Genomic DNA, 72089 nt, shown 5'->3' on the forward strand with positions numbered 1-72089 from the left:
CTAGGGTGATTAAAGCTGAGACAGAGTTTCCACGACCCGAGTTCAATCCCCATGGCTGGCAAAAGTAAAAAGAATAAATACAAAATTAATTAATTATTTAACTAAATAAAAAAAATCTCCCTGGTATGAAATATATGCTAATTTTCTTTCCTACCCTGGGATTTAAACTCAGGGTCTTGGTATATCTGTAGCAATGCAAGGGAAGGTTCAGAGTTGCCAATACTTGAGTTCAAACCCCATGCCAAGCCAAAAATAAAAAATTAAGTCACTGACCTTGGCACGGGGAGCAAATGTGGAGATTGGAGGGAAGGGATGGTAGGAGGAAAACAAAGGAGGAAGCAACAATGCTCAATAGAAAATGTACTCATTACCTTGTTCATGTAACTGTAACTCTCAGTCCAACATCTTTACAATTATAAATGTGCAAAAGAAAAACAAAACAATATAATGCTCAGAGAAGCATTTGGGGCGTAAGGGAAGGATGTCTAACTAGCTGTACAAAATTCTACACTGCTTTGCTTTTAATGCTCAGTATGGAACTGAATAAACATAACTGCTTCCATTAAAAAAAATCAAGTCACTGTCTTGGAACTGGGCCAGTATTTCTGCCATTGCTGGGATTTGATTGCATTGCCCAGTAACTCTTTTGCAACAAGGTTGAAGGTGAAGTTCACTGTACTTGAGGAAAAGAAATTCAGTCTAGAGTTCCCAGGAACTAAATGAAGGCCCTGCAATGGAAAAAATATTTCCATGCATGTGTAATATATGATATATACTTACATATGTATGTTTATTACATATTATTATTTTTATTATTGATTATGTATTTATTTGATTCATATATTGTTTATTGTATTTAGTGTTATTATACACATATTTTACATGTTGTACATGTATTATAAAAAAAAAACAAAATAAATTAGGACATTGACTCATTTTTCATTAATACTATATTATGTGTTGAAACAAAATACATAATAAAATGGAGGTATTTGTCACAGTCTTAACATGTTTAGAATCTGTCCCTAGTATGAACCTTGTCTTACTTATCTATGGCATCTTCCTATAGGGATTTCTTTACATGATTTATACTCAGAAGCCTTTTCTTGAGGATAGGCAAATTGACGGATAAAATTGCAAGGGTGTGGTTAAAATGTGGCTTAGTGGTAAAGAGATTGCTCAGCATGCATGAATGCCAAAGTTTGAATTCTCAGAGCCACATACTCAGAAAAAGCCAGAAGCTGTGGAGTGGCTCAAGTGGTACAGCGCTAGGCTTGAGAAAAAGAAGCTCAGAGACAGTACCCAGGCCCTAAATTCAAGCCCCAGGACTGTCAAAAACAATAGGCTAGATGCCAGTGGCTCACTCTTGGAAACCTAGCTTCACAGGAGGCTGAGATTTGAACACCACAGTTCAAAGACAGCCTGCACAAGGAAAGCCTGTTAGACTCTTATCTCCAATGAACCACCAAAAGACCTAACATGGTGCTGTGGCTCAAGTGGTAGAGTGTTCACCTTGAACTGAAGGGCTCAGGGACATTGCCCAGGCTTGATACAAGACACACAACTGGAAAAAAGTGAGGATTAATGAAAGTACTTTTCCTATTTGCTAATTATGAGAACATCCTGTGGAAAATGAACACAGATGTAACCAGAATTGGAGTCAGAGCTCAAGGTTCAAGTGAACACATCCATATACCCAGCCTCTCTGACTCTAGCATTATAACTTTGTGTCCTACAGGGTTCTGAAAGGTCCAATGTTGAAAGGATTAATATCATCCCCAAGCCCTTTGTGATAAGCAGTTGACTTCTATTGTCAATGCCATTACAGTTCTGAAGCTAGCAGAGTACCAGTAGCTCATGCCCATCACCCTAGCACAGGAGGCTGAGGTCTCAGTATCACAGGCTGAAGCCAGCCAGGGCAGCAAAGTCTATGACACTCTGACTTCCACTTCTGAAAGGTCAGATGTTCAAGAGCTTACTGTGTTTCGCTTGGTGATGAGAAGTTACTCGCACTCTAAATGTTCTTATGATGTTTCTTTCCTGATTCTATAGCTCAAGAATTCGAATTCTTGAGCTATAGAATCAGGAAAGAAACATCATTGACCCATCCTGGGTTCAAATGAAGTTCTCAGGATCCAAGCCTTAGCCCTGTTGGCAGGAAGAACTCCACTGAAACACTATATTTGGAGGACAGAAAACAGTTTCAAAAGCCGGGCTAGGTGAAGAGACCTAGGCCTGCAGGTTAAGGAGGCAGAATGTACACACTCAACAGTGAAGAGAGCTGCAAAACCACTTCATTCATTCCAGGCACAGCCAGAAATAGGGGGAAACTTGAAATATTTGTTAGACTTTCACTAGGGTCAGGCTTTTCTCAGCCTCTTCAAACAATGACTAATTAACCTTCCTCCCTCAGGTGAACTGAGCTTCAAGCTATCATTAAGTTCATAATAGTGAGCCAGTTTAGTGGGGGAGAGGGCAGGAACAGAGTAGAAACGCCATGCTCTCTGGACTTAGGGAGTGGATTTTTGACTCTCCATCTGTCAGATTTGAAGGCCCGTCTTCTACCTCTTCCAGGCCATTCTCCTTCCTTCATTCTCCACGTCATTAATGCAAATCCCCAGTCCAAGGAGAGGCAATGCCCTTTCTTTACTGTCTCCAAGCACCTGAGTTAGAACCTGGCTGTGCCTTCTTGGCTCTGGGGCCATCGGCTGCCTGAGAAGTGGGACAGAGACTGTCTTCTTGCTCTGTGATTGTGTGAAGTCGATGCTGGTGTCTGGCACACTGTAAAAGGCCTCATGACAGAATTGTTCCTTTCTTTCCTTCTAACGACCAAGATCAGCTTCATTTATCATCTATCTATGTATCTATGTATCTATCTATTTATCTATCATCAATCTACCTACCTAGCCAGCTAGGTATCTTTTTGCCAGTTCTTGGGTTGAACTCTAGGCCTGGGCACTGTCTATAGCACTCTACTACTTGAGCCACAGCATCAATTTTGGCTTTTTTTGTATATGTGCTATTGAGAAATCAAACCCAGGACTTCTTGCATGTTAGGTACTCTCACTAATCCACATTCCCAGCCCCCTCATTTTTTGTTAATGGTAGTTTTTACTTGAGCATGCTTCCATTTCACGTTTAATTTTCTGAATACCGGTTACTACTATGAAACCTGATCTTCTCTTTCCCTGCCTAATTTTAGCATTGGCTTCATAAGAAAATGTAAATAAAGGCTGCTAAAAGCTTAAGTGTGCATCATATAAAGACAGAGGCCAGGAACCCTAGAAGAGAAAAGAGATGGGCCTTAAGTGAAGAGAATGATGTAGTACGCACAATGAACATATCTGAAAAATAAATCAGTAAATAAAAGCAGAAGCATTACATGTGCTCTGTTTACATTCAGGGAGGTAATTTACACACATAAATAGGTAGGGCACTGATTCATAAACATGGCCTCCTCTTTTTGAATTTTCTTTTTGGCCATCCCAGGGCTTAAGCTCAGGGCCCTATGCGTTGCTGAGCTGTTTTGCTCAAGGCTGAGGCTCTACCACCACCACAGCTCCAGCCATCTGGTTGTTAATTGGACATAAGCACCTCCCAGGCTTTCCTGCCTTGTCTGGACTGAATCTCCCACTCAGCTTGTTCTCTTAAAGCTCGAGCTCAACCCTCTGGGCCACTGCTCCACTTCTGGTTTTCTGGTGGTTTATTGGAGATAAGAGTCTCACAGACTTTCCTGTTTGGGCTGACTTTGGATGGCGATCTTCTGAGGAGGTTTCAAGCGGCTTCTCTCAAGGATTCGCTGAGGAGCCTCTCCACACAAACCCTTAGTCTTAATCTCGGGAGGTACTAGAGAAAACAGAAACATGCAGTTGCTTCTAGTATTCTCCAGATACTTAAGGTTGGAGACACAAAACACTCATAATTATTAGATCATTTTATAGGCAAAAGGAGCAATGCAGACAGTATGAGGATCACTCCAGCTTCAGTACTCTCATCTTGAGACAGTAAAATCATTTCAGCTCAATGCTAAGTGACAGAACTGGCATGTCCTGTGGACATATGCTCCCAAATCCTGTGACACTCATTTCTCACTTTTGGCTTCAAATCTGTGACCAGAGAAGATAAGGAGAGAAAATCCTTCTCAGAGAAAGCAGCTATAAAGAATATTGGGGTAGTTTACTTATAAATTCAAACTATTGGAATGATCCTGTTAAGAAGTCAGATTGTCCAGATTAAAAAAATGAAGAAGAAAAGTAAGGCAGGTGTCAGTGTAATCCCAGCTTCTTAAGAGGCTGAGATGTAGAGAATCTTAGTTTGAACCCAGCCAGCATAGGAAAGGACATGACATTTTTATTTCTAAGAGATCCCAGAAAAACCCAGAAGTGAGGCTGTGACTCAAGGTTAATGCACTACCCTTGAGCAAAAGGAATTCAGGGACAATGTCTAGGCTCAATGTTCAACCCCTGGACCTGCCCACCCCCAATAGAGCCTATACCTCCATGTCTTTGTGTATGTATGGATGTATTCCTATAGGCAAATCTCCAGAGTAGATATGATGAATGGCACCAAGCAAGGATTTTTTTTTTCAATACAATGATTTCATAACACAGACTACTTTTATGACAATGTATGTTCCAGGGCTACCTTCACTGTTCCCAGTGTAGCCTGAGGAATTCTCTGCATCCCAGGCCTGCTGGAAGAAGTCTCTCTCATTTTTTGTACAGGCAGACAAAAGACCTCAGACCTGTAAAGCTTTGTAACAACAACTCCATCTAGGCCAATTAGTTAGGATGAGTGTGGGTGGGCTCTGAAGGCCAGGAGAAAAAGGCCTCTTTCACTACAAGCTATCTCTCTTCCCAGTGCTCTGTTTTTATAGGAAGCCTTCATTTGTGCCACCTCCCATGGCAGTCCAAGTTCCCTGCACTTATCCTGCCTTTGTGAGACTATATTCCGGTGCTCAGATACAGTGCTCAATATAATATATAATGAAATATTACATTGCAGGCGATGATAGGCCTATGATACCTCTCCTTGGTTTTCCAGAAGCTTGAGAAATCCAAGCACATGTCTGATATAACAAAGCTTCCTGTCATCTAGGGCTCGTGAAGATCATCAGGTTCTGAAACTTTGACCTCTCCTAATTGGGCCTTGGGTGGGTAGGTTTGGGGATTAAACACAGGGCCAGGTTGCTGACCATAAGTTCAGTGCAGAAGTCCAGTGCATTACCATTTTGTGTCAGAGCTTCACTTCTGGTCTATGTGTGTGTCTGTGTGTGTATGTCCATGTGTGCACACATACAGTCATGGAGCTTGAACTCAGCACTGTACCTAATTTCTCTTGTACAAGGATAGCCTTCTATCACTTGAGCCACAGAACCACTTCATACTTTTTCTAGTGATTTGGTCCTGAGTAATCAAGCCCAGGGTTTCATATATGCAAAGCACTCTACCCCTAAGGCACATTCCCAGCCTTGTATTTCAGGTTTGTTAGATTGTTTCTGGTTTTTTTTTTTTTTTTTATGTTGTCGGTTGTAGGAGTTGAAGTCTGGGCCTGGGTGCTGTTCCTGAGCTCTTCAGCTCAAGTCTTGTGCTCTATCACTTGAGTCACAGCTCCACTTCAGGTTTTCTGGTGGTCCATTGGAGCTAAGTGTCTCAAGGACATTCCTGCCGAGGCTAGCTTTGAACCATGATCCTTAGTTCTTTTTTTTTCTCATTATTTAGAGAATACTTTATTAGTTTCTGTAATCAAACCCACATAGAAAAGACCTTATATATTTAATACAGTGCTTTTACCCCTGTACAAATGGAAAAAACTTAAGTTTAACGTTTCTAGACCAATATGGCTATTAATTTCTGTACAATGCCAACTCAACACGGTAAACTGGGATACTTTTTCCAAAGCTGACAGCACAGGTAAAGTTTCCAAAAATTCAAATTATATATATGTATATATATATATTTGTATAAAAAGACCAATAATAGCAGTATGTTATTCATCAATAGCAGCAACAGCTTTTCCAGCTTTGAACCATGATCCTTAGTTCTCATCCTCCTGAGAACCTAGGATGAGTCATGAGCCACAAGCACCAAGCTTCCACTTAATGTTTGTTAGTGGTGAATTGGAGATAATAGTCTCATGGGACTTTTTGTGTCTGGGATAGTTTAGAACCCAGATCCTCAGATCTCAGTTTGCTGAGAAGGCAGGATGACAGACCTCAGCTATCGACCCCTAGGCCATGGAACTCTGCTGCAAAGGGATCCTTGGCTCCACGTGTGGAGTGCTAGCCTTGAGCCCAAGAGGTAAGGGTCAGAATCTAGGTCCTGAGATCAAGGTTCATGACTGAGAAAAAAACAAAGCAAAACAATGGTCTGCAGGAGACAACTCACTAGTCTTCAGTAATACTTAATTTTGTCCCTTCCATGTGGTTATATATGAGCCTCAATATTCTTATCTGTGTAAGCATCTCAGTTGTGGAGCTCTTACAAGGACCAGATGAATAAATGCACCCTGTGAAGGACACAGCACATGACACTGTTTGAAGGACTCAGCACACAGCATCATGTGAAAGACTCAGCACCCAGAACCCAATGCAGGACTCAGCACACTGTAACCTGTGAAGGACTCAGCATATAGCACCCTGTGCATTACTCAGCACAGAGCACCCTATGAAGGACTCAGCACATAGCTCTATTCCACAAGCTGTCATTAGAATCAGCATGCTTTCTTCAGTATCACCATTCTTTGAGGAACATTTCACAAACCACACAAGTTCACATCTAATGGTTTAGTGGAGTGTTTCTTTTTAGGGGGGGAGGTTACCCATGGGGCTTGAACTCAAATATAGGGATACTGTTTTAATAACATTTGCTCAAGGCTACAGCCCTACTACTTGGAACCACATTTTGAAGAGTCTCACAGACTTCCTGCCAGGGCTGGGTTTTAAAGCCCATGAGCAGCTAGAATGACTGAGGTAAGCCAGCAGCGTCTGGTTTGGTGGAGCTGGGTTGCAGCGATTTACGTCTGGATAAGTCAGGTTAGGTGGAAATTGTCAGCACCCGACTCCTACCTTGCTCTGTGATGAGGTATTTGAAGTCTTGACTTTCTATAGTTGCAGTTAGAACAGTCTACCTTTTTTGGCGGCAGTCCTGGGCCTTTAGTAAGGGCTTAGACACTCTCCCCAAGCATTTGTGCTCCAGGCTAGTACACAATTGATTGAAAGAAAGCAGAACTTCAGGTTTTTCTTTGTATGTGGTACTGAGGAATGGAAGCCAGAGCTTCCTGCTTACTAGGCGAGCACTCAACCACCCAGTCCCAGGAGTGCATGAGGTATAAATAGAGATTGCTGAATATAAATATTATATATACAAAAAGAGATATGTGGTCTGGGTATGTGACTCAGTGATAGAGCGCTTGCCTTGCAAGCATGAGGCCCTGAGTTCAATTCCTCAGTACCACATAAGCAGAAAAAAAGCCGGAAGTGGTGCTGTGGCTCAAGTGGTAGAGTGCTAGCCTTGAGCTGAAGGGCTGAGGGACAGCACCCAGGCCCAGACTTCAGGCCCACGACTGGACCCAAAAAAAAAATAAAGAGAGAGAGAGGTATGCATATTATTAAATTATAGCTAATAGTACTACCAATTATTAGGTATTAAATGATGTCTCCATTTAATGATGGATCCCAGTTGAACAATTAATAAAACATTAATTATTACTCAATATACTGTTATTGTTTATCATATATGTACATACATCCATACATACAATTACATATTTTATAGAATGATACGTCTATTTATATTAATTTATGCATCATGTGTTACTACCAATTATTAGGTTTTTAAATATGTCTCCATTTACTTTTCATTCTGTTAATGCTTAATAATATAGTAATTAAACTTAATCCACATCCTATAATTATTTTGTCTAATATTATCCCAGAATGATTCACTAATAATTCAATCTGTTTTTCATTTATTATACTGACAATTCTTCCACCTATGACATTTTTACCTTTATGATATCCTATTACATAGCATATAGATTTGCATATGAATTATACATCCTACCTGACATCGAGCAATTTCATAGAAAAGGAAAATATGTGTCACTCTCGGCTTCTTACACCAAGATTGCATTTTTGGCAGGGCTGGGATCTAAACTCAGGGCCTAGAAGGCTCAGTTCATGAATGGGTGACTGTCAGCACAGCAGCCTCTAGCCAATTCAGCTGGCAGGCAGTTCCCAGGCCATGAGACTGAGCCCCGTATGTTGACCCCATATTGCGCTTAGTGTAGTTATGCATTTTATTTGTTGTTTTATTCATTTATTTTATTGACTGGTATTACTCATAGAATATTTATTACATTTATTACATGGGATATAGATTTGCCTATGTAAGAAACTTCACACCGGACACCCAGACGCTCACAGAAAAAGAAAACATCTGTCACCAGTGCTTCTTACTCCACGATTCAATTTTTGTGAGTGCTGGCATCTGAACTCAAAGCCTACAAGGCCCAATTCATGAATGGGTAAGTGTCAGCACGGCCAGCCTGGGCCATATGGAGCTGACAAGCAGTTCCCAGCACCTGAGATCCAGCCCCAGGGATTGACAAAATAAGATAGATTGACATGTGGATGGTAGTACACAAATAAATATAGATTTTTATAGAGTGGCAGAGATGTTTATATATTCTTCAGTTAAATAGACTACATTTTTAACAATTCTTGGGTATTTATTATGCCCCCATGTAATTAATATTATTGTGTTCATCCTTAATGAATTATTAATTTAATTAACCACTATCACAAAACTATTGCGTCCATGTAATTAATAATATTCTTTAATGTGTCAAAATATTCCTTAAAATCCATCAGCCTCCTAAAATCACTAATTTTATAGTAGTATCATTCAGGAACAATTAATTTAATCTTGATATTCATAATCTTCCATCAGTATTCCTATGAATAGGAATGAGACCCTTAAGATCTCCCACCATTGGGAGGGGTCAGGACCGGGTCTCAACCACAGGGCCTATGTTGCAGTGTTGACCTATGGCTTGCCTGGTAGCCCACCAGCCTTCAGCAATGTCAGGTTACAAAATTTTCAGCAATGTCATTCAGACCTAAGATGGTTACCTTGCAAAAAAAACAAATGTAAAACAGACAGCCATCTGCAAGTTGCCAGATTTTTATCTGTGTCATTTTATTTATATTTTTCCTGTAAATCTTTGGGGCCCAGGAACCCAGGTTCGGTTGTGGGTCCAGTGGTTGCACCCCAGTCTAGAGCGATTAAAGATGAGGCAGAGTTGCCACAACCTGAGTTCAAGCCCTGTGCTTGACAAACTAAAAATATATAAATAAATTCATTAAAAATATTTTAAAAAATTATGAGGCTCCTTGGCTTGGAATTCATGCCATTTTTTCTGGCAGGCCTGGGATTTGAATTCAGAGTCTGGGTAAATCTGCAGCATTGTCGGGGAAGGGGAAGCTCACCGTGCTGGAAGACAAGAAAGTCAGGCCTGTTCCCAGGGACTGAATTCAAGTCTTAGCACTCAAAAAATAATATTCATATACATTTTAAATACATGATTTATATTTGCATACACATGTTTACTTATCTTGCAGTTAGTGTAGTTATTCATTTTATTTTATTTTTATGTATTTTTTATGTATTTTAGTGAGTATGATTACACATATAACATTTTTTACATCCTATTACATAGGACATAAATCTGCCAATGTATTATACATCATTCCTGAGACCCAGGAATTTTGACACCCATAAAGAAAACAAGTGGGACAATTGGCTTCTTCCACCAGGATTAAGTTTTTGGCAGTTCTGTGATTTGAACTCTGGCCCTAGAAGGCCAACTTCATGAATGGCTCAATGTTAGCACACCAGTCTGATGCAAATGAAGTTGTCAGGCAAATTTGAGGACCTGAGATCAAGCCCTAGGAGTGACCAATATATAAAAAGATAGATATATAGATTGAAGTGGGTGTGTATTAACATATGAATATGGATCTATAAATAATGTATACAGAGACAGACATTTATGTAGATTCTAGTGTATAACTCTTTATATAAAGTGATGTCTATATCTTATTTTTATATATTCTATTACTACAAATTATATATTCTATTACTACCAATTATTTGGTCTAAAATTATGTCTCCATTAATTAATCACGGTAGAAGACTTAATAAGTTATTAATTAAATTAATCGATGACATATATTTATGCGTACAATATTATATTAGAAAGTCTAGCTAAATAGTAATTCAATTTGTACATGCCAAACATACTATTAATGTTCCTATTGATAGGAACGAGATTCCTAGGATCTTCAGCTGTGTGTAGGTGGCAGTCCGAGGATCGGACTCATGGCCTAGGTATCTGGGTTGGGCTCAGGCTTCACCAACAATCTGTGAGCCTTTGGCCATGCAAGGTCACATACAATTTTCAAGCCGAGATATTGAGACCCATGGTGGTCACAGTGCAAAGGAAACAAAGGTAAAACGGTTGTGTAAAATTTTCTGGATTTTTCCTCCTCCATTTTTGTTGGTTTGATGTATTTTTGCCAGTGCTGGGAGTTGAACTGGGGTCCTAGGATGACTGGATCATCTGTGGGTGTAAATGCGGTAAACCGGCCTAGGGTAATCATGGGTTAAGACACAATTCGGTGCTTCCTTGTGAAAAAGAAACTCAGGGATAGTGCCTAGGGTCACAGTTCAAGCCTCAGGACCTGCTACAAAAATAGAGCCAGTGACTCCATGTGTCTGTGTATGTATGCATGTATTTCTAGCAGTGAACATCTAGAGTTGCTATGAAGAAAGATATGAATGGAATGATTTCATAGCACAGAGAATGCTTTCAAGACAGTGCATGTTCCAGGGCTCCCCTCACTGTTCCCAGTGTACCCTGAGGGCTTCTGTGCACCCCAGACTGCTGGAGGAAGTCTGCCTCTATGTTGGAACAGGCAGACAAAAGGCCTCCCTCTTGAACATCTGTGTAACAAACAATTCATCCGTAGCAATTAGTGAGGATGAGCAAAGAGTGAGGATGAGGGCAGACTCTGAAGGCCAGGAGGAAAAGGCCTCTTTGTACCCCAAGCTATCTCTCCTCCTAGTGCTCTGTTTTGACAGGAAGCCTTCATTTGTGCTGCCTCTTGGGGCAGTCCAAGTTTCCTGCACTAACCCTGTCTTTGTTAGACTATTTTCCAGTGTTGAAAAAACTACTACAATTAATTCAAGGGTCCTTCTGGCAGAAAACAAGTGAGCTGAACCTAATGAAAAGATTCCTAATTGGAAAAGGTGCCTCCCTAGTTTTCCGGATGCTTGCTAAATCTAAGCACTTGTGCAAAATCACAATGCTTCCTGTCATCTAGTGCTGGTGAAACTCATCAGGTTTTGAAACCTTTGCCCTCTCCTAGTTGGGCTCTGGGTATTTATATTATGGGGTTTAACACAGGGCCAGGGTGCTGACCAAGAGCTCAGAGCAGAAGCTCTTTCCTTTACCATTTAGTGTCACAGCTTCACTTATGGTATCTGTGTGTGTGTGTGTGTGTGTGTGTGTGTGTGTAGGTGTGTGTCTGTGTGCGTCTGTGCGTGTGTGTGCAAACACCAGTCCTGGAGCTTGAACTCAGTACCTCAGCTCTGTACCTGAGTTTCTCCTGTACAAGGATAGTGCATTACCACTTGAGCCACAAAACCACTTCAGGCTTTTTTTTTCTAGGGATGTAGTACTGAGGATTCAAACCCAGGGTTTCATACATGCAAAGCACTCTACCCCTAAGACACATTTCCAGCACTCCACTTCAGGTTTCTTTCTTTCTCTTCTTGTAGTTGGAGGAGTTGATGTCTGGGACTGGGTGCTCAAGTCTAGCACTCTACCACTTGAGCTACAGCGCCCCTTCAGGCTTTCTGGTGGTTCACTGGAGATAAGCATCTCAAGGAATCTCCTGCCCAGGCTGGCTTTGGACTGTGATCCTCAGCTCTCAGGATCCTGAGTAGCTAGGATGACAGGCATGAATCACCAGTACCCAGCTTCCACTTCAAGTTTCTAAGTGGTGAATAGGAGATAATATTCTCATGGGACCTTTTGTGTCTGGGATAGTTTGGAACCCAGATCATCAGCTTCCTGAGAAGGCAGGAGGACAGACCTCAGCTAAAGACACACTTTGCTCCAAGGGGGTCCTTAGCTACGAGGTAGAGCACTAGCCATGAGCCCAAGAGGAAAGTCAGTGCCTAGGCTCTAAGTTGAATGTTCATGATGGAGAAAACTAAACCAAAACAAATTATTTCTTCCTTTATTTAAGTATCATGGTTAAATACATAATAAAGGATTTATTGAAAATTAGTCAATGTACTATGATTATTGTGTATAATTTTAATATAATCATACACTAAATACTAATGTAATTGTTACTTTTACAACATTCCATTCATATGGATGTCTAACAGAATATGTTTCTTAGGATCTCCTGCCATTTGTAGATAGCAGTACAGGATCCCAACCCTGGACCTAGGTTCCTGGTTCAGGCTGTGGCTTCCCTGATAGCCTACCAAACTTCAACAATGCGAGGCCATGTACAGTTTTCGGGTCCTGTCATTTAGACACAGGATGGTCACAATGCAAAGGAAAAAAAAAAAATGTAAAACTGCCTTCCGGAACTTCCCAGTTTTATACTTCTCCTTTTTTCCCCATCTTTTTTTTTTGTCTGTTGTGGGGCCAGAAGTCTGGGTCTGGGCGCTATACCTCAAATCTTCAGCTCAAGGCTATCGTTCTACCATTTGAGTCATAGCACCACTTCCAGCTTGTTTCTGCTTATGTGGTGCTGAGGAATCGAACCCAGGGCCTTATGCATGCAAGGCAAGCACTCTACTATTGAGCCACCTTCCCAGCCCTTCACCTTTTTTTTCTTTTTGCCAGTCCCGAGATTTAAACTTGGGTCCTGGGATCTCACGATGGGCTGTGGGTCCAGAGGTTGCACCCCAGCCTAGGATAATCAAAGCTGAGGCAGACTTGATACAAGCTGAGTTCAAGTCCCGGGCCTGGCCATAGAAAAATGAGGCCCTGGGTTGGAATTTGCACCAATTTTCTGGCAGGCCTGGGATTTGAACTCAGGGTCTAGGTAACTCTGTGGCACTGTGAGGGAGAGGAAACTCACCATCATTGAAAACAAGAAATTCAGACCAATTTCCAGGGCCGAATTCAAGCCACGGCACTGGAAAAAATAATATTCATGTATGAGATCTTTTTACATACATGTGTTTACCCCATATTACATTTATTACCCTTATTTATTTATTCTTTATTTTATTATTATTACATATATAATATTTATTTCATTTATTACATCGTATCACATGAATATATTTGCACGTGGATTTTACATCATCCTTAGACCCAGGACTTTTACAGAGAAGGAAAAATATATGTCAAATGTGGCTTCTTTCTCCACCTATAAACTTTTGGCCATTCTGGGATATGAACTCACAGCCCACAATGCCCAATTCATGAAAGTGTCAGTTGTAGACAAAGCCTTTGGCAAATTGAGCTGCCAGCCAGTTTTGAGGATGTGTGATCAAGCCATAGTAGTGGCCTTGATATAGATTTAAATATAGATATAGATAGATAGATAGATAGATAGATAGATGTGTAGTTTTCTCTCTCTATATATATATATGAGAGAGAGACAATATGAGGATATTGAATAATATATATTGTGAATTATTAGTTATTAAATTAAGCCTCCATTTAATGAAGTATCATGGTTGAATACTTATTAAAGCATTAATGTAAAAGTATTCAGTATTCTTTAATTAGGAGAATCATACCATGATGCTAGAATTAAAGACATAATCCAATACTTTTTGTGTGGCATTCTTTAAGAGAATCATGAAAAACTGTGGATTTAATTGTTACTTTTATAACATTCCATTAAGCACTCCCATGAATAGGAATTATTTTCTCAAGATCTCCCTCTATTTGTAGGTGTCAGTCCTGGCATTTGAACTCCAGGCCTGGGTAATTTACTTTGAAATGCAAACCATTAGTATGACACTGTGAAGATTTCAGATTGTCATGATAAAACAAAGAACAACAAGAATAAAAGAAAGCCAGGTCTCAGAGGCTCATACTTGTAATTGTAGCTCCTCAGGAGGCTGAGAGTTAGAGAATGGCAGCTTGAATTCAGTCGGGACAGGAAAGATCAGGACACTCTCATTTCTAAGGGATCACAGGAATATAAAAACCCATGAGTGGGACTGAAACACAAGGGCAGAGCACCACCCTTGAACAAAAGGAGCTCTGGGAGAGTGCCTAGGCTCATAGTACAAGCCCTGGACCTGCCAAAAAAGAAAAAGCAAGTAAATCCATGTCTCCCCATGTATGTATTTATGTATTTGTATTGGTGAAGATCCAGAGTCGCTATGTTGAAAGGCACCCAGCTAGGAAATTTGCTTTGAATAGAATGATTTCATAGCACAGAGAGTGTTTTCAAGACATGCCTGTTCTGGGGCTCCCCTCACTGTTCCCAGTGTTGCCTGAGGGTTTCTGTGCACTCCAGGCTATTGGAGGAAGTCTGCCTCATGGTCTGGACAGACAGACAAAAAGGACTCATTCCTATACAGCTGTGTAACAAACAACATCATCTGAGCCAATTAGTGAGGATGAGGGTAGGCAGAATTTGAAGGCCAGGAGAAAAAGGCCTCTTTGTACTCTAAGCTATCTCTCTCCCCAGGAAGCTTTCATTTGTGCCAACTCCTGTGGCAGGCCAAGTTCTCTGCACTTATCCTGTCTTTGTTAGATTATGTTCCAGTATTGAAATAACCTGCTACAATTAATTCATGGGTCCTTCTGGCAGTCAATAAGGGAGCTGAACCTAATGAAAAGATTTCTAATTGGCAATGGTGCCTCCCTAGGTTTCCAGAAGCTTGCTAATATAAGCATTTGTGCAAAATCCCAATGTTTCCTGTCATCTAGGGTTGCTGAAGTGCATCAAATTGTGAAACCTTTGACCTATCCTAGTTGAGCCCTGGATGGCTAGGTTTCGGGGTTGAACACAGGGCTAGGGTGCTGACCATGAGCTCAGAAGAGAAGCTCAGTGCTTTACCACCATTTGGTGTCACAGCTTCACTTCTGGTATCTGTGTGTGTGTGTGTGTGTGTGTGTGTGTGTGTGTGCACGCATGCATACACTTGTCCTGGAACTTGACCTCAGGACCTGAGCATGGTTCCTGAGTTTCTCCTGTACAAAGATAGAACTCTACCACTTGAGCCACAGGGCCACTTCAGGCTTTTTTCTAGTGATGTGGTAGTGAGGATTCAAATTCAGGGATTCATACATGCAAAGCAGTCTAACCCCTCCTCTTTAGGTTTCTTTCTTTCTTTTCTTTTCTTGTAAGTTGGAAGAGTTGAAGTCTAGGCCTGGGTGCTATCTATCCTAGAGCTCTTCAGCTAAAACCAAGCACTCTACCACTTAAGCTACAGCACCCCTTCAGGTTTTTGGTGGGTCACTGGAGAGAATTGTCCATCTCAAGGAATTTCCTGACCAGGCTGGCTTTGGACCATGATCCTCAGCTCTCAGGCTCCTGAGTAGTTAGGATGACAGGCGTTAGTCACTGGTGCCTAGCTTCCATTTCAAGTTTCTAAGTGGTGAATAGGAGATAATAGTCTCATGGGAACTTTTGTGTCTGGGATAGTTTGGAACCCAGATCCTTACATCTCAGTTTCTTGAGTAGGCAGGGTGACAGACCTCAGCTACAGACGTCTAGATCATAACTCCGTTGCAAGGAGCCACGGGGAATGCACTGAAAATTTGGGGGTACTGTTCTAAGATCTCTTGCTCAAGGCTAGATCTCTACTACTGTGAACCAAACTCAGAGTTTCACAGATCAGCCCACGAGTATCTTGGATGACAGTGGTGAGTGAACCAGCAGCTTCTGGTTCCGTGGAGCTGGGTTGCAGTGGTTTATTTCTGGCTAAGTCAGGTAGTATGGCAGCTGCAAGCACCAAACTCCATGCTTGTTCTGTGATGAGGTATTTGCAGTACTATACTTATATTGTTGCAGTCAGAACATTCTATTTTTTTTTTTTTTGTGCCAATCCTGGGTTTTGAGAAAGGGTCTAGACACAGTCCCGAAGCTTTTATGCTCAAAGCGAGTGCTCGACTGCTTAAGCAACAGCACGACTTCTAGATTTTTCTGTGCACAAGGTAGTGAGGAATCGAACCCAGGGCTTTGTACGTAGTAGGTGAGCAATCTACAAATGAGCCCCATGACTGACAAGAGTATGAACACATAAAATATGTAAATTGAATATGTAAATATGAATATGTAAATATGAATACATAAACATGTAGATTGGTAGATAGATAAATAGATGCATATGTATAAAACAAGAGAAAGATATCTGTATACTAGGAAATTGCATATAAATTTTACTACCGATTATTGCTATTTAAATTATTCCTTCCTGAATTGAATAACTAATAAAGTATTAATTGAAAATTAGTCAATGTAGTATAATTGTTGTGTATAATTTTATATCATCAAAAATTTAATTGTTACTTTTTTCTTTTATTTTAAATTGTGAAAATACTGTACAGAGGGTTTACAATTACATGGGCAAGATAATGGGTACATTTCTTATCAAGCATCATAGCCTCTTCTTTTTGTTTCCCCCTCTATCCTTTCCCATTCTCTCCCCTCCTCCCATCCCCCCACACAATCATCCCCCAATGTCCCCCACCCCCACCACAGTTGTAAAGATCGTATTTTGACATAACGACTTATACATCTCATTGTTGCAATGGGTCCACCTGTATCCCTATTTAAATGATTTGATTTTTCCCTTCCCCTCCACAAAATACACCGACAACAAATACAGTGAAAGCAGGGGTTATACCATGGGGGAGCAACAAAGAAATAATCTTATAAATGTGTTAGAAACAATTGCATGAAAGGAAAAAAAAACATTTGAATACATATCTTAGGGTTCATTTCCCTAACATCAACTTATCTGACCTTTTCTGCTTGACTCAGACATATGCTAGTTATTGCAAATAAGGGAAACGATGGAACCTATGCTTCTTTGGGCATGGATTATTTCACTTAATAAAATTTTTCCAAGTCTTTCCATTTCCTAACAAATGGGGCAATATCATTCTTTCTGATAGAGGTATAGAATTCCATTGTGTATATATACCACATTTTCTTGATCCATTCATCTACTAAGGGGGATCTGGGCTGGTTCCATATTTTAGCTATGGTAAATAATGCTGCAATAAACATAGTCATGCAGGTAGCTTTCGTGTGCTCTTGTTTGTGAAAATTTGGGTAAATGCCCAAATGTGGGATGGCTGGGTAATAGGGAGGCTCTATGTGGAGTCTTTTGAGGAAACTCCATACTGTTTTCCAAAGTGGTTAAACAAGTTTACACTCCCACCAACAATGCAGTAAGGTTCCCTTCTGTACACATACCCTCCAGCACCTGTTGTTATTATAGTTCGTGATTATAGCCTTTCTAACTGGGGTGAGGTGGTATCTCAATGTTGTTTCGATTTGCATTTCTTTAATGGCTAGGGAGGTTGAGCATTTCTTCATGTGTCTAGATTTATTTTAGGAGGATTTAATTTTTTGAGTTCCAGGTATATTTTAGATATGAGACCCTTTTCCATTGTATGGCTACTGAAGATTTTCTCCCAATCCGTGGACTTTTGATTGATCTTACTAACTATGTCCTTTGCCATGCAGAAGCTCTGCAATTCCATGCAATCCCATTTGTCCAACCTTTCTTTGATTTGTTGCGTTTCTGGGTCTCTATTAAGAAAATTTTGGTCTGTCCCAAGGAGAACTAGGGTTTCTCCTATTACACCCTGTAATGTTTTCAGAGTGTCTGCTTTGACTCCGAGGTCTTTCATCATTTTGGAGTTGATTCTGGTTCAGTGTGATATATAAGGATCTATCTCTAGTTTTCTACAAGTGATTAACCAATTTTGCGAGCACTATTTACTGAAGAGGCTGTCTTTTTTCCATTCTATTTTTTTAGCTCCCTCATCGAAGATTAGGTGGCAATAAATCTGTAAGTTCATTTCTGGGTTTTCAATTCTATTCCCTTGGTCCTGAGGTCTGTTCATGTGCCAGTACCAAGATGTTTTGATTACTATGGCTTTGTAGTAGAGTTTGAAATTTGGTATTGATATTCCTCCAGCACTGTTCTTTCTATTGAGGATCGTTTTTGCTATTTGGGGTCATTTATTGTTCCATATAAATTTTTGGAATGCGTCTTCTATTTCCTTGAAGAATGAGGTTGGAATATTGATGGGTATCACATTGAATTTGTAGATACCCTTTGGAAGTATTGCCATTTTTCATGATGTTGATCTTTCCAATCCAGGAACATCAGAGTTTTCGCCACTTTCTAAATTCTGTTTTGATTTCCTTTTTCAGTTTTGTGAAGTTTTCATCATAGAGGTCCTTCACTTCTTTGGTTAAGTTAATTCTTAGGTATTTTATTTTTTTGTGGGGCTATAACGAATGGAGTTGCTTTCCTAATTTCAGCCACACTTTTCTCATTGTTGGCATACAGAAAAGCCAATGATTTTTGAGGGTTAATTTTATAACCTGCTACTTTGCCAAAGTTTTGAATCAGCCTGAAAAATCTGGGAGTGGAGTCTGTGGGATTCTTTAAATACAAGATCATGTCATCTGCAAAGAGGGAGAATTTTACTTCTTTCCCTATTTGGATCCCCTTTATGTTTACATCTTGTCTAATTCCTGTAGCTAGGTATTCTAATACTAGATTCAAAAGAAGAGGAGAGAGTGGACCTCCTTGTCTCGTTCCTGAGTTAAGAGGAAATGGCTTTAGTTTTTCACCATTAAGTATAATGCTTGCTGTTGGTTTGTAATATATAGCCTTTATTGTATTGAGGAATGTTCCATGGATATGACATTTATTACCCTTACTTATTTAGCATTATTACACATATAACATTTCTTTTATTACATCATCTCACATAGGATATATGTAAATATAGATTATACATCATTCTGAGACCATGGACTTTAACAGAAAAGGAAAACAATGTGCTAATATTGGCTTCTTACTGCATGAACCAATTTTTGTCCATCCTGCGATTTCAACTCACAGCCTAGAATGCCCAATCCATAAATGGGACCACAGGCTTATCAGACCAGCCTCTGGCAAACTGAGCTGCCAGGAAGTTCTGAGTACATGTGATCAATCCACAGGAGTGCCTGGTACTTAGATAGATAGATAAATAGATAGATAGATAGATTGATAGATAGATATAGATAGAGATGTGCATACATTGATATATATACATATACAAAGAGAGGGACTGTGAGGAAATTAAATTATATATATATTATTACCAATTATTAGTTATTAAATTATGCCTCCATTTAATGAAATATCACTGTTGAATACTTATAAAAATATTAATTAAAAATTATTCAATATCCTTAATCATACCATGGTGCTAGAATGGAACACATAAATCCAATATTTTTTGTGTGGCATTCTAAAATAGAATCATGAATCAATGGCACATTTATTACTTTTATAACATTCCATTAGCATTCACATGAACAGGAATGAGTTTGTCAGGATCTCCCTCTATTTGTGGGTGGCAGTCCTAGTATTCGAGCTCCAGGCCTGGGTAGTTTACTTTGAATGCAAACCATTGGAATGACACATTGAAAATTTCAGACTGTTATGATTGAAAAAAAGAACAACAAGAAGAAAGTAAGGTGCCAGTGGCTCCTTCCTATAACCCTAGCTCCTCAGGATGCTGAGATGTAGAAAATGCCAATTTAAATTCAGCTGGGGTGGGAAAGTCTAGGAGACTCTTCTTTCTAAGAGATCACCGGAAAAATAAACATGAATGGGGCTGTGACTCAAGGGCAGAGCGCTACCCTTGAGAAAAGGAAGTCAAGAACAGGGACTAGGATCATAGTACAACAGTGTACCTGCCCTCCCCTAAAAAGGTTACAATAACTCCATGCATGGATCTCTGTATGGATGACGGGCATTCAGCAGGTTGCCCATGCCCAGCCGTCCCAACCTGGGCAAACTGGGACAAGCCCTCATAGAGTTCTAAGTGTGAGCTGGCAGCTTGAACAAAGCACCATCTGCCATTTAATAACTGAAGCCCTGAAGGCTTTGCCTGGGCTAGTGTGTGCAATGGGTGCATAATGTTCTGACTGAGGCATCCCATTGGGACACTTTGCAGCCAGCCACTGCCTCCAGAGAATCCACAGTCCCTAGGCTGTAGGAGTTGTCCAAGGTTCTCTCTCCATAGTCTCTATCCCTCTGTAGGATGTGAGCCTAGAGCTCTGGGACCTGGTGGCTATCACTCATCTATCATTCCTCATTGCCAAGTCAAAGGCTAGTCCCAAATCTTGGCATAGACATGAAATAATCAGTGATTTCTATGCCAAAAAGGGTAAGTCAATAAATCCCACCCTCATAACTCCTGTTAGAAGTGAACATTGGGCTGCGAATGTGGCTTAGTGGTAGTGCGCTTATATAGCACGCACGAAGCTCTGAGTTCCATTCCTCAGTACCACAGAAACAGAAAAAGCCAAAAGTGGCACTGTGGCTTAAGTGAGAGAGTGCTAGCCTTGAGCAAAAGAAGCTCAGGAACACACCCAGACCCTGAGTTCAAGCCCCAAGACTGGCAAAAAGAAAAAAAAGTGAGTCTGGTGAGACATATTCTTCTGGGACACAGAGGAGGGCGGGGGTTACAGGTAAGAGGTAAGGTAGAAGGCAGGTGCTGCTGGCTCACCCCTGTAATCTTAGCTACTCAGGAGGCTGATATCTGAGGGTCCCAATTACAAACATAAAAATCTATATGAGACATTTTTTTCCAATTAAACAGCCAAAAAACGAGAAGTAGAGCAGTGGTTCTAGTAGAAGAGTGCTAGCCTTGAGCACAAAAGCTCAGGGATAGGACAATGTCCAGGCCATAATTTCAAACATCAGGACTGGCATGCACACACGCACATGCTCGCACCTGTGCGCGCGCGTGCTCACACACACACACACACACACACACACACACACACACACACACACACTCAACCAAGATAGAGCATTTGCCAGTCACCCTGCACAAAGTTCCGTCTATAGCAACTCAATATTAAAAAAAAAAAGAGGTAGAAGGGAAGGAAAGACTTGCTCCAGGAGGTGATATAACCAATGCCAAAATTCCACAAGAGTTCTAAGGACAGAGAGCCTCAGGCAGAAGGTCCATCATGGATGGACAACGGTCCTTCGATGTCGATTGGAGCAAGTGGTGTAGGTGGAATGAAGGTTCTGTGGCTTCAGACATTTTGGCAGAACATTCAAGGCTGGGTCAAGGCTTGTTGAGACACAGGTAGGGCAAGTAGTGGGGTACCAGAATGGGGCCCGGGGGAAGATTAGCTTGGTTTTTCACCATGGACCCCAGCCATTTCCTGTGGCTGGAAGCTTATTTTTCACACCTCCTGACCCTCAGGCCTCCTTTGCATGGAGGATTCAAGGTAAACACAGGGAAGAATGCTTGCTTAAGAAAAGCTTCTAACACAATGCCAGAAGTGGCTCAACCCCTGTAAATCCTAGCTATTCAGAAGACTGAGATCAGAGATCATGGGTCAAGCCAGCTCAGGTGAGAAAAGTTAGTGAGACTCTTCTTGCCGATGAACTACCAAAAGTCAGAAATGGAGCTGTGGCTCAAGTGGTAGAGTGTCAGCTTTGAGGGAAAAATTTAAGAGACCAGAGGCCAGACCCTGAGTTCAAGCCCAGCATTGGCACCTAAAAAATAAAATAAAACTTTCAGGAGCTCCTGAAAGGTCAGATCAGCCAGGTGCTAGTGACTCACACCTCTCCTACCTCCTCAGGAAGCTGAGATATGGGGATCTCATTTCAAAACCAACCCCAGGCAGGAATTCTGGGAGACTATGATCTAAAAGCAAAGTCCTGAATAACGGAATTTGCCCTGTAACTCAAATGGTAAGCTGAAGAGCTGGGGGACAGCACCCAGGACTAGCATTCCAGCCCCGTGACCAACACCTGGCCTTCTTGGACCTCACTCTGTGACTCTAGGCAGAGTACTTTCCAGTGGGCCCCTGAGGATCTCCTAATGTCTTGGCGTCTTACAAGTCTTGAGTGCAGCCTCTTCTGAGGCCTTTTCCTGTAGAGCAGGCCACAGTATCAGAGAAGGATCGAGCCCTGGGGTACGGAGGTCATCGGTCAGGTCATCAGAAAGGCATCTGTCATGGGTGCAGTGTGCATCAGACCATGCAATTGACATCTCAGTTCATAGTTCTGGGCCAGGAGGGGCAAGGGCTGCAAAATAGCACAGCAGATAACACCCACTTACATGAGTATCATAACTGTGAATCATCAGGCACACCTTGAGCGTATATTGAGTTGGGCTCATGATAGACTTGTAGGCTCAAGAATCTAAAGCCAGCTGGCTGCTGCTTGTAGCAGTGGCTATCTCTGGAATCCCAGGGCTCAGAGCCCTGCTTTCCTCACCAGTGCTTGGGGGTATATGAAGGTCTGCAATCGTGGGCCGACTACAAAGGAGCATCCATAGTGTCCTTCCCTTGGTCCTGTGGCCCCATGCATGGATGGAGGGGCAGGTTCCATGACACTAACTGCCATGGCCCAGAATCCTCAGCCCAAGAAGGATAGGGAGAAACTACTTGATTTGCCTTGAGAGTTTACTATGTCTATGCCTCAGGACTGCCCACAATTCTAGCTCAGCTCATCATTACTACCTTCCTCTGTGTGTGTGTATGTGTGGGTGTGCACACATCTTGATACTAGGGCTTAAACTCAGGGCCTGAGCTCTGTCCCATAGATTTTTTTTTGTTCAAGGCTAGCACTCTACCACTTGAGCCACAGCTTTTCTTCCAGCTTTCAGGTGGTTATTTGCAAAATGGAGTCTCACAGACTTTTCTAGCTGGGCTGCCTCTGAATGGCAATCCTCATATCTCAGCCTCCTGAGGAGCTAGGAATATGAGAATATGAGCTATTAATATCTGGCCACGCTTTCCTTCTTGGCTAATACAAACTACCTTTCTCCAAGCCGTGCACCCATCTACCGCTACCCCTTCTACCCCAGGCTTCAGATGAAACATACCCACCCTTGATCTAGGCCAGGGCAAGTAGACAGCTGTTAGAACAGAAGAGAGGATGAAAATACATCCTTGCAGCTGGGTGCCAGTGGCTCATGCCTATAATCCTAGCTATCCAAGGCTGACACCTGAGGATCAATTAAGATTTAAAGCTAGCCTGGGCAGACTCTTATCTCCAATAAATCATCAAAAAGGTGGGAAGCATAGCTGCTGTAGTTCAAGTGGTACAGCACCATCCTTGTGCAAACAAGCTAAAGGATACCCACCTACGCTCTGAGTTCAAGCCCCACTAAACACACACACACACACACACACACACTTGCGCGTGCACGCGCGTGCACATACACACACACACGGACATCCTTAGTAGGTGCCAAGTGGTCAAACCAGCAATCCTAGCTACTCAAGAAGCTACACTCTTAGGATGGCAACTTGAAGCCAGCTTAGGCAGGGAAGTATGTGAGACTCTTCTCTCTACTAAACTACTAAAAAAGATGAAAGGTGAGCTGTGATTCAAGTGGTAGAGTGTTAGCTTTGAGCAAAGGAAGCTCAGGGGCAGTGCCTAGAACCTGAGTTCCAGTTCTAAGATTTATTTTAAAGACACCCTTTGCCTCCACCCCACCCCCAATCAGGCCATAAATCCAGACTTCAGTCACCCTAGATCTCACTTTCATAGCACTGCCAAAAGTGGCTGGTGTGTGGCCAGCACTGGGTTAAAAAGTGAGCATACACAAGGGGAGCATAGCCAGGTCAAGGCTAATGCCCCAGAAAATTAAGGCATTGTCCATAACACTCTCTCATTCCCCAGTTCCATGGCCCTGGAATCTAAAGTCTGTGCCTCTGTATTCTGGGCATCTGGAAATGCTCCTACCTTCTCCCACTCCACTGCCAGCCTGCTGGGAGGGATGCACAGCCAAAAATCCAGCTGAAGAAAGGACAGGACATCCCATGAATAAGCCCCACCCCAAGACCCACGGATACCCTAATTCCAGCTGGCCTTGCTGACCCAGAATCTCCAGGAGGTGGCCAAAGATTTGGACAGGCCAGACTTGGGCCCCAATGAATATCTGGAATGCGGGTCTCTGGCAATTAAGGATTCATTGTAGACCCTGATAGGGGTCTAAAGGCAAGGTCGGCATGGAGGTGGGGCCCCATCAGAGGTCAGAAAGAGACAGACAGGCACCCAGAGAGGGGACAGAGAAAGATGAGGGGAAAATCCACACACACACACACACACCATGACACATACTGAACTAGACAGAACAGAGGCCCAGGAGCAAGATGGATGGGACACAATTAGAGGAGAACAGACAAAAAACATTCGTTGATAGATGGATAGGCATTCAGAAAGGGAGACAAAGACAAAGACAGCCAGAGAAGTGAGAGAAAAAGTGCTGGCCGACCAATCAGAAACAATCAGGTGAAGAGACAAACAGAGCAAGAGATGGCAGGGGTGCATGTCATGAAAGACTCAGAGAGCTCCCGAAAATTCAAGGAGAGAGGGAAGCAAGATGCCTTTTCTTGGTGACAGTGGGCCCAGTGGGCTCTGGGAAGACAGCCAGCCAGAACCCCCAGAAACCATTTGAAGGCCACTACCTCCTTTCTATGTCTCCCTAGGGTGGGGCTATGCTTCCGCCAGGTACACTGCCAGTCAGTGCCAACCTTGTTCCTGTAAGACCAAGCTCAGCTAGGAAGCTTAAGGAACCTGCAGCTAACACCTAAGGCTCATCTACCTGAACAGTCAAAAAGACATGACAGTCAGCCAGAGTGACTACCATGATCAGCAGTCACACAGATGGGCAGACACGTTGCCTGAGAAGCTGTATTGGGGATGTGGCTCACAGGGCAGAAATTCAAAAGCAAGCACCTTTAGGCCCCTGACAGAAAAGTCCCTCCTGCCCTAGTGGCTGGGCCTTTTTCCCTTTGGTCCCCCCAGAAGCCTTGTCTGGTACTCTAGAGCCCCACCCTGCCCTCTTGTGTCTCCTACATCAGGGCTTTCATTCCAAAGGCCTACCTCTTCAGTATTCTTGCATTCACCAGACTGCTGGTGTGTAGTGCATGGTCAATGCCCTTTGAGCCAACCCTAAGCTCCTCTCAAGTGTTCTAAGAGGGCCTGTTCTCTATCTGTGCCTGGTGTCTAGACTAGAACATTCTCCCATGCACTCTACTAGGCTGCACATCCCATTTCAGTTTCCTGTTCCTGAACCACATCTTTTCAGTGGGCCACCAGCTTCTCCCTTATAACGTATGTATGTGGCCTGGCACCGATGATTCATGCCTGTAATACCCAGCTAGTGAGCAGGCTGAGATCTGAGCATCATGGTTCAAATCCAGCCAGGGACTGAAGTTCACAAGTATCTCTTCTTCAATGAAGAACCAAATATATATATATATATATTTATATATATATATATTATATATATATATATATATAAATATATATGTATATATATATATATATATATATATATATATGCCAAAGGTGGAGGGAGGTATCACTCAAGTGTTAGAATGCCAGCCTTGAGCAAAAGAGCTCGGGCACAGCAACCAGACCCTCAGTTCAAGTCGTGCACATGAACTCATGAGAACATATGTGTTCATATCCAGACTTCCTGGCTGTGTTTACTCAGTTTAAAATCCTCTCTTGGCTCAGAAACCATGAACCACCTCCTGGTCTCATGATGCCTCAGGTTTCTCCAGTTAAAGCTACTTGATATGGGGTTGGTACATGCACGGGAGCAGTCGGCAAGCACGGCGTCGCCATGTGGAAGATTTTGAGAGGCCAGTGAAGAACTATCCATGGCGGTCTGTGCAGAATGAGGTGCTGAGACACACACACCCTGCCCAGAAATTAGAGATATACCATTCCTGATTTCAGTCATTCATGGCCTCTCAGAGATGTGTCAGGCTTGGCTTCATACAATCCCATTCCATCCTAACACTAGGGACTCTTAGAGGAGAGAAGACCTCCAACATCTCTGGTGTGTAAACTCTCCCTTCCTTTCAAACGAGAACTGGTGCCTGGATCTCTCTATCATTTGCCTTTCCAGTTGGAGTGTTCCACCAGGCTGGTCTTTCTCTTCCAGAAGGAACTAAGCCCCTATCCTAGACTGTCTGCTAATGGGTTTCTTCCAGAAGTGATTCAGTTGGCTTCTAGCATGGAAGGAAACAGGTGTGGTTGGTTGAAGGAAGGACTCAAGAAGCAACACTCTTTGTGTTAGCCCTTCTCAGTCCTGTTCGGGAGCCCATAGCTGGCCACAGGTCTCAGGTCACTGGAGGGGAAAGGCACATTCCTCATAGACCCCCAACCCACCTCCTTCCTCCAGTGTAAAGGAATGCACCTACTTGACATGGCCACTGAAAGGGGCCAATGTGGGGGGTGAGGGGTCTGGGTGCCTTCTCTCCTTTGAACTGGGATTGGTGGCAGGTGCAGGTGCAGGCAACCTCCTCAGAATGCCATCTGACTCCCTAATTATGGAACCAAGAGAAGATCTAGGTCCACAATCATCTTGAAGTCTCTCCCTGTCAATATTTAGGGTCTCAAAGCTTTAGATCTCAGGAGAAACCTGAGTCCCCTACAGAGTTTCTATGGGAGAAAAGCCCTACCCAAGTCGGGTCCTAGCTTACTAATGTTGGGCAACCTCACTTTTCTATCATTCATCGGAGACAAAATGCATGAATGTGTGTATATATACTCATGTGTATTTATAGAGCCTGCATGACCGAAGTCAAAAAAGTCCAGTACAGAAAAAGGGCACGTATAAATAAATACACATATGGCAAATGTATTGATGTGAATATACATAGAGAGAGGAGAGAGGCGCATAGTCCCAGGACCCAGGCCCTGGTGTCATGCACATTAGGGGGGATCCAGCAGCGGAGTGGAGTTCAAAGAAGTGGTAGTATGGAACGACATTTGAACCTGCTCAGGCCTGCTACCCAAACTGTTACTCAGGAACCTGACATGGAGTGGATGGCGGTTTGAATCCAGTCGGGCTTCAAAGTCCCTGTTCCATGAACCTTGCAAGTTTATCTTGTTTTCTAATTTTCTGACAGAACTGCAGGAAGGCTCCAACACTTGGTTTGTCCACCAGTCCCCAGGCCTTTGGCAAGACCAACCCCGGACTCCCCGCATTAGGTCACAACCACCTCTGCTCCCTGCATTAGGTCACAACCCTCCTTGGGGCTTGACCCTTGGGCGAGACCTGCACCACTCCTCCATTAGATGGCCAGTAAGGGCGCCTTGGGTGGGACTAACACAGGAGCTCCGCCCCCGTGTTTGCCAGCAGGCATAGGTGCTTTGGATGACACCTGCATCGGGGCCCCGCCCCTTGACTCAGCCGCCAGTACTGGCAACCTTGAGAGATGGCCAGTGGGCTCCACCCATTAATTAGTTGATGGTGGTGGTGCCTTGGGCGACATCAGCACTGGGGCTCTGCCCCTTAGACTGCCCACCAGCAGCGGTCCTTTTGACAACATCCACACCTTGGCTCTGCCCATTCGTTCACACTCCTGCACTGCCCAGTAAGCGAGACCTGAACAAGGGTTCCACCCCTTAGTTCGCCCGCCAGCACCAGCACCAGCGCTTTCAAGGAGGTTCACACCTGGAATCTGCCCCTTTGGCTGCCTAGGGCGGGACCGGCATTAGGGATCTGCCCCTTATGTAGCCCGCTGGCACTGGGGCTCTGTTCCTAATATTGCCTGCCTGCACCCCCTGCCTGGGGCAGGACTTGCACCGGGGCTCTGTCCCTCAATTCACTCACAAGCAGAGGTTTCTTAGGAGGGACTGGCAACTACACCTGGGCTCCACCCCGTAGTTCAGCCTCCAGAATCCCCTGCCTTCGAGGAGACAGCACGGGCCTCCACCCCTTGGCTGGCACCTGCTGGCACTTGGGCTCCACCTATCCATTCTTGCCTGCAGGCACCAGCATCATTTGACAAGACCAGCCCCAAGGCTCCACCTCCTAGCTTGCCTGCCAGCAGAGGTGCTTGGGGTGGTTTCTGCCATGGGACTCTCTGGCAGGAGTGCCTTGGGCAGCATCTGAACTAGGGCCCCATCCCATCGGTTTGCCCACCAGTACCCGCACCTTGGGCAGGAATCCCCCTTTAGGTCTCCCGCCATCCCTTAGATTCAGGGCAGAACAGATGCAGGGGCCTGACTGAGCCCACCCACTTCCTCCTGCTCCCACCTGCATCACAGGACAGACTTGTGCCAGGGCCCTGCCCTTTCAGGCTTGCTGACATCTGTTTCCTGAGCCTGGTCCCACCCCATTTTTCCTGCTGCTGCTCGTATCCCGGATCCCAGGTCAGACCCACAAACCAGTGCCTTGTTCCCAGTAGGCCTTTTGCAGCCCCGGTACCCCAGGCAAGACCTCCAGGCTAAGGACCCAGCAACTCTTCCTCCTCCCCGTGTTAGCCCATGAGAGTGGGAAAGCTCCAGAAGTCATTTCCTGGAAATCAGGGGATGGCCCTGTACCACAGGAAGTCATGTTGGGAACAGGCTGGGAAGCTGGAAGGTAAGACATGGGTGATCCAAGGTGCTATTGTCCTGCATGGCCTCTGAATCCCGTGGGCTTTCCTACCCAGTCCCAGTGAGAACTGGTGCAGAGCCCTTTACAGAGGAATGAGGAGCTGAGCCAGATTTTGTACCCTTGGGGAGCGGGGCCCTCAGTAGAGATTTGTGGGTTGGGAGTAGAAGGGGGAATGGGGGCCTGCACCTGGGAACTTTGCCCCAGGAAAGGCTGCTTTGGAAGGAGCAGGCCCAGAAGGGAAGAGGTTGGAGCAAGCTCCAGGACTGGGAACTGAATCATGATGGCCCATGGAGCATTTGCCATTCTGAGAGGGCCGGGCTGCCCAGGAGGGTTGGCATAAGTGGAAGGGGCATGAAACTTAGGACAGGGGCAGGCCAGGAATGGAGGAGGTGGGGCCGATAGGGGAAATGGAGGATCAAGGAGGGAGGAGATGGGGAGGGAGTCTTGGTGTTGTGGCTGCTGGTCCCCTATCCCCCTATGGTTAGGAGAAGCAGGAGAGGGATTGGAGGGGCAGGAGAGGCAAGAGCAGTCAGTGAGAAAGGGCTGGCCAAGCGGGGAAGAGGAAGGCAGGAGTTCTGGGCTTTCTCAATGAGAACCAACCCGGGCTGCCAGGGAGGGGCAGCAAATGGAGAGCAGGCCAACCAAGCAGTGTGGAAGGGGGAACTCGGGGCTGCTGCCATCTGCCTGGGGGGGGGGGCTAGGCCTCCAGCAGGCTTTGCTACAGCACATCCGACCATACCAGTGGGGCCACGGGGCACCAGCACCATCAGTGTGTGAGGCCTACCTCCTCCCAGCATAACATCCTGGTAAGGGGGAATGTAGGAGATAGGAAACGCTGCCCTCAACCTGTGGGTCCCTTCTGGCTCTCTAATTCAGACCCACTGTTGCTGACATGACCCAGCTCTGTGTGTGGCTGTGGCTGTGTGTGAGGTCATTTCCCAGGGAAATGGGCGAGCCTGTGGAATGGAACTCAAGACACATCTGGGAGCAGTGGAGGGGGGAGCTTCCCACGGGGCAGCCCAGCTTCTGGATTTCCCACACAGATCAGGCTTGGTTGCATAGGGCTGGGCAGCCAAGAGGGAGCCAAGAAGGAGCTGGGGATGAGTGTGGGGGGGAATCAGCTGGTGACCTCCCCAGGTGGGGTGAGGAAAGGCATCTCCAAAGGAAAGGGTTTGGGAGAGGCCGCATGCACCTGCAGAGACCACAGCAGAAACAGGCCAGGAAGGAAGACGGAGAAACGTGAGCCAGGTGCTTGGGCCTACCCCTGCCCCACCAGGGAGTCCATCTCTCCTAGTGAGCTGTCTCCCTGGAGTGGAGGGAGGGGTGGATTGCGCCTTTGGCTCCCTAGGTGGGGGGGGGGGCAAGGGCATGTCCCACAAGCCTTATCCAGCCATGGAGAGGTCCTTCCTGCACGGGGAAGGTGGAGAGGGAGAGCACAGTGCAGAATCAAGCCCAGGAAGGAGCAATGGAGGATGCATGATGTACAGGGAGCACCCTTTGGCTCAGCAGTGGGTGGAGCAGGGAAGAGCTGGCGGGGGGTGGGGGACGAGGGGGAGAGTTGTGAAAAAGCCCATCTGGTGCTGGGCACAGAAGTGCGGGAAGGTTCCAGTGGGGCTCTTGTCCTAGGGGCAGGCACACTTATGGCCTGGACTGCTGGACATGCAGGAACTGGGGCCTGGAGAAACAGGAAAGGGGGGAGCAGTTAGCATCCAGGCTCCGGGGCATGGGACAGGGGGTGGGAATGGCTGGAGAGCATGAGGCCCATGGTGGCCATGGGAACAGAAGGCTGGGTGGACTCTAACTCCCACATGAGTCCTGGCACAAGGGGAGAAGGAGGGATGGGTTGGCCTGGCTCTGGAGCCAGTTCCTGGCCCAGAGTGATGGCTGGGGCATGCCCCTACATGCTGCGAGGGGAGGAGGCCTCTGGGGACAGATATAAATGAACTTTCCTGTCCATACCCAGAAGCTTTCAGGAGCCAGGGGCCAGGGATGGGATTAAATCATCTACTTGAAAAGCATTTTGTAATATCCTATAGAATAAGAAATTACAAACCCAAAACATTATTTTAAATCTAAATTCTAATTTAGCCAGGTCTATTAAGTCCTACATTAGATGAACTTTGCTGTTTCTCCAGGCTTAAGCTTTCGTAATACTTCATCATTTCTTTGGAATCCAACAGAATGATGCTTACTTTTTCAAATTTTTCATTGGGAATCATGAGTCATTTTGCATCTGGGAATGTTCTGTAATGAAAAGAGCATTTAAAACACAACTGAGGATTATATATGAGTTGCATGTCAATAGGAAACTTGACATCTCAAAACATAATGACAAAATTAGCCCAAACTTCAAACTGTGTATTCCTTTCTTGTTGTTTGGTTTGTTTTATTGAGACAAAATTATGCTACTGGTCCAGGGAAGGTATCGCTATGTAATTCCACTCTCTATTCTCTTGTCTTAGTCTCAGTGCTAGAATTTTTGTCTTGTATCACATTCTCCTACCATGGTTTGTTGGTTTATTTAATCTATATACTGACTAGCAATTCTGAACTTCTCTGATGATATTATCCATGAGACTGACTGCTTGGACTGTTTATGTACATTTTTGAAAGATGTTCTAACATTTGACACAGGATATGAACATTTTCAGATGCACCTGCAGGTGTCTCTGATTCATTCCTTCATGGATCTGATCCCATTAATAATGATTACTTGACTCTCTTACTATCTCTAGTCCCTACCTATGTATTAGTCTCAAACTTTTTTGAAGAAAGTTCACTCGAATACTTTCTAATATTAAAAATTATCACTTGATTCTAGTCTTACTCAGGAAATATTTTTTATTGTTTTCTAACTTTTCTATATATTCTGAGAGTTGTTTCATTTGTGTATTTGTTTGTGCACATATAAGTGCCTCTGAGTGTATGTGTATATGTATATTTGTATGTATGTATGCAAAAGCCTCAATCTCTTATTCAGCCATCTTGCTCATGACTGGTATTCCATCACCTGAGAACTTCTTCCAATTCAGCTTCTGCCTGGATAATTATAGGTAGTGTCTCAAAGCCTGTTCTTCCCAGGCAAGATATAAACTGAACTTCCCAGACTCCTTTACATCCTTAGGTTTTATTTCTCCAGGAGTATCAACTTTTAAATGACAAACATTTTTGTGAGTATAAAGTCTGAGCTGTAGCCCAAATTTTTAACTCAAGAATACATATAAAGATAGATGAACATACACATTACATATCCTGAGTGTACACTGTTAAAAATGTGATCTTAAGCCGGGTGGCAGTGAGATCTGAGGATGGGGTTCAAAGCCAGCCCAGCTAGGAAAGTCCCAGAGACTCTTTTCTCCAATTAACTACCAGAATCCTGAAATGGCACTGTGGCTCAAGTGGTAGAGCACTAGCCTTGAGCTGAATAGCAGAGGGACAGTTCCCAACCCCAGAGTTTAAGCCCCACTACCATAAAAAAGAGAGAGAAAGGAAAAGAAAGAAAAAAAGAAAAAGAAAAGTGATCTTAGCCACCAGTTCATTGCTAGTATCATTCCTGCTCTCTCAACATGCCCTTTTTTTTCCAGTTATGTCCATGCTCTTATATCTGACTTGCTAGGAACCAAAATTATACTTCCACTGTAATTTTCACTAATTTACATGATTGGCTACCATGATGAAAGAGATGAAAGAGCCTCATACGTCATGTTCCACTTATTAGTAATGCTTTCTCTATATCACACTCATAGATCGAAATATTGGCCTTGGCCTAATTGTTTCAAAGTTGTCTTATTTGCAGAGTCTTCTATAGTGTTTTGAACCATTATACTTAAACACAAAACTTCTCTTTCTCCTATTATTCCTAATGTTTCTCCTAATGTTAACCTATGTACACTTGGAAAAGAATGAACAACACCCACACTCACAAAAAAATGTTTCTGAGAACCTTCTTCCCAATTAAAATTGGGCTTAATTTACAGAGCATTTAGGAAATTTATACTTAATGTACTCCAGGATAATGTTTTCTTTCATGTTTTTTATTGTGGGTTACATAAGTAAGCTAATGAGTACATTATCTAACGAGCATTGTTAGCTCCTCTTTTATTTGTCCCCTGCCATTCCTTTTCTCTCCCCCTCCACAACTTACTCCTCCCCTCCCCAAGTTGTAAAGTTTGTTCTCTACATGGTGTCTTGTTCATCTTATTGTTACAATGGATCATACTTTATCCTTGTTTCAGCATTTTGATATTTCCCTTCCCATCCTCACATTAGGAAAATGTATGTTCAAGAAGCAGATCACCAAACTCAAATATGGTGAAAAAATACCGTGGAGGATGAAAATAGAACAGAAACAAACAAACGACATAGTAGGGCTGGGAAGGTGGCTCAGTGGTATAGCGCTTGCCTTGCATGCATGAGGCCCTGGGTTCGATTCTTCAGAACCACAGAATCAAAAAGAAAAAAACCAAAAGTGGTGCTGTGGCTCAAGTGGTAGAGTGCTAGCCTTGAGCTGAAGAGCTGAGGGACAGCGCCCAGGCCTAGAGTTCAGGACCCACCACCGGACCCCCCCCCCCCAAAAAAAAGACATATTACATGTTAGATACATTAAAAATAGCAAGAAAGCAAAAAAAAAATGTTGTGTCCCTATCTTGGGATTCATTTCACTTAACATCATCTTATATGGCGATATGTACATGGATAATTTTTATAAGCCATGTAAATTCCATATTTTCTCATTTCTAAGTTGTTTCTGAAAGACATGTTACCTCATGTCCAAAGATGTACTTGTGCTATTTCAATGAATCCAGAAAATATTCCTTTTTACTGGGAGCAGCACCATAGATTGTTATTGGAAGTAGATGGAAGGAACTGTTATGGGCAGTGGAAAATGATTCCAAGACAGGAATTGAACATAGAGAAATGACAAAGTTCAAGATAATTTGTGCTGTTCTTTTTACTGAAAAAGAAAATAATCCAAGGCTGGAAGGAAAATCTGTCCCTGACTTTTTCGAGTGTGTACTTTACTCATATAAAACTTTTCTGTAAACTTCTAGTTGAGAGTATTACAAAAAGAAACAATATGCCATTCGCAGGCCAGCATAGAAAAAAAAAAAACGAAATAACTTTGTTTTAAAGTGTTCTACTGCAAAGAAAGAAAGACATGGAGGTTTTAAAATGTCTTATGCATGGATATTTCACTCCTGACATGATTGTCTTGTTGCAGAAGTCCTTTATCCATTCCTTTAATCTGGTCCTGAGTTTGCCATAGCAATAAAGATTCCCAAAAGCAGGATGCAGTGTGTATAAGCCTTTTCTCAAACAGTGTTAAAGATGTCCCAAAGAAATATGTGGGGTTATTTTTTTGTTTGTTTAGTTTGTGCTGGTTCTGGGGCTTGAACTCAGAGGCTGGACCCTGTCCCTAAACAATTGTCTTTCCTGCCCACCTGACCCCAAAGCTAGTACACTATTGCTTGAACAAATACTCTACTTCTGTTTTTTCTGGTGTTTAATTAGAGATAAGAATTTGACAGACTTCTCTTGCCAGGGTTGGCTTTGAACTGTGATAGTAAGAAAGCCAAGTGACATCAACTATATGGACTTCTCATTTGAGAAATATTAGATGAAGTTTATTATAAAGCTGATATTTGACAATTTTTAAAAGAAGAGAATATGTCCAACAAAGAAGCCATAACAAATAACAGCAAAAGTAGGTACACTGAATCATTTTGAAATCATTTTTTCTGCTTGGGAAGATTACTATTGACTTTGTAGTTCTTTTTGGGGAAACTTAATGTCATATTTGCACTTTTGTTTATTGGTCGTGAGGCTTGGACTCTGATTCTGGGCAATGTCCCTCAGCTCTTCAGCTGCAGTTGAGTGCTTTACCACTTTAGCTACAGCACCACTTCCAAGTTTCTGGTGGTTAATTGAATATAAGAGTCTCATGGACTTTGCTGACAAGGCTGGCTTTGATCTACAATCCTCTTGTTTCAACCTCCTGAGTAGCTAGAATTACAGGCGTGAACCAGCAGCACCCGGCTCATATTTGCATTTATGTGCACTTAATGACACTATGTGGACAAAGAATGGAAATTTGAATCAAATGATCTGACATTGCAGGTTTTCAGAAAAATTGAGGTAGCAATAAATATGTCCTCCTTTTCCATGTTGTTACATTAGTGACTCTTACATTAGCATCTTCTGCTGTCTGCGAATGTGGACTTAGTATCAATAATTGTTAATAGGGAAATAGAGAAAGACTGATTTTTAGAAAGCAAAGAAGATCCGGTATGAAAAAACAACATAGAAATAGATACAACTTATCCCACAGAGATTAAGAACTAGCCTAAGAGATAAAGGCTATGAGGAATAAGTATAGTTGATAACTAGTTCTTCAATAAACAAAACTGGTTCCCTAGAACAGTTTCCATAAATTATTTATTATTATCATTTATTTCTTCCATCTGGAGTTATTTCTTCACTTCTGTCAAAACTATTAATTAGCCTGTGCTTTTTGGTGCCATAACTGAACAAAATTTTTCCAAATCTCACTTAGACTATCCTCGTTGTTATTAGCAGTGACCACTCAGAAGCCTGGAATCTTTGAATTTCCAGGATTAATCCTCACCTGATATCTAAGCACATTCCTAACATTAATTGCTGTGATCTATTAGCAAACCTTTTTTTGTTTTGCTTTCAACACAGTATTCTAATATAGGTAAAGTATATGAATTAAGGACGATTGTTAGACATAGTTGGGAAGAACAATTATATATTTCAAGTATACTTTCTTTATTTGTCATTTACTAGCTAAATGACTTTTTTTGCCAGTCCTGGGGCTTGAACTCAGGACCATGGAACTGTTCCGCAGCTTTTCCATTTTTTTGCTCAAGTCTAGCACTCTACAACTTGTGGCGCATCACCACTTCTTTTTCTGTTTATGTGGTACTGAGAAATTGAACCCAGGGTTTCATGCATGATAAGCAATCTCTGCTATGAAGCCACATTCTCATAGCCTTAAATGACTTTCTTAAGATGGCTTTACTTTTTCATTCCATTATTTTAATTTAGACTGGATGGTAGAAAAGGATGTGGAAACCAATACTAAGTCCAGTAAGGTTGACATTCCTATCACATCACTAAGGAAGTACAGTGTTAAGAACTGCAGGACTCAAAAGGCTGTTTCATGTAACATTATCATGGGGAAAAAAAAACATTTAGCAGTCATCTCCGACATCCAAAACATTCTGTTTCACTTTCAAGGTCAAGAGCCAAACGATTTGTTTTTCCTCTTCCCCTCCACAAATTATGCCGACATCAAATACAGTGAAAGCAGTTGTTATACTGTGGACGAGGGACATACAAAACAACAAGGAAATAATCTTATAAATGTGTTAGAAACAATGGCATGAAAGTAAAAAAAAAACATTTGAATACATATCTTAGGGTTCATTTCCCTAACATCAACTTATCTTTACTTTTCTGCTTGATTCAGACAAATACTAGTTGTTGCAAATAAGGGAAACCATGGGACCTATGTTTCTTTGGACCTGCCTTACTTCACTTAATATAATTTTTTTTCCAATTCTTTCCATTTCCTAACAAGTGCCATTCTTTCTGATAGAGGCATAGAATTCCATTGTGTATATATACCACATTTTCTTGTTGTTAGGGGAATGAACCCCAAGATAAGTATTTAAATGTTTTTTTTCCTTTCACACAATTGTTTCTAACATATTTATAAGGTGATTTCTATGTTGCTTTGTATGTCGCTCCCCCACAGCATAACCCCTGTTTTCACTGTATTTTATGTTGGTATAATTTGTGAAGGGGAAGGGCAAAATCAAATCGTTTTACTAGGGATACAGCTGGGCCCTTTGCAACAATGAGATGTACAAGTTGATATGTCGAAAATGAACTTTACCACTTTGGTGGGAAGGATTGGGTGGGGGGCTGGGAGAGGATGGGAAGGGATGGGAAGGGAAAACAAAGGAGGAGGCTACAATGCTTGATAAGAAATATACTCATTATCTTGCCCATATCATTGTAACCCTTCTGTACAGTATTTTCACAATAAAAAATAAAAAAGAGCCAAAAATGGTCAGCCTTTTAGTGATTGAGTGTGATTCCAAGGAAGGCAGGAGGATGTGGAAGTTGATGGTGGGAATATATGTATATTGGCTCCCTGTCAACATTTTTTTGCATTTTTAAAAAGTGTTACTGATGAATTCGCACATACATATAATTGACTATGCTATCTGCACAAGATGCAGATAAATGAAGATATTTCTTCTGGTGGATAGTCACATATATTATCAAAATCCAGTTCTGGAAACAAAAGAGACTAGCTAAAAAAGTATAAAGTATTGTTCCTAGCAAAACAAAAATGTAATATTGAAATGATTACTCCAGATTTCTTTGACATTTTATGCTGTCTCAGAATCAAAATGTTCTCTAATTCTAGTAATATCCAAGCATAAAAGAAATAATTTGAAGATATCAGTAGTTTTAGAAACAAAGGTACATAATACCTTCCTTCCTGCAGAGACATGTGATGGCAAGTATGTTTGATTGTGTTATAGTTCTCTTCTTTTTCTTCTTTATCTCAAGTGTTGCATACCTTGGCATATTATTCTGCCCTGCATCAGCTTACTGTAGGTGAGATTTACCTCTACTCTGCAATGTCAAGATGGGTCATGTGACATACTTAAGCTTACAAAAATGAACCAGAAGTGGTCAAAGGTTTTATTTTTAGGGGAAGATTTCTATCCCCTTGTCACTCTCTAAGAACTAACTTCTTTTCGCTTAGCTATAAAAAAAGAATATATACAGAGGGAATCTTCTTTCTACTTATATACTGGGAGAATATAGTATGTGAAATTGAGGCAAAACTCAAACAAGGAAGAATTAAGCTAATATTAGAATATGATATTAAGATATTAGTTTCTTACCATTGTTGTTTACCTTTATGATAGTTGACTATAACACACCAAAATTTAACAAATACTGAATAAGTACTAAACAAATAGATAACACTTCCTGTTTGATGCTATTAAATTTTTTAATAAATAAGCATTATCTATGTGATCACTTGTGGGGCTAACTTTTTTATAAATGTTTTTAATCACTTTAGACCACTGTATCTAATATCCACAATCATTATCCAGACCTTGTGATTGAGATGAGGAAGAACAAAATATCTAGATTTCACCTTCTCTTTTGCGCTTCTCCTTTTTCTAGTGTGAATTCTCATCCATTCTCAAAATTCTCCTATTAATAAAGGAAGAATGACACATTGTGGATATCAAGCAAAAGGCTTCAAAGCCAGAATTTCATTCTTTCAGAAATAGATGAAGTAAATCAGAGTGGCAAGAGTAAGAATAATAACATAACTATTTTCCCTTTCTGGCTTCCATCATAGAGTCTGAACATGACTCTAAATAACTAATACACCATTTGCTTTGGCTAACTTTTTAAAAAATATAGTTTTTTTAAATAAATAGAATTTTAAAAATTAAAAAGAATATTTCTAAAATAAATAGTAATTTGTTGTTTGCTTTTAGGAGGTATGAAATAAGACTGCATTAACACTGTGTGAGTTGAGAGGCTAAATTTTATCAGAATCTAAACATAATGAAAAATAAATGATTTTAAGATACATAGCTTTTAGATACATTTTTAACGTGACAAACACACAGAGACATCTTTTTTCTTCTTTTCTTCTCCACACTGATTCAACTTCAACAAGCAGTTCATGTAATTCAAATAACTGTGTTTCTTTCAGAACTAGATTAGACCCAAAAATGTTAAAAGAACCAGTATTGGGTGGTGAGTTCTTTAAAAATAGCAGTCAAATAAATATTAACCATAATTCCAAAATAATAACAATCAAATGCTCTTGAAAAGAGATTTTTAAGCAAAGTGTATAAAAAGTGATAGTTCCAGAACTGTTTCAAGAGCTGCTCTTTAGCATTTAAGATTTCTTGTACATAACAATGTTCTAATCAGGATTAAATGCTTTCAGGAACTAAATTTTTTTCTAGTTATATTTCATTGAAGAAATATGTTGTTCAAAATTAATGAAAGGATAACAGGTTATAATAGAAAGAATGCTTACACACTTACTGTGGTAGGCAGTAAAATACCTTCCCAAAATATACATAGTCCCCATATATCTAATCCCTCAAATGTAGATTTACATTTTATATATAATTTTGTAAAACAATCACCTTTCATTACCCAAGGAACACAAATTTCAATAATTATCAGATGGGGAAAGTATACTCAAACAGGTACGTAAAAGTCCCAGCTGTAGTTCAAAGGGACATGATTAGGTAAGAACCATCAGAAATATGTAAAGATGCTACATTAGAAAATAAAGGAAAACCACCCAGATTCTGAAGTTTGTGGAAAGCAGAACAGGAAGTAAATGACTTTTTCACTAGAATCATCTGAAAAATATTTTAGCTCTGTAGATGGCTTGATTTTAATCTAGTGAGACTTCTTTTAGATTTCTGTCCTTTAGAAGTGTAAAATGAAAATAGGCATTATTCCAGCCAATTAACTTGTAGAAATTTTTTTGCAGGAGATTTGGTTTTGTAAACTAACTAAATTTCGGCCTTTTCCTGATGCAACTACAGGGACACCACATGTCCCAGTTTCTGAGAATAAGAAAAAGTTGCCACCGGCTTTGTACACGTGTATGATGTAAATACTACTAAGGGCCTTAATTAATGACGTCTTGAAATTCTAAATAATATCTAAATAAGAAGCTCCCTAACTTTATTTTCACATTTTGGGATTACTAACTACCAAACTTATGTAGAAGGCTAGAGTAAGAATATGGAAATGAAATCTATCTCCTAATATTATAAAGAAAATTTGTCATTTTGAGTTATAGTGTGTAAAGTAATACAAAATATGATGACAGAAACAGAAACTCAATTTCCTATTCTTCCTAAATTTCCAACAGAAATTAGAGAATCCAGTGAAGATATAGATTCCCAGGATGTTATAGGATGTTATAGGATCACTAGATGTTGAAAAAGAAGATAACAAAAATGGGTCCCCTGGAACAATGTGAAACAAAATCTACACCTACAGATTGTAATATAGCTAGAAAATAGTTTCCACTATGCTAAGTCTTTGATATTTTATGTTTCTTTTCACAGCAATTTTCCTCACTTAGGAAATGAATTTTTATTAATACTCAAGGGTTTGCAGTTATAACCCAGCAACTAATAAAGCTTCTAAATGTAAACAAGCATGATTCTAAGAGTAACCAAAGCTACTTGTGTTGCTATAGCTGATAAATAAGAATGATCTTGGGGAATAGTCAAACAATCTTGAAATTTTACATACCTTTCCTCTTCTCCAACATGAGAAGTCCTAGTCAAGATATGTAAAACATTAATAAAGGAATTTTATACTTTTTATTATTCACACTAAATCAAATACACTTTTCCTCTTTGCAAGCCTGACTTTGAAAGAGTCAGAACCTCACAATTATTTTATTGCTTTGGCTTAGTTACTTTCCTGCTTTTGGGTGTTGCTCTCTATTATTTTGGCAACAACAAAGAAAAACGATATAAATTCATTATGCTTATGTTGGATTGTTCAGTCAAGTTGTTTTCAAACAAAGTTTTCTTTTCTCTTCTTCATTGATAATTCAAGTTTAATTATTGCTTTTTAAATGATAATAAAAAGCATGAAACTTTAACGCATATTCTCATTGAAACCGGTGAAAACAAGAGTGTATGTGATTGCTTTTTAATTGTTTCCAAGTATTTTCCTTGGCTATTTTCATTATTGCCTTTGTTCCGGTCTTCTAATCAAGAACACAGGGTTACACAAAAAGATATTCCTAAGATATAAGATGTTAGACAAATTAAAAGATGTATAATTAAAGATTTTCATCTCTTAAGAGACAGAAAAGCTCAGAAGACATTTTGCTATTACTGGTATGGTTAAGATGACTTGAATGTTTTGGTTCTTAAACTAAGTGAAATGCATGTAAAATGTTACACTTGTTCCAAACAATGATTATGGCTTATACTATTCTGATCTAATGAGATGAAACCTTTTACAAGGTTTGAAGGCATATCGATTTTAGAGTAGAAGGGTTAATGTTAGAAACCCTAGGGAGATTAATAAAACAGCACTGCCTATCGCTTATCAGTTAATTATACTTATGGCATATTAGTGCATAAACATACAAATATGAATTGAGTGAGAAATGTATGATTTACACAATTGACTCAATGACAACTAAAACCAGAAAACACTGCTCTACATTTATATAAACTATTATATCTAGTGAAGATTTAAATTTTTTAGAATATTTTTTTCTCTTTTTTGTTATTTTAGTTTAATATTGTACAGAGGGGTTACAATTACATGGGCAAGATAGTGAGTACATTTCTTATCAAGCATTGTAGCCTCCTCCCTTGTTTACCCTTCCCATCCCTTCCCATCCTCCCTCCCTCCCCACACAATCTTCCCACCCCCCAAGTTGTAAAGTTCGTTTTCTATATGACAACTTGTACTTCTCATTGTTGCAACAGGTCCACATGTATCCTTATTTAAACGACTTGTTTTTCCCCTTCCCCTCCACAAATTATACCGACATCAAATACAGTGAAAGCAGTGGTTATACTGTGGGGGAGGGACATACAAATCAACAAAGAAATAATCTTATAATTGCGTTAGAAACAAATGCATGAAAGAAAAAAAACATTTAAAATACATATCTTAGGGTTCATTTTCCTAACATCACCTTATCTGACCTTTTCTGCTTGACTCATACGTATACTAGATATTGTAAATAAGGGAAATCATGGGACCTATGTTTTTTTGGGCTTGGCTTACTTCACTTAATATAATTTTTTCCAAGTCTTTCCATTTCCTAACAAATGGGGCAATGTCATTCTTTCTGATGGAGGCACAGAATTCCATTGTGTATATATACCACATTTTCTTGATCCATTCATCTACTGAGGGGCATCTGGGTTGGTTCCAGATCTTAGCTCTGGTAAATAATGCTGCAATAAACATAGTTGTGCTGGTAGCTTTAGTGTGGTCTTGTTTGTAAACATTTGGGTAAATGCCCAAAGGTGGGATTGGTGGGTCATAGGGGAACTCTATGTGGAGTCTTTTGAAGAACCTCCATAATACTTTCCAAAGAGTTTGGAAAAGTTTACACTCCCACCAACAATGAAGTAAGGTTCCCTTCTGTCCACATCCCGTCCAGCATCTGTTGTTATTAGATTTCTTGATTTTTGCCATTCTAACTGATGTGAGGTGGTATTTCAATGTTGTTTTGATTTGCATTTCTATATGGCTAGGGAGGTTGAGCGTTTCTTCATGTGTCTATTGGCCATACTTCTTTCTTCTTCAGAGAAGTTTCTAAGTCATTAGCCCACGTATTTATTGGGCAGTTGTTTCTTTGAGGATTTGTTGTTGGGAGATTTAATTTTTTGAGTTCCAAGTATATTTTAGATATGAGACCCTTGTCCGTTGTATGGCTAGTGAAGATCTTCTCCCAATGTGTAGGCTTTCTATTGATCTTGCTAGCTATGTCCTTTGCCATGCAGAAGCTCTTCAACTTCATGCAATCCATTTGTCCAATCTTTCTTTGATTTGTTATATTTCCAGGTCTCTATTAAGAAAATTTCGGCCTGAGCCAGGGAGACCTAGAGTTTCTCCTATTCCATCCTGTAATGTTTTTTAGAGCATCTGCTTTGACTCTGAGGTCTTTGATCCATTTGGAGTTGATTCTGGTGCAGGGTGATATAGAAGGATCCAGCTTTAGTTTTCTACAAGTAGTTAACCAATTTTGTCAGCACCATTTACTGAAGAGGCTGACTTTCTTCCATTCTTTTTTTTTTTTTAGCTCCCTTATCAAAGAATAGATGGCTATAAGTCTGTAGGTTCATTTCTGGGGTTTCAATTCTATTCCATTGGTCCTGTGGTCTGTTTTTGTGCTAGTACCAAGCTGTTTCGATTACTATGGCTGTATAGTAGAGTTTGAAATTTGGTATTGATATTCCTCCAGCAGTGTTCTTTCCGTTGAGGATGGTTTTTGCTATTCTGGGTCTTTTATTGTTCCATATGAATTTTTGGATTGCCTCTTCTATTTCCTTGAAGAATGAGGTTGGAATTTTGATAGATATCGCATTGAATTTGTAGATAGCCTTGGAAAGTATTGCCATTTTCACGATGTTAATCTTTCCAAACCAGGAGCATGTCCACACTCTCCACTTCTCTTCAACCTATTAGAATGCCTAGCTACAGCAATAAGACAAGATGCAAACATAAAGGGGACCCAAATAGGGAAAGAAGAAATAAAACTCTCCCTCTTTGCAGATGACATGATCTTGTATTTAAAGAATCCCATAGACTCCACTCCCAAATTACTCAAGCTGATTCAAAACTTTGGGAAAGTACCAGGGTATAAAATTAACCCTCAAAAATCAATGGCTTTTCTGTATGACAACAATGAGAAAAGTGGGGAAAGCAACTCCATTTGTAATAACCCACAAAAAATAAAATGCCTAGGAATTAATTAACTTAACCAAAGAAGTGAAGGACCTTATGATGAAAACTTTAAAAACTTGAAAAAGGAAATTAAATTTTTTAGAATATATTTTAATATTTATGTCAAATTATGTTTATTTTTAACTTTTTTAGTTTTTTTTTTCGGTCATGGGGCTTGAAATCTGGGCCTGGACACTGTCCCTCAGCTCTTCAGCTCAAAACTACTGCTCTCTGACTTGAGCAACTGCCTGTTTTCTGGTGGCTTGTTGGAGATAAGTGTCTCATGGACTTTCCTGTCTAGACTGGCTATGAACCATGATTCTCAGCTCTCAGCCTCCTTAGTAGCTAAGATTACAAGCATGAGCCGCTAGCACCTAGCTTCACAATTAGTTTTTACATATTTATGAAGTATTCAATGGTAATCCCATTCATGTATGTGTTGTGTAACATTTCTTTTTAGTGAGAATGCTCAAAAACTTATCTTCTGGTTCTGATGAAATATCTACTCTTAACTATAATCATTTTACATCTTGTGGTATACAATTAGTAGATTTACTTATAGTCATGGAAATCTGCTAATTAAAGTTATATAAAACATGATTTGTAAAGTGAAGGAAATTCATGGTTCCATTACTTGTTTTAAGAAAAAAATTATGCCTTTTGTTTCCAATTATATTTCTTTGGGAATGTGTAATATTCATTGATTTAACTTAAAATTGATAACAGTTACATTATATCAAGTTGATTCAAACTTATATTTGAAAATCGCACACTTAACACAAATATGCTTCCACTTTCTTCTAACACATAATTAAAATAACAGTAAAGTAAAGCTTGGTGTTTGCGGCTCATGTGTAGAATCCTAGAAACTCAGGAGGCAAAGACCTGAAGATTTGGGTTAAATGTCAGCCTAAACAGACAAGAAGCAGAAGGTGAAGATGTAGCTCAAGGAATAGATTGTCATCAGCCATGAACAAAAAAATACAAGGGATACAATAAACGTTGAGTTCAAGCCCTATAAATGTCATACACACACAAGACAACTACAAAAAATATTATGAACATCAATAATGAAGACAAAATAGTAGAAAAGGTCATGAGAAATGTTGTGCAAACATCTGGAAGACAGAAATCATTTGACAGAATTTTGATTCATGAGAGGGAAAAGTCACAGTCTCATTTGTACAATCTCATTGTAGTCATTTGCATTGAAACCTGGCTATTGGGTAACATTTGAAAGAGCAGACTGGATTACCTGACATAGCAGACATTTCCTGTGACTATGCACCATCCCACTCTGTAAAAATCTAAAATCATTCTTGTTAATTTAAAAAGAATCTCATGTTAGAGAGTGTTTTGTTCACGCAGACTGGGGTCCTTATTTTGAGGCTTAAGACCAGTGCTTTTGTTTATAACCACTCTGCTTTACACCTCTCCCTTTGTGCAGCTTTACATTACTTAGCTGGCACCAAACCAAGTCTTTGAACTACAGCCCCGCCCTGCCTTAATCCCGCCCTTTCTCCAGCTACAACACATTCTACATGCTATCTGTGTTTTAGCATTAGTTATTTTCTTACTAATCCCCATCAGAAAACACTTGTATTCATGTAAAACCATAATAAATAACCTAGTTAGAAAATGCAGTAAGGGTTTATCATTGGCTGAGACTCTCATCTATAGGTTTGCTCCCTAATAAATCTGTGCTACACTATCTCTTTTTTCTTCATTGCTTTTGAGTCTGACAAATGATTGATTTGGTTTGATGTAATCTCATTTATCCGTACTTACTTTGGAAGTTGTGACCTGTGCCAAGGAGCTCTCGGGTTTCCTCTAAATCTTCCTGTAACATTCTCAAGGTATCTGGACTTACATTGAGGTCTGCGATCCATTTGGCATCAATTCTGGTGAAGGGGGATATATAAGGATCTAACTTCAGTTTTCTGAGTACAGATTATGTGCCTATAGGATTGGATTCATTTCTGGGTTTTCAATTCTCTTGTATTGATGGAATTCTGTGCTTCCATTGGAAAGAATGGCATTACACTATTCTTGAGGAAATGGAAAGACTGGGAAAAAATGATACTAAGTGAAATAAGCCAGGTCCAATTAAATATATGCTGCATGGTTTTCCTCATTTGTAATAATTGCACCATGTCCATAAATCTACAATTTAATACAATAGATAGTAAAAGACAAATAATTACACTTGGACATGATTAACTAACAGCCCTCTAAGCATTCGCATGGCAAGAAGAAGGGAAGCTATTCCTAGGAGAGGATCACAATGGCTCAATACCTATATGCATATGATGAGATTAAATGTTGCTTATTGTAATGAACTCTAAGAATCAATCATACATGTGAATTACATATATATGTATATATTTTTAAAAGGTGTCATAAAACAACCGACTTCTCTGTAAACTCAGCAGCAAGATTCTACGTATAGAAGATAAAATTGAGGAAAGTTTTCAACACATGAGCTAAAATATGTAGGGGAAAAGGTGGGAGAGAAAAGATAAGATGAAAAGTAGAATAGCTAACTATTGAAGAATTCATAAACAATTTCCAAAACTATACAAGAGACCTGGAGTACTGCTCAGTTGTAGAACTAGACTAATATGTACAAAGCCATGGGTTCAATCTCCAAGAATAATAAGTTAATGAATAGTAGTAATACAATAATTATTTGAAATAAATGCTTTCATGTTAGAGAGGCCTGAATCCTCAAACAATAAACAAATCCTCTCAATTCTTGTACCTAATGACATGAAATTACAAGTATGAAGAGGAAATATTTTCCTTTTCTATCCTTTCCTTTCTGTTTTCTTCTTTTCTTTGTTCCTTTGGCACTACTGGTGCTTGAAGTTTTTAAGGATCTAACCACTTTAGATTATTTTTCAGGCCAAAACTCCATGAGCGATGATATCTACCTATGGCTTCCAAAAGTGTGAGATAACAGGGAATTTACACTATATCTAGTTTATTTTTTGGTAATTTTTCACGAATTTTGTCAAAACTGGCCCTATCAGTCTTCTAAATCTATCTTCTGATTAGCAAGGTATGATTCATCTGAAACGTGAACCTAGACTATTTTTCAATGTAAACATTCAATGTTGACTTCTGTTTTCTAGATATCATTAAAGTATACTGAGGTTAATATGGATCTTTATGATGTTATGATAACACAGATAAATCCGTTGAATACTTTTTCCAATTTATTTATATATAGTATGACATCACAAGTAGGACATTAATATTTCACAAATACTTCAGTTATTTTAATTACTTTGTGCACATATTAAGTCCAATATATTTTTTAACAATTATATGAATATCCCATATCTACAGATACGTTACTTTACCAAAAATAAGTCTGTTTCATGCTTCCCTTTAATAATTAAACCCACTACTTCTCTTTGTCCCATTCCAAACCTGTTTCATCCTGGCAACCGACTTCTATACCATGCAATAAATAAGCTTTTAAGATTACCTCCAAATCTATGGTAGATTATTCCCAGTTATTTTATGCCTTAATATTGTATTGTACTCACTCGAGTTGCCTTTTGGTTCTGTTATTAGAGAATGTAGCAAAATTCGTTTCGCATTTACCTGAAGAAAGCCTGATTTGATTTCCATTTCTTTGACTAGAGGAAATAATGCTGCTATAATCCTGTGTTTTGGCCTTTGGGTGAATGTTACATTTTATTTCTATGAGACAAAGCCTGAAGAGCTCAATTCCTGTGCTATGGTGTGGGTGGTTGCATATTTCATATTCTAGGAACCTGTCAAAATGGTTTCAGAATTGGCTTTCCCATTTGACATTTCTACCAGCATTCAGTTTCTCTGTTTCTTGATATCATTATTAAGGTCATTATTGTTTTATGTTAAGTAATTCTCATACATGTTTTGTGATGTCATTTTATTTTAATGTGCATTTATTTGAGGATTGATGATGCTTTTCTTGTGTTTCTTTTACACAAGATGTATTTTGCTGGTTTTGAATTGATGTTCTTTTTGTTAGGTTTTGGTTACACAAGATGTATATTGCTGGTTTTGAATTGATGTTCTGTTTTTTTTTTAATTTAATTTTATTTTATTTGAGAACATACTGTACAGAGGGGTTACAATTACATGGGCAGGTTAATGCATACATTTCTTACCAAGCATTGCAGCCTCCTCCTTTGTTGACCCTTCTTTTTATTAGGTTTTGAGAGTTCTATGCAGTCTAGATTTGAGGCATTTTTCAGTTATAAGATTTGCAAATATTTCATCCTTGACTATGAGTACCCTTCATCATCATCATCATCATCATCATCATCATCATCATCATCTTCATCACTATTAGAATTACTACCATTACATTTGTACATGTATGTACGGTCTTGGGGCTTGAACTCAGGGTCTCTGAGATTTGTTGCATTTTGTTAACAATTAACCCTTTGAGTCATACCTCATATCTGTTTTTTGCTGATTAATCAGAGATAAGATTCTCAGGGACTTTATTTTGTGGTCTGGCTTCAAACAGCAATACTCATATCACAGCATCCCAAGTAGCGAGGACGAAATTCATGAGCCCCTGCTCCCAAATTCTATTCACTAATTGTATATGAGCTTTCACAGACCAAATTATTTTACACTTTTATTGAGTTCAACTATACCAGTTTTCCTTTCCTATAATTTTAATGTGTAAGTTAAGAATGCTTCATCTCCAAAATTGTCAAGACATCTTTCTTTGCTTTATTTTTACATCACTCCTTTTGTTTTATATGCATGTTTTAATTCTGCTTGAAGGTAATATTTCAATAAGTCAATTTTCACTCTTTAATTCTCCCCAATACTGTCTAACCTATCACCACTTATTAAAGAGAATTTCATTCCACAAATACTTAGTTTTACCCCTTATTAAATATTCCTTGATAATAATTATGTCGTTCTAATATGGTGCCTTAAAGACCTATTGAGCTGTGTAATCTTTCCTCTACAAACATAACATTTTACGCTAACAGGTTTAATATTCGACAGAGAAATATGTTCCAGTTTAGTTTCCTTTGTCAATGAGTCAAAGAGTACTGGTCAGATGTTTTTAGAAATTGTCATAAACCTATAAATAAAACTGTGAAGCTGGGTGCTGTTAGCTCATTCTTGTAATCCTAGCTGTACACAAGGCTGAGAACTGAGGATTGTGGAACAGAATGTCCGAAAGACTCTTATGTACAAACCACCAGAAAGCCAGAAGTGGCACTGTTGCACAATAGGTAGAGCCCTCACTTTGAGCTGAAGAGCTGAGGAACAGCACCTAGGTCCAGATTTCAAGTCCCATGAATGATCAAAAAAAAAAGTAGGGAGGCAATTTATATCTTTGTTCAATTGTATCCTCCAATCCACAAAAATGATATGTCCCCATTTATTCAGATTTTTATTTAGATTTTTTAATTTTGCTTTTATATTCAGCATTGTATAATTTTCACTGACGGTGCGTGAATATCACTTTAATACATTTTGGCAGTGTGTGTAGTTAGCACAAACAAATTCACAGTAAACAGTTGAGAAGTAAGGGACAATGGGAATGGAGAAAGACAGAAACAGGTTAATCAGGCCCTTGATCAATATGTGAGTGTGTAAAATATTTCAATAAGATTTCTTTGTACAATTAATATGCACCAATAAATAAATATCTTCCAAAGGCATTGGTATTCAATATGACATAAAGGATAAATACATTTTCTGTGGTGAAATGAAAGAAAGATACAGATAAGATACAGACAAATGAAAATAATAATGTACATATGTCTATATACATGTACATACACATCTGTATATTCATATATATGTATACATATCTATAGGTATTTGTATATATACACATATTAAGTATGAATATAAGTATATGTACACATAATGTGTATACATATATATTTATTTAAAGAGACGAATCAGAAATATATTAAGAGCATATTAATAACAATGAAAAACTTTAGCCATCCTGAATACATTATCAAAAAGTCCAAATACATATCTCTTTAGTAATATAACAACAACAAAGGGAGACATGGAAAGATCATAGCATACCTAGACATTGCATACATATAGAGATTAGGGGAAATAGAAACAACAATAAGATAGCCTGCACGACCACTATGTAGAAATTGGAATCCTTATACATTGGTGATTGACACTTAAAATGATATAGTCAGTTTGTTAAACATACTGGCGATCTTTAAGATATTACACATAGCCGGGCGCTGGTGGCTCACGCCTGTAATAATCCTAGCTACTCAGGAGGCTGAGATCTGAGGATCGCGGTTCAAAGCCAGCCCAGGCAGGAGAGACCGTGAGACTCCTATCTCCAATAAACCACCAGAAAACCGGAAGTGGCGCTGTAGCTCAAGTGGTAGAGGGCTCGCCTTGAGCTGAAGAGCTGAGGGACAGCTCCCAGGCCCAGAGTTCAAGCCCCACGACTGACAAAATATATATATATATATATTACACATAGAGTTGTCTCTATGATCCAGGATTTTGAATCATAATTTTATATACAAAATATGTTTCAACATAAGTCCAATGAGACACATGTACAAGAATATACATAGCAAAACCTTTTACAATAACATATAATAAAATATTGAAATCCCCATTGAAGATGTTATACCAATATACACATGCATATAAAACAATATGCTCTATCCATGAGAAAAATTTACATGGACTTACTTTGGAAACAGTAATATTACATGGGCTAAATGGATAAAATAGACTATATTTTCTAATTACATGAGCTTTTTAATGTTGGCACATCTGTAGATGTAGAATATGAAATAATAGCTGCTCAAGAGGAGGGTAGGTTGAAATGATGTCAGGAAGTGATTACTGATAAATATTGCAGTACTTTGAAAGAGGAGTGATGATAAAATGTTCTAGAACTGAGGGTGATGTTCTTACACCAACTCTTTAACATTCTAAGAATCATTGTATTTTATCGAAGAATTACAGAGAACATTTACATTAACCTTAGGAAAAATTTTAGAATAGTAGTCAGTGAATCTGAGTGATAATTTAGAATTTAAAAGCACAGAATTCTGAAATGTATAAGTTTAGTATGTTGATGAATAAGACTATCAAGAAAATATGATCTGTGATATATTCTCTGAGTGACTATACATGACATTGTGAGTGAGTGAATATTCTAAAAAAATATGTAAATAAACGGATGAGAGAGAATTGAGAGGGATGAGGGATAATGATCATCAAGATGCATTGTACTGGCCATGGAATGTGGGTTAGTGGTAGACTGCTTGCCTTGCATGTGTGAAGCCCTGGGTTTGATTCGTCAGTACTACTTAAACAAAAAAAAATGGCATTGGCACTATGACACAAGTTGTAGAGTGTTAGCATGAGGAAAAGAAGCACAAGGACATTGCCAATGCCCTGAGTTCAAACCCCAGGGCTAGCCTAAAAATAAAAAAGATGCATTGTATTAAGCCAGGCACTAGCAGCTCACACCTGCTGTCCTAGATACTGGACAGCAGGATTGAGGTTTGAAGCCACCCCAGCCAGGAAAGTCTGTGAGATTCTTATCTCCAATTAAATCTCAGAAAAATCTGAAAGTGCTGCTGTGCCTCAAGTGGCAGAGTTCTAGCGTTCATTCACATGAGCTCAGGGACATCGCCCAGATCCAAAGTTCAAACCTCAGGAGAGAAAAAAAATTAAAAAAACCTCAATAAACACTATTCATAAACTGCTTTGTCAAACAGCAATTTCCATAAAACCACTTCAAGTTAATAAAAAATGTGATTAGAATAAAATACAAGTCATTTTGGGAACAAGACATAGGATTAAAAGATTGTTTACAGGGGACAAAGTAAATTTTATATCATGCCGTTTGGGTTGAAATGTTCTTCAGTCTTCTTACATCATTTATTAAATTGACAATACTGCCAATAATAGGTCAATTTCCTTGAGGAACAGGGTGAACTCTGCTGTCTTTTGATAGCAAACAATAGTGGTGAATTGTTTGCCTCTTATTGAAGTATATCTTATATTTTAAAGTAGATTTGTCCTAATATAATATTAATTTAATCAATCATTCCATTAGGGCGATGTTGGTCAGATTTTTTCCAGTAAATTTTATCCCTTATAATAAATGAAAGCATGCTGTGTCAGTCTCCTAATAATATAACAAAATATTTATAAAATTAACATAAAAGAAGGAAAAATTAATCTTGACTTCTGCTTTTATACATTTCAGTTTATGTTTCTTATTATGATTGCTTTGGTTTGGTGGTGGCACATTACCCCATGTCAGGAGCATGTGATGGAGTATGTGTATACACGGAAGCCAGGAAGTAAAGAAGAGGAGGAATAGAAGTCGGGAAAGGGAGAAAGTGGAGGAAGGGAAGAGGGAGAGGGAGAAGGAGACAGAGAAGAAAAAGAAGGAAGAGGAAGAAAGGATTTTGATCTTAGCATCCTTTTTGATCACTCTTTCTCAGTGACCAAATCTCTACGACTATGCCCACTTGAAAGGGTTCACCTATTTATGGCAACATAGTGAAAGCTAATTATTAATCCTAATCCTTTATGATTTCAGATTTAATTTCTAGAGTGGTGCATAATATTTCTATACAATTGTGGTAACGTCAACAGAATATTTAGGGACACCTAAATATTTACTTGAGTTAAGCAGAGAAGCTATTTGGCATAGAGGTGGTTTGGTTTTACCATCTGGAAAGATGAATGAAATATTTTGAGTGCAAATACCTTTTACTTAGCAGATAAAGAAGCTTCAAGAGATTTCATTTTTGACCCTCAAAAATGACTATTTCATCTAACTCATAATGACTTGAAATTTTCATAATTTTATGGCATTTCCAATCAAGTATTTGTCCTCTATAGTGAGGTTCTTTCTTGCCAGTTGAAAGAAAAGTGAATATTATCACAATCATTTATTTCTTAGTTATTCTATAGAGAGCAGGTATATTATGAATTTCCTGCCATTCAAAAATAAGTTATATTCAAATCTATTGGAATAATTGGATAAGTGATGGAATATTTTGCTTTAGTTATCTCATATTGAGATTGATTCAAATTCTAAAAATAACTGTTGACATAAAACACACAAAATTCAGTGTTTCTCTGAAACTACTTGTTACTCAAACCTCAGAAATACATGACCAATAACTGAGATTTTTATATACTCAAAAATTTTATGAATTTACATTTTTATGTCAAATATAGTTTAGGTTTAAAGGAAGAGAAAATCATGTGACCACAGTAGATAATATTTAATTCAATGTAAAATTGCTTTATTCAGCATGAAAGAGCCTATTGCTTTTAGCTGACATGAAAAATTTGATTAACCATCCCTTTTTCACTTTTAAATAATAGAATATTTCAATTTGTCCAAAGATTCTGTCATTTCAACTTTTGAGTGTATATTTTTTAAAAAATGAAAACTATTTTTCAAATTGCAGGTTCAGGTTTAATAACTAAATAAATATCTAAATGTTAATTTGTTAATTTGAGCTCCTAGAATTCAAATAATATGAAATTTAATTTAGTCTTGGATATATTAAATCTGTGCTGAATATGGGTGTCTCAAGCTTGTAATCCTCGCTACTCAGTACGCTGGGGTTCAAAGCCCACACACATCAAAACACACATACATATATCACACACAAATCACACATGCATCACAACACACAAACACACACACACACACACACACACACACACACACACACACACACACACACACACACATACATACACACACACTTACACAAAGCCAAAAATGGAATTGTGACTCAAATGATAGAGTAATATCTTTAAGGGGAAAAAACACCTAAGGGATACGTCTTGAGTTCAAATCACAAGAAACACACACAAAATATTATACCAAAATTCTTATTTTAGTTTGAAGAAATAAACAATATCATGAAAAGTAATATTTGTCATATATCTTGCAACGTTTGTGAAGTTGTTTTAGTATAATTTGTCTTAAGATAAACATAGGTTATTAAAATTAATATTAAACTAGTTAATATATATAATTACTCATAACACCTTGGAGGACAACAGTTGGTATTATTTCCATGGCCATAAGAAATATTCTGAGTAAAAGAAAGAAGGAAGGTTGGAAGAAAGAAAGAAAGGAAGGAAGGAAGGAAGGAAGGAAGGAAGGAAGAAAGAAAGAAAGAAAGAAAGAAAGAAAGAAAGAAAGAAAGAAAGAAAGAAAGAAAGAAAGAAAGAAAGAAAGAAAGAAAGAAGGAAAGAAAGAAAGGAGAGAGAGAGATGTAGGGATGGAGGGAAGGAGGATGGAAAAAAAGAAGGAAGGAAGGAAGGAAGGAAAGAAGGAAGGAAAAAAAGAAGGAAGGAAAGAAAGAGGGAATGAAAGAACGAAGGAACGAAGGGAGAGAGGGAGAAAGGAAGGGACAAAAAAATTTAATTTATAAAATCTGTTATTAGTCCAACATAAACTTCATGTAATTAACCCTTTAGTGAATTTAAGTTTGCAATTTTCACTTCTTCGCATGTTCTCCACGCATGAATGAAACCAACAAATGAAGCATTATAAATAGCCAGGTGAATCTGTTTGCATCTGTAGTAATATGTATGCGAATCTTTTTCTCATTTTCTGTACATTGCAAACAATTTACACTTAGTTATAAATATTTTAAAAATTGATGTAACCAAAGGATGTTAATATATTATATAATGTGAATACTGTATTTATAATGCTATTAATATTACACTCTTCATGTTATATTAATTATAAAAATTTTATTATGTACTTTATCAGAGAAATTAGAATCCTCTGATTTTGGTGTCTGTGGGAGGCCTAATAGTAAAAAGTAATTACAATCAAAGGAGATCTGTATTTGTTGTCTCAAATGCATATTTCTGAAAACAATTAACTCATCAGAGATTTTCAAATACATCAGAAGGACCTTAGAAAAGCTGTACATGGCTTTACATGGCTACATAAGATGTGGTTCAAGAGCCACTAAACTATCATACTTCACTTTACAATCACGATAATTATTCCCATTGTAAGAAGAATCATTCATATACTAGATATTGCAAATAAGGGAAACCATGGGACCTATGTTTCTTTGGGCCTGGCTTACTTCACTTAATATAATTTTTTCCAAGCCTTTCCATTTCCTAACAAATGGGGAAATGTCATTCTTTCTGATGGAGGCATAGAATTCCATTGTGTATATATACCACATCTTCTTGATCCATTCATCTACTGAGGGGCATCTGGGTTGGTTCCATGTCTTAGCTATGGTAAATAATGCTGCAATAAACATAGTTGTGCTGGTAGCTTTAGTGTGGCCTTGTTTCTGATCATTTGGGTAAATGCCCAAAAGTGGGATTGCTGGGTCATTGGGGAGCTCTATGTGGAGTCTTTTGAGGAACCTCCATACTGCTTTCCAAAGTGGTTGAACAAGTTTATATTCCCACCAACAATGAAGTAAGGTTCCTTTCTGTCCACATCCCCTCCAGCATCTGTTGTTAGAGTTCTTGATTTTTGCTGTTCTAACTGGAGTGAGGTGATATCTCAATGTTGTTTTGATTTGCATTTCTTTTATGGCTAGGGATGTTGAACATTTCTTCATGTGTCTATTGGCCATCCTTCTTTCTTCTTCAGAGAAGCTTCTCTTTAAGTCTTTCGCCCACTTACTTATTGGGCAGTTGTTTCTTTGAGGATTTGTTGTTGGGTGGTTTAATTTTTTGAGTTCCAAGCAATATCTAGTATAGGTATGAGTCAAGCAGAAAAAGTCAGATAATGTGATGTTAGGAAAACGAAACCTCAAATATGTATTTTAATGTTTTTGTTTCTTTCATGCATGTGTTTCTAACGCATGTATAAGATTATTTCTTTGTTGCTTTGTATGTCCCTCCCCCACAGTGTAACCCCCGCTTTCACTATATTTGATGTCAGTATAACATGTGGAGGAGATGGGGACAAATAAGTCGTTTAAGGATTCAGGTGGACCTGTTGCAACACTGAGAAGTACAAAAAGTCATGTCAAAACCAGCTTTACAATGTCGGTGGGGGGGGGGAGGGGGGGTATGATTGGGTGGGAGGGAGGGGGGAGGCTGGGAAGGGAGGTGAAGGGTAAACAAAGGAGGAGGCTGCAATGCTTGGTAAGAAATGTATGCATTATCCTGCCCATGTAATTGTAACCCCTCTGTACAGTATGTTCTCAAATAAAATAAAATAAAATTTAAAAAAAAAAAGATAATAAAGAGAATATATACCTAAAAAAATAAAATAAAATAAAAAAATAAAATGTAAGGGGGAAAAAAAAAAAAAGAAGAATCATTCACATAAGTCACATGATATAAGCTTGTCCTTAAGTTATTATCTTCTATGAAAAAATATCCTAATGATACACTACACTGAGTTAAAGCAAAAGTTGCAAAGTGTATTGGACGATGTAATTCCTTTCAGTTACACATGTTGAAATTCTATTTCCCTTTCTGGTGACATTAGAATCAGCCTTTCAGAGATGACACTACAATAATGATCCTGATAAAAGGAGCCAAATATAATTACTCTGCCATGTGGATGTCCAGCAAATAGATTAAGATGAACCAGAAAGTAGAACCCCATAAGACAAGGAATTGCTTTGAACAACCATTTTTATAATCAATGTTCAAGCTTCTAGAATATGGGTAATATATTTCGGATGGTTTTATGCCACATACTTTGAAGAATTCACTTATAAAAGCCCAATGGCTGACAAAAAGCACAGTAGTTTGAGTTAAATATCACAAATTCTGATAAAAAAGGATTCATAATATTTTATTATTTGAAATTTTTTCTCCAAGTCCCCAGGTTAAAAATATTTTTAAATGGGAATTAAATTGAGTTTCAACTCTAATCATCTATCATAATTAATTTTTCAAATATTTTTATTATCTTTAAGTAGTTGTACAAAGGAGTTGCCATTCACTAAACAGTTTATCATAATTAATTTTCCAAATTTTTTTATTATCTTCAAGTAGTTGTTCAAAGGAGTTGCCATTCATTGAAACAGTATATGGATACAATGCATCTTGATCAATGTCATCACTTTAAACATTCTCATCCACCCCTCCCAATCAACAACAATCCTTATGTATCTCAATATTATGTTATCGAATTACTTGCCATTTAACAAAGCAGTTTATGTGTACAATGCACCTGGAATTGTGTTATCAATTCAACATCTTCACTCTCATTTAACACTATGCCTTCCTTTGTATATTTCAATTCTGGGAAGTAAACAATGGATTCTTGCCTGTATTCTATCCTTTTCACCTTCAATTTCCTACCCCTGTCAAATTGCCCCCCCCCCCGTCCTCTCTTGCAGTACATATTTACTGGAAATTATTTTGTTGAGTTTTAATTAGTCTTTTAAGAAACTTAGGGTATTTTCACTCTCCATGAACTCTGACATTTCAGATAATTCATTTGTACCATCCAGTGTGTTTACTTTTACATTAATAAGCACCTTGTACCAACCACAAATGAGGAAAATCATGCAACCTAAGTTTTTCTGGGTCTGCTTTATTTCACTGAATATGATTATTTCTAAGTGTTTCATTTTCCTTAAGAATGGTGCTATATTATTCTTTCTTATGGATGAACAGAACTCCATTATGTATGTATATATGTATGCATATATGTATGTATACACACATATATATATACATACATACTTGTGATTAGGGATCAATAAAATTATATATATATATAACTTATATGTATATATAATACATATATACATATGTAATTCTTGATCTCTTTTTACAATGAGAGTCATCTGAGCTGATTCCATATGTTGGCTACAGAAAATAATGTAACATAAACATGTTTGTTCTGATAGCATCAGTGTGGCCTTGTTTCTGCTCTATTGGATAAATGCTCTTAAGTGGAATTGCTGGATCATAGGTAGCTCTCTATTCGGTTCTGTTGGCAACTTCCATAGTGTTTTCCAAAGTGGTTGAACAAGATTACATTCCCACCAACACTGTAATAGAGTTTCCTTTGGGCCACAACCCTATCAGTATCTGTGATTGTTCGTTTTTTCATTGTAACAGGGGTGAGATGAATCTCAGTTGTGTTTGGATTTGCATTTCTTTTATGGAGAGAGATGTGTATATTTGTCATTCTTACTACTTCTAAGAAGTTATCTTTAAATCTTTATCCCATATATTAATTGGGTTCTTGTTGGTTTGAAGGTTTATTTTTGTTGGGTTTAACTTATTGATCTCTAACTATGGGTTAGTTATGAAAAGCCTTGTCTGATGCTCAGCTAGTAAAAATATTCTTCCATTCTGTTCTCTTTATATCCTGCTAACTTTTCTTTTGCTATGAAGAAACAACTTCAGTATGAAGCAATTCCATTGATCCAGAAAAATAATATTACACCATTCATGAGGAAATGGAAAGACTTGGAACAAACTTATAGAAAGAAACTTTAGAAAACAAAATTTATAGAAAGAAAGACTCAAAGAAATACAGGTTGTCTGATTTCCCTCATTTGTTGTATTAGAATGTGCCTATAATTCTGCAAGTAAAACACAGTTGGATGGTAAAAGAGAAAACATTACACTTAGACATCATAAATTATAAAAGATTCTAAACATTTATACAGTGAGCTCAAAGGAGGATGCTCTTTGGAGAGTATCACAAGTGCTCAATAGCTATGTGAATATTATCATATAAAATAATGTTCATCAAAATGACCTTCAAGAAATGATAATGAGGGTTCTTTTATTGTTTTGATTTTTCCTTCTGTCTTCTGAAGCTGGTTTTTTTTTGCACCTTTGGTCTTATATGTAAGTTTGAAAAGTGCAAGGGGGAACAGAAATGGTGGGACAAAGGGTGAACAAATGCAGCAGTGCTACTCAATAGACACTACATTAAAACTGAACTATACAACTTGGGGGCAGGGAGGTTGAAAGGGAAAAATTGGGAGAAGATGAAGGAAGAGGTGACACTGTTCAAAAAGAAATGTGCTCATTATCTGACTTATGTAATTGTATCCCTTCTGTACATCATTTTTACAAATTAAAAATGGACCTCATAAACAGGCCAGAGTAGCTATACTAATATTAGATAAAATAAGCTTTAAATTAAAAGTGGTATGAAAGTAAAAAGAGACTAAGAGGGACCTTAAATATTGATAAAGAAAAGTCTCCATCAGGGGGATGTAAGAATTCTGGGCTGGGAATGTGACTCAGGGGTAGAGGACTTGCCTTGCATGTATGAGGCTCTGGGTTCGATTCCTCAGCACCACATAAGCAGAAAAAATCCAGAAGTGGCGCTGTGGCTCAAGTGGTAGAGCACTCACTTTGAGATGAAGAGCTGAGGGATAGTGCCCAAGCCCAGAGTTCAGGACCCATGACTGGACCAAAAAAAAAAAAAAAACAACAACAAAAGAAGAATTCTAAATATCAATGCCCTGTATCCTAGAGCTCCTAAATTTTTCTACAAGTACCACTTACCCTAAAATCATGCATGCATCCAAACAGATTGTTGGTTGATTGAACACATCATTCTTACTTCTGGACAGGCCATTAAGGTAAAAACTTAGCAAAAAAACTTTAGAGATAAATAACAGCATTGACAAGCTGTAACTAACAGATATCTACAGATTATTTAACTTAGCAGCATCACAATATATATTCCTCTCAGCAACTCATGGAATGTTCTCCAAAATAGATCATATCTTAGATCACAAGGAAAATCTGTGAAATTCAAAAATAAAAATGAAATTCTCCTTGAATCCTGACAGACCACATTGGGATCAAATTAGATATCAACATCAAAAGGCATCACAGAAAATTCTGAAACTCACAGAGACAAAATAACACATTGTTAAATGATTAGTGATTCACTGATGGAATATGGAGGGAAGTTCCAACGTTTATGGAAATCAGTGAAAGTGGGACACAACAACACAGGCAATACTCAGAGTAAAATTTATAGCTTTGAGTATGTGCCTCAACAAACTAAAACAATCTTGAAGCAACACTAATGATGCACCACTAGGTCCTTGAAAAACAGGAACAAACCAAACCAAAAACCGGTAGACAGAAATAATACAAATTAGATTAAAGTAATACATGAATCAGAGTCTCAAAAAACATACAAATAATCGTAATTGACTTTTATCTTCTAGTAGCTCACAAATTTGCCCAATGAATGTCAGTGTAGCTATTTTCAGAGATAGACTCAACCGCTCAAACCAGTGAACAAAACAACCTACTAGGATTCTAAGAAACAAAGATTTGTTTGCCTTTAAATAGATTTACTCTGTTTTTATTATTAAGGTGCTTTAAGAGTGATTATAATTACATGAGTCAGGTAATGAGTACATTTCCTTTTATGGAATGTCTTCAGTTCCTTTACTTGTTCCCAGTCCTACGCTACTGTCTCCACCCAAGTGTTAGATCGTTCACTTTCATCAATGTTCAATGAACTCCACTGCTGCCATTTTTCACCGATTTCCCTAAAGCTCTGTGCTCACCCTCCACCTTCTTGAAGACGTAAAATGAATATACCAGACATAAGGTAAAGAAGACAGAATCATCACAAACTATGAACAACAACATCAGACACAAAACAAAAAAGAAGTCTTCTGTTTCCATATCTCATAGTTTGTTTCAGTTATGTAAATCATGTTATATAAATATAATTATTGTTTATCATAAAGTCAATTCAGGGATTGAAGTGTGATAATTTATAAGTTTGCTTTCTATTTAAGTAATGCTTTTTATTTTAACATTAAATGTGTAACACAAGACAAGTCCTAGTGAAATCTGAAGGTTTAGATTTAAAGTTAAATTTTCAAAATGTCTAATAGTTCCATTTTGGCAACCAAAATGAAAAACAGGAAAGTTTTTTCCTCAAGAATTAAATAACTTTGGGCTGGGAAGGTGGCTCAGTGGTAGAGCACTTGCCTTGCATGCTCGAGGCCCTGGGTTCGATTCCTAAGCACCACATAAGCAAAAAGAAAAAAGCCGGAAGTGGCGCTGTGGCTCAAGTGGTAGAGCATTAGCCTTGAGCTGAAGAGCTGAGGGACAGCGCCCAGGCCCAGAGTTCAGGCCCCACGACTGGACCCCCCCCCAACAAAATTAAATAACTTCATGTGCAAAAAGGTAAAATATATGTAATATTAATTTAGTGGAAGTAATAAATCAAATACAATTGCAATGCATCAATTCCATAAGTTATGAGAGCTATTGATAAAATTAATATAACTTATTTTAACGAGATTACTTAACACATGAAACATGTGATAATTTTCTTTTCTAGGTGAACTGGATAAAGAAATTAAAGCCCAAAGATTCCAGTGTACTGTGTGCTTAATACGTGTCAATTTACACATATGCTTTGCTCATCTCAATGTTATTTGAAGATAACTGAGAACAGGACTAGAATGGAAAGAATCACTCAAATATTTACTTTTATTTTGTGACTAAATATGTTTTTTTATATCTCTTTATTTTATTTCAAAAATATGGTAAATTTTACCATAGCTAAGATATGGAACCAACACAGATGCCCCTCAGTAGATGAATGGATCAAGAAAATGTGGTATATATACACATTGGAATTCTATGCCTCCATCAGAAAGAATGACATTGCCTCATTTGTTAGGAAGTGGAAAAACTTGGAAAAAATTATATTAAGTGAAGTAAGCCAGGCCCAAAGAAACATAGGTCCCATGGTTTCACTTATATGCAATATCTAGTATATGTATGAGTCAAGCGGAAAAGGTCAGATAATGTGATGTCAGAAAAAGGAACCCTTAGATATGTATCTTAATGTTTTTTTCTTTCATGCATGTGTTTCTAACGCATTTATAAGATTATTTCTTTGTTGCTTCGCATGTCCCTGCCCCACAGTATAACCCCTACTTTCACTATATTTGATGTCAGTATAACTTATGGAGGAGATGGGGAAAAACCAGTTGTTTAAGGATACAGGTGGACCTGTTGCAACAATGAGAAGTACAAGTTGTCATGTCCAAAACGAGCTTTACAAGGCCGGGGGGGGGGGGGGGAAGGGGGGAAGGAGAAGGATTGGGATTGGGGTGGGAGGGGGGAGTCTGGGAAGAGATGTGAAGGGTAAACAAAGGGAGGAGGCTGCAATGCTTGGTAAGAAATGTACGCATTATCCTGCCCATGTAATTGTAACCCCTCTGTACAGTATGTTCACAAATAAAATAAAATTAAACTAAAAAAAATATGGTAAATTTATTTAAGTCCCGTGAATAATAATGAGAAATAATCAGCCCCTATCTCCTTAAAAGACAATCAATAAGAAAGGAAACAACAAACATAAAAATTGAACCTCATTTTGAAATGGTCTTTGTGTATTGTGGTGCTTTGTAATTGTGGATTATGTGACTATCCCATGAATCTGGGCTAAAATCACTAGGGCTACTGGAAGAAAATTTCAAAATATAGTGCAGCTAACACAGCTGTGCAGTTGTTTGTTGGTTTCACTACAGTAGCAGCAGGGCATAAATTGTGCAAAGGAAATAATTCTACTACTTTGCATGCAAGAATGTGATGAAAAGCGTACTGTTATCTTCTTAGATGAAATATGAAGACCACACTTTAAAAGCTTACTAAACGATCAGCCCTTTAAATAACAGTGCCATTTTTAAGGCACTCTAGATAATTCAAGTCCTTCATCTCCCCACAACCATTACTGCCATTCACAAATCATTGCCAAGGTGAATTTGCAGTTCTTTTAGATATTTCAAATGGCTTAGGAGGAACATAAACAATAATTCCAGTTTTTGAGAAAATTTAATGTACAATCAGCAAACAAATCAGATTCAACTCCATAGCATAACCTTTAGGAAAAATGAATTAAGGAATATGGCATGTACTTTGTAATTTAATATTAGACATTAGAGCAAAATGCCAGAAAAAGAATCTGCAAGAAATTAACAGAAGTCTTTGATAAGATATTAAAGATTATCTAGGGACAAGTAATTTTACCTACATTTCCTATTATATTATAGCATATTTTTATCTGCTAATCAGAGAGACTCAAAAAGATTTTTAAATATGATATGAAAAATGCATCATTATGAATGAATGAAATCAGGACATAGATGGCTCAGGAGCTGAGTGGTTTGTTAAATATTCTCATTATTTTGAATGATCTGGTGTTTTTGTATGTGTGGAATTATGAGTGTATTTTATGTCTGGGGAGGGAAGTTTGATTATTAGAACACTGTCTGATACCCAATGTAAGGAACCTAATCAGAGTGATAAATATGTGTGCTTTTGTGCGTTTGTGTGTTTGTGTGTGTCTGTGTGTGTGTGTGTGTCTGTGTGTGTGCCTGCAAGTCTGTGTTTAGAAGGAAGAATCTTATTATGCTCAGGGTATATATTTAATTCTATTTGGTATACTACATTAATGACAGCAGATAAAAGTAATTAACGTTTTGCGCCATATATTTGTGTTCATATGATTGCATGAACAATCTAAAAAGTTATGTTTGGGGTATGAGTTTTGTGAAAGGTCAGCGGAAATTATAAACATTTGCAATCATCAGAAAGATATCAATGGCAATCTTTTCAGTGTAGATCAATTTTAGACAACACTTGCAAGAATATGTAATCTTATATGGAAAAGCAATATTTATTGATTTTTTCCATAGCTACAGTATTCTAAAAATTTGTAGGAAAACCAGTTAAATTATGGAAACATAAAAGTAATGTGATTATTTATTGCATACAGTTTTACACTTTAGTTTCATTGTCAAAATACCTTTATTTCAACTGTATTGGAAGGAAAACCCTAAATACTACATTTCGTGCCATATTTCATTGGGAAGCTTTGTCTGTATCAATAAGTTCATTTCTTTTGGTTCTGCTTTCCTATTCATAACTCTGTTTCTCATACTATTCTTCTAAGGAATTTTTCTTTCTTCCCAATTAGGCTTCAACATACCTCATGCTCTGTTTGTTTGCTAACAGTAGTCAGTCTACCATTTGAACCATGTCTCCAGCCCAGAGATTTTTGTAGTTAATTGGCGATAGAACCTTATGAACTTTACTACCAGCCTGAAAACCATTATCCTCCAAGTCTCATCCTTCTTAATCACTAGGATTATAGAGATGAGTCATGGACCCCAAGAATCAATGACTTTTCATGTCTTATAGATTCCACATGTTTGCTAGTAATTGTAATAATAAACTACCATAGATTGGGTAGTGTTAACACTGTAAATACATTGCCTCTGAGATTGTGGAACTAGAACTCCTAGGTCAGAGTTGTTTTCTTCTGAGTCCTCTTTCCTTGGCATATTCAAGGCCTTCTGCTTCTCTTGGAGGACACTTCAACTTAAATGCTACCTTTGAGATTCTGTTTCCAAATACAGTCACTTTCTGAGGCAATGGGTTTTTGATCTTTAGTATGATGTCAGTGGGACAGTATCCAACACATAAAAGATTACTTAATGGATAGAAGAAAATCTCTAATAATAAATTATTTGGTTTGGACACAGAAGTTATGGTTGTACTTGTAAAACAATTAGCAAGAGAGGTAAAGGTTTTATTAGAAGTATGAAGTATGAAATCTTGACCTTAGACATGCCAAATTCTTACCCTGACACACACTTAAATTCCTAGCGGTACCAGGGGATTGAACCCAAAACCCTGTACTTGTGAAACAGCATTTTTACTACTGCCATACCTGCAGATTGTTATTGGATTGCTTATTTCGAGGTAGTATCACTATGCCTGGGCCTGACTGGACTGTGGTAATCTTAACATAAGTAAAAAAGATTGCACCCAGTAAATGGTTAGAGTTTCTGAAACTTCTTTTTGTGCTAGGCTTGCCTGGAACTGGAATCTCTAATCTGTTTCCCAAGTAGATAAGATTACAGATTTGAGCCACTTTATCCAGTAAAAGTATATTATTTGAAAATATCTTGATATTGCCTATATTTGTGATTAACATACATAACTAACCTTAAATTTCTCCCTCTTTTGTTTAATACTCTGAGTTGAAAACATTGGCTTACTTGATATACATGGCTTTGTTTTGGATGGAATCTCATAAAAATCCAAAAAATCTCCCAAAAGTTTATGTCAAAAATCATGGAAAAAAGGCTGCAGGTTGGAAAAAAATTGATCCTTAAGTTATAAATGCAATCTATTTATAGTGTTAGTCAATGCTTTCTTAAGTATGAGAAGAGAAGAAAGGCAGAAATGGAAAGATGTCAGATATAATTTTGATAACCTACTAAGTCTCTGTAGAAATTCTGTAGTTGTCACTTCATGTTAACTTCCTTTCTTAAAGCTTGCTTTATTACAACCCTGTGGGTTGGGCTGATTGGTCACCTTTTCCAGGAAATGAGGTTGATTTTAGAAGGCTGACGGTGTGGTAAATAAGGAATGATGAGAATGAGCACAGATATTGTCACAGAATGAGCCAACCAGGTTCAACTGCTGAACAGCAAAACAAAGCTAAGTATCAAATCTGATGATCCACATTGGAAGATATATAGATAGATATGTATACATACACATTTATTTGCATGCATGAAATAGTAAATCTCCATTTGAATATAGAGAAACTTGACCTGACAATTATTAAATTATATCAAACTGGTTGCAGGAAAGGTACCATAAAATATCAATAGTTAGCATAGATTTTGCATAGATATTTTTAAAGGATGAAAATTCTTTCTTCATAATATACTTTACAAATACCCTTAGTATGTTTTAAGTTTTTTTTACATTGTGGTCGGAACATCTGTACAATGCTGAGAATTGGAATTACACACAATATGCAACATGGGTAGGCACTGGTGGTTCAAGGATTTAATCTTAGCTAGTTAAGAGATTGAGATCTGAAGATTACAATTTGAAGCCAGCAAGAGTAGGAAAGTTCTTTAGACTCTTATCTCCAATTAACCATAGGGGCAAATGGAGTTCCAGTTCAAATTGTATGTAGATCATTGGCCTTGACCACAAAAGCACCATCCAGACCCTGAGTTTAAGCCCTAGGATCAAAAGAAACAAAAACACAAAATACAACAAGGAGTTAGATATTTTATAATGAGGCACATTTTTATGTACTCTACATTGTTAGAAAGACTAGACTTCTGTGTTAGCTTTATAACCTACCATAATAAGTGATATTGTCCTTGTATTAAGCAGAAAGGCTGACTCAGATTTACTAGTTTGATGATTTCAGTGTATGTTCAGTTGGTTTTATTGCTTTGGTGGCAAGACTATGTCAAGGTGGGGAGTATGTCAAAGAGAAATGTTTATGACCTAGAATGATTAAAATATAAAAGAAGAAAGTAGATGAGAGACTATGTTTTCATGGGTTTCACTCTGAAGAACTCAATCTCCAGAAGAACTATTCAGGTATTCTCCACAGTCTGGGAGGGAACGGAAAGCCATTTTTCTTTCACACATTGGCCTTTCTGGGGCATACTAAAATCAAATGGCAACATCTTCACCAATAACAGAATATTAGTCCATTATGATTTACAGAATAAGTTTCCTGGCACATATTTTCTTTTGTACTTCTTTTTGTGGGGGTGATATAAATATTTTTTTTCCAGAAAGACAACCTGGTTTTAATCATTATCCATCAAATTTATGCTGTCATATAATCAGTGAGTTTTTTTGAATAAATTAACACAATAGTAGGCTCATTTTATGCCAACACAAAATATAAACACTGATTACATTTTCCCTGAACAACCACTCATAAAAAATCATGAAATAATAAAGTCCAAGTCCATGTCAATTTTTTTTGTCAGTTGTGGGGCTTGAAATCTGGGCCTGGTCACTGTCCTCAGCTCTTCAGCTCAAGGCTACCACTGTACCACTTAAGCCACAGTGCTGTTTCTGGTTTTAAGTGGTTTATTGGAGACAATTTTCTCACAGACTTTTCTGCCCAGGCTGCCTTTGAACCACTATCCTCAGATGTCAGACTCCTGAGTATCTAGGGTTTCAGGCATGAACCACCAAATCCCAGATCCAAGTCAATTTTAAACAAGCAATCTTATTGAAACTTCTCGCTTTTTTTCCAATAAAAAAATCTATTTTTTCAACATTAGTTTATAACTCTGAGTTATTTTTAGATGTAACTGGGAATTTTTTAATAGAAACAAATATAATTTTTACTATTACTAAGTATCTCACAAAAATCCAGTGTAATTGATTTTCTCCAAAGTCAATTATTTCATACTACTCACATTATTATTATTACATTCTATACTGCATATCATGTGAAGTGAAAATAGAAAATAGTTTGAACAATTTCATATAAATTAGTAGATGCTATTTTAGCATTATAAATTCACATCTGTGGTTTTAAATGAAGGAAAGAAGATTTTAGAGTTAAAATCCTATAAGAATGTGTAGTGTGTCTCAAATAAACCAAAAATTCTGAGTTCATACAGACAAAATTATTACCATTGGAAATAATGAGGCAAGAGGAGGCAGAATTCAAATCACGTCAAACATTATCTGTTATTCTCCCTCATCTTCCACTAACAAGACCTCCCTGGTCCCAGTTGTCACAAAACTTCAAGTGTGTCTCTTAGTATTCTATGTGGAAAAGGTCTAAGTCACTGATTCTTTTTCTACTTTGTGTTATATGAGACAAAATTTAGACACAAAACAATTGAAATAAAATGCACACATATGTTGAAGTCACCACAGCTGGAAAAACAATCAAGAGATTGGAATTCCCCCAGGAACAAAAACATGTTATACCCAGATGTTTAAAGTACAAAAACATCAAATACATGTTAATTTGAGTAGAGTATAAGGATAACTGTCTCTCAGAAATAAGGTTGTGTTAATTTGTAATTAAATTCATCTAGATGAACATAACATAGCAAATCCCGTGAATGGATCAAATTGTTTAAAATAAAAGTAACTGTATGTGAAGTAAGATCTGCACATATTTAAAAGAAAAAATGCTACAGTATCAAATCACAAACAGCATGACATACTTGAAAACTTCAGAAATGCAATGAATAAGTCCAATAGTATCCATATTGAGAACTAACTACTGATTTAACAAGAACAAAATGTGCAAATGATAGCATCTGAGGAGCGTACATGAGTGTACATAATTTAAAACTACTCTAAATTACAGTGTAGAAGACTGAATGTGGTTTACCTAAAGGAAACCATAAACACATGATATAAATGAAATAAAAAATCTAATGAAAACAGAGAATAGAAGTAGTTTCTGGAAAAAATATTATTTTAATAAATGGTGGTCAAAATCTTTCTAGCACTAACAAAATTGCACACCTAATTGGTTATATCCAAAAAAGACCCAAGTTACTCGAGCTGATTTGAAACTTTGGCAAAGTAGCAGGATACAACTGTAACATTATTATGGATTTGACTTGGGCGTGGAATTCATTTCCTCTTTGATCTGACAAATAAGATATGAAAGAACATAACTTCTCCAACTACATATCAAGACCTAACTAAACATATAATCCGAAAAATTATCATGCAAGCTGTATTGCTAACTGGCGTATAAGAAAAATCAATCATACTAATTCTGTATTTATTTTAAATAATTTTTCCCATAAATTATTTCCTTTAGCTTGCATTTTTAAAACATTTTGTTAAATAGTGTATAACTTGGTAACTAATTTTGGATGCTTCCTTAAATTTTGTTCTGAGTATAATGTCTCACTTCAGTTCCTAACCCATGAAATGATGTTGATTACAAAACAAATGCTAATAACCACTGTTTATAATACACAGAATCTCATAAGCATGATTTCAGTAAGCATAGGTTAACATTTTGATATCATGGTCTCATGACTGATGAGGCATATCTGCATGAGTATAGTTGTCCCTAGGTTCCTCAGCCTAAATTTAATCACTGTTAAAAAATGTTTATATCTTTGTCACTCATCAGAGATTAAACCTGAGTATAAAGCCTAAGAAAAATGATAAGGTAAGAATTTAGCTTTTCTGAATTTAAAGTAAAGAAAAATGCAGCATAGAGTAACTCATTGGTTTAAAGTCAACCTATTTCCCCAAAACATTCTTATCATTTCCTTACAATGTGTATTATTCTCAAGAAAGGAAATGGGAATGTGAGAAGAAGACTAACCAAGTACTGTCTTCAAATATAAATAATTTGGATTTACCTCTTTATTTCATTATAGGCTTTTTGGATAAAAACTGTTTGATTAATTGATTTCCATGTCAGGTATAACATATCCTAGTTGCATATACCAAACTACATTCAGAAAATGGTATGTAGCGATTAAGTAATGAAAATATATTCAATATATAGCAAAAAGTATATACTTATAGGGATAATATTTTGAAAAGTGTATTGAAAATATTCTAATATAATAATTAATTGGATTGAACAATTTCACATTGACAGCAACTAACTAGAATATTTTAATGCTAAATCGACAAGATTGTCTTTCTAAAGGAGCAAAACCAATTTCTCCTTTTACTTTATCAGGGAAAAAACTGAAAAAAATTGGAAATTAACATATAAATCTATAACAACAGGAATTAATTTTTGTCTTTTTATTAGCAAATATTAATTTCAAAAAGTATTTTATTATGTTATACACATAGGTCCATATAATGTAGCTTGCTAAATTTAATTCATTTTATTAATTTCATAATCCTATTTTTATACTTTTATTATGCCATCATACTAACATAAACTATTTGAAAATGTATACTCCACAATATTTCTCTTTATCTCCTCTCTTACTTTTTTCTGAATTTAATCAGTTCCATCTTTTATACCTTTGTCATTCATTTTCTTTTCTCTTTTTTTTTTGTTTTGTCGGTCGTGGGGCTTGAACTCTGGGCCTGGGCACTGTCCCTCAGCTCTTCAGCTCAAGGCGAGTGCTCTACCACTTGAGCTACAGCGCCACTTCCGGTTTTCTGGTGGTTTATTGGAGATAGGAGTCTCATGGTCTCTCCTGCCCGGGCTGGCTTTGAACCGCGATCCTCAGATCTCAGCCTCCTGAGTAGCTAGGATTACAGGCGTGAGCCACCAGTGCCCGGCCATTTTATTTTCTAGGTCTAGAGTCTGCATATGAGAAATCTAGTATTTGTTTTTCATAGTATGGCTTATTGCTCCAATATGAAGGTTTGCAGTTTTATCTATTTTCTTTAAAATGCTATAATTTCATTATTATGTCTGGCTAAATAATATATCTTGTGTATATATGCATATATATTACAATTTCTTTATTCAATTAATGATTAAGGAACATGTAGCTTAATTCTGTAGTTATTTATGTTTTTTATATGGGAGAAAGAAGAATGGAAATAATGAGGTTTGGACTGAGAAACATGGTCTTTAGGCAGGCACTCTAGTATTTGAAACGTCATCTCAACTGCTCTTTTATAACTATTTCATTACATTTGAAAAGGTGTTCTTTTTCAGTATCTATATTATTACCTATGAGTGATTCATTTAGCGTGTCATGTGAGTGTGTGGATGTATGTGAGCATGAAATTGCTTGCATGTTTTTATATGTAGCTGACTCTAAGGAAACTGAATTTATGTGAGATATAGGATTCAAATGAAGGTTTCATACCTGTAAGTTGCTAAATTGATGTATATGTCTAGTATGTGGAGTGTGATTTCCAGATTACGTTTTTGTAGGTTTCATACCAAGTAAGTAGATGTTTCTATTCCAAAATCATAAGGAATAAAACAGCTAATCTGTTTCATAATCATCCAATCTTAATACTCCAGAAATTGTAATAAGTGGAAAAATTGCTTGAAAGTATGATGAGTCAGTAGTAAGCCTTTAGAAACTCTAATTTTCCCCAAAATCTTCAGATGTACTCTTTGGATATTAATTACAAATCAATTTATAAACATACAAATATAATATGATCTTATATATGTAAATATGTTTATATAAGGGAAATATACATTAATTTTATTTAAATGTGTACCATAAATATTCATTTATATTTAAATGTAATTCATCGCATCATATATGTGTGTATATATATATATTTTCTCTTCTTTGGTCAGTCATGGAGAGTCAACGTCTAGTGCGTTGGGGTCCCTGGGTAAGGGTCACGAAATCACCAGAACACAGGGGATGCAGAGTGCAAACAGCAATTGCCACTGCATGCTGTGCTATATTGTTAGTGGGTATTTAAAGACAAGCAAGCAGGATCTTTGCCAAGATTTAGTCACAAGACATTCACACAAAAAATTTCAACAGATACATTTTTACTTAACCTATGAGACAATATCTTGGTATATTATTATCTAATCTATTTTAGAGCAAGCTCAAACCACTTTTCCAGTCTCAGGAAAATGTTTGACCAGCTGTTCATCTATGTTTAAGCAAGCAGAAGAGCTACTTCCTCAGCTCCCAAGAGTCTGTGACATGTGTTTTGAGATAGGGAGAGAGAATGTTTTCCCTCTCTAGCCTGGCATGACAAGAGCTTTCCTAATACTCAAACACAGTCCTCAGATAATCCTGAGGCTGGAGCCTGGATCATTCTGCCTCTTCAACATAGACCCTGATTCTTCACAATTTCCTTTTTTCTTTTGTTTTAAAAGTAAAGCTTTTCACAGTGTTATCATAGAAGCTTGCATTGGATTCATAAAAATGAAATATAACAGTACCAGTGTAACAAAATAATAACAATCATAATTTCCAGACCACTAGTAGTATGTGAAATAGTTTGTAGTATTCCTTTCGGATCCAACCCTACCAAATGTTTAATAAATGCATCAGTGATAGTAGAAGTGTCATATTTGCAAATTGTTTACCAAAAATATCATGTATATTAAATTGTAACTAAGCAATCAATTGAGCAGCAGTAGAATTTACTGATAAATACTGCTGTATTAAATTCCAATCTTGAATAGATTCATTATATTTTACATTAGTAATGCAAAAGGTAGTAGAATTTCAATCACATTTTAACAATAACTGTTTTTCCACAACCAATAATTTTTTTCCTAACCATCCCACTGTCTGTTTAAGAATACTAATCTGTGTTTGTAATTGAGCATCAATTTCTACCTGTGAGACCCACAATTCATGTGACTCCTGGTGCCATTCTTCAACAAAGTGTTTAGTTTGTAAGGAAGTGTGTAGGGCAATTCCAGACACCACAGCAACAATGGTAATAGCAATTAAGCTTAAAATCACAGCTACAATGGCTCCAATCATATGCTTTATATGTTTTAGTAGTTTGGTAAAAAGTACAATAACAACATTATCCAAAGTATTTTGCGACCATTCTCTTCCTAATTTAACAGGTAGCCAAATATGAGTTCTTTGTTGTAAAATCATAATACTATCACTGTCATCAAAATTAAGAGAGGAATTAACACAAGAATACAGGCGACAATTAAAACAAGAAATAGTAGGAGAAAATGTAAAATTTCCCACTAAAAATATATAAGGCGAGGTACACAAGCAGTTACATCATAACATTTGTACAAAATAAAATTATAAGTGGACCCAGAATTAGCTGTCCCTGAAAACAATCCATTTGATAGCATCATGGGTTTCCGCTCCGCTGCGACCTTCCAAAGATGAATCTGAACAGCAGTGGGTGCAACCATGAAAGTCCATCGAGCATCTGCAATGCCTCCATATCCCCAGGCCATCAATCGAGCTCCAGTAAGCGATCCATTAATGGCATCCGGCATCCTAGTAACATTAGATAAATCACATCTAGTAATATTCCATTCTGAACAAGTGTTAATAAACTGTCCAAAAGGTCCCCAATTAATAAAATTATTGAACGTTTTTCCAAATGTTCCTCTACACTCTTGCCACACAAAAAGCTGATATTTTAAATCAATATAAGTAAAATCAGGGCACATT

The sequence above is a fragment of the Dipodomys spectabilis genome, unplaced genomic scaffold, assembly GCF_019054845.1.
Source record: "Dipodomys spectabilis isolate Male_0828 unplaced genomic scaffold, ASM1905484v1 ptg000161l, whole genome shotgun sequence".
Classification (NCBI taxonomy): Eukaryota; Metazoa; Chordata; class Mammalia; order Rodentia; family Heteromyidae; genus Dipodomys; species Dipodomys spectabilis.